Below are 72,089 nucleotides of genomic sequence, written 5' to 3'. Positions count from 1 at the left end.
TTTCCATAGTTTGACTATTGTGGACATTGCTGCTATAAACATTTAGATGCATGTGCCCCTTCGGATTGCTACGTTTGTATCTTTAGGGTAAACATCCAGTAATGCAATTGATGGGTCGTAGGGTACCTCTATTTTCAACTTTTTGAGGAACCTCCATGCTGTTTTCCACAGTGGTTGCACCAGCTTGCATTCCCACCAACAGTGTAGGAGGATTCCCCTTTCTCCGCATCCTCACCAGCATCTGTCTTTTCCTGACTTGTTAATTGTAGCCATTCTGACTGGTGTGAGGTGATACCTCATTGTGGTTTTGATTTGTATTTCCCTGATGCCGAGTGATATGGAGCACTTTTTCATGTGTCTGTTGGCCTTCTGGATGTCTTCTTAGCAGAAATGTCTGTTCATGTCCTCTGCCCATTTCTTGATTGGATTATTTGTTCTTTGGGTGTTGAGTTTGATAAGCTCTTTATAGATGTTGGATTCTAGCTCTTTATCTGATATGTCATTTACAAATATCTTCTCCCATTCTGTCAACTGTCTTCTGGTTTTCTTAACTGTTTCCTTTGCTGTGCGAAAGCTTTTGATCTTGATGAAGTCCTAATAATTCATTTTTGCCCTTGCTTCCCTTGATTATGGCGATGTTCCTAGGAAGAAGTTGCTGTGGCTGAGGTCGAAGAGGTTGCTGCCTGTGTTCTCCTCAAGGATTTTGATGGATTCCTTTCTCACATTGAGGTCCTTCATCCATGTTGAGTCTGTTTTCATGTGTGGTGTAAGGAAATGGTCCAGTTTCATTTTTTTGCATGTGGCTGTCCAACTTTCTCCACACCATTTGTTGAAGAGGCTGTCTTTTTTTTCCATTGGACATTCTTTCCTGCTTGGTTGAAGATTAGTTGACTATAGAGTTGAGGGTCTATTTCTGGGCTCTCTGATCTGTTCCGTTGATCTATGTGTCTGTTTTTGTGCCAGTACCATACTGTCTGATGATGGCAGCTTTGTAATAGATTTTGAAGTCTGGAATTGTGATGCCGCCAACTTTGGCTTTCTTTATCAATACTCCTCTGGCTCTTTGAGGTCTTTTCTGGTTCCATATGAATTTTAGGGTTATTTGTTCCATTTCTTTGAAAAAAATGGATGGGATTGTGATAGGGATTGCATTAAACGTATAGATTGCTTTAGGTAGCATAGACATTTTCACAGTATTTGTTCTTCCAACCCATGAGCATGGAACGTTTTTCCATTTCTTTGTGTCTTCCTCAATTCCTTTCATGAGTACTTTGTAGTTGTCTGAGTATAGATTCTTTGCCTCTTTAGTTAGGTTTATTCCTGGGCATCTTATGGTTTTGGGTGCAATTGTAAATTGGATTGACTCCTTAATTTCTCTTTCTTCTGTCTTGTTGTTGGTGTAAAGAAATGCCACTGATTTCTGTGCATTGATTTTATATCCTGACACTTTACTGAATTCCTGTACAAGTTCTAGCAGATTTGGAGTGGAGTCTTTTGGGTTTTCCACATATAGTATCATATCATCTGCAAAGAGTGCTAGTTTGACTTCTTCTTTGCCAATTTGGATGCCTTTAATTTCTTTTTGTTGTCTGATTGCTGAGGCTAGAACTTCTAGTACTACGTTGAATAGCAGTGGTGATAATGGACATCCCTGCTGTGTTCCTGACCTTAGCGGAAAAGCTCTCAGTTTTTCCCCATTGAGAATGATATTTGCGGTGGGTTTTTCATAGATGGTTTTGATGATATTGAAGAACGTGCCTTCTATCCCTACACTTTGAAGAGTTTCGATCAAGAAGGGATGCTGTACTTTGTCAAATGCTTTTTCAGCATCTATTGAGAGTATCACATGGTTCTTGTTCTTTCTTTTATTAATGTATTGTATCACATTGATTGATTTGCAGATGTTGAACCAACCTTGCAGCCCTGGAACAAATCTCACTTGGTCGTGGTGAATAATCCTTTTAATGTACTGTTGGATCCTATTGGCTAGTATTTTGGAGGGAATTTTCGCATCTGTGTTCATCAAGGATATTGGTCTGTAATCCTCAGAACCTTGTCTGGTTTGGGGATCATGGTAATGCTGGCCTCACAAAATGAGTTTGGAAATTTTCCTTCCATTTCTACTTTTTGAAACAGTTTCAGGAGAACAGGAATTAATTCTTCTTTAAAATGTTTGGTAGAATTCCTGGGAAGCCATCTGGCCCTGGGCTCTTGTTTGTTTGGAGATTTTTGACGACTCTTTCAATCTCCTTACTGTTTTGGGGTCTGTTCAGGTTTTCTATTTCTTCCTGGTTCAGTTGTGGTAGTTTATATGTCCCTAGGAATGCATCCATTGCTTCCAGATTGTCAAATTTACTGGCATAGAGTTGCTCATAATATGTGCTTTTAATTGTTTGTATTTCTTTGGTGTTGGTTGTGATCTCTCCTCTTTCTGTCATGATTTTATTAATTTGGGTCCTTTCTCTTTTCTTTTTGGTACATCTGGCCAGGGGTTTTTCAATCTTATTATTTTGTTCAAAGAACCAGCTCCTATTTTCGTTGATTTGTTCTATTGTTTTTTTTGTTTGTTTGTTTCTATTTCATTGATTCCTGCTCTGATCTTTATTATATCTCTTCTCCTGCTGGGTTTAGGCTTTCTTTGTTCTTTCCGCATCTCCTTTAGGAGATGTTAGGTTGTATATTTGAGAGCTATCTTGTTTCTTGAGAAAGGCTTGTATCACTATATATTTTCCTTTCTTGACTGCCTTTGCTGTGTCCCACAAATTTTGAACCTTTGTGCTTTCATTATCATTTCTTTCCATGAATTTTTTCAATTCTTCTTTAATTTCCTGGATGACCCATTCATTCTTTAGTAGGATGCTCTTTAGTGTCCATGTATTTGGGTTCTTTCCAAATTTCCTCTTGGGATTGAGTTCTAGCTTCAGAGCATTGTGGTCTGAAAATATGCAGGGAATGATCCCAATCTTCTGATACTGGTTCAGACCTGATTTATCACCCAGGATGTGATCTCTTCTGGAGAATGTTCCATGTGCACTAGAGAAGAATGTGTACTTTGTTGCTTTGGGAGGATGTGATGTCCATCTGTGATGTCCATCTGGTCCAGTGTATCATATAAGGCCTTTATTTCTTTGTTGATCTTTTGTTTGGATGATCTGTCCATTTCAGTGAGGGGAGTGTTAACGTCCCCTACTATTATTGTATTATTGTTGATGTGTTTCTTTGATTTTTGTTATTAATTGCTTTATGTTTTTGGCCGTTCCCCTGTTAGGGGCATAGATATTTAAAATTGTTAGATTTTCTTGTTGGACAGATGATTTGAGTATGATATAATGTCCTTTCTCATCTCTTACTATAGTCTTTGTCTTAAAATCTAATTGATATGATATAAGGATTGCCAACCCAGTTTTCTTTTGATGTCCATTAGCATGGTGAATGGTTTTCCATCCCCTCACTTTAAATCTGGAAGTGTCTTTGGGTCTTAAATGGGTTTCTTGTAGACAGCATATTGATGAGTTTTGGTTTTTTGTCCATTCTGATACCCTGTGTCTTTTGATTGGGGCATTTAGCCCATTTACATTCAGGGTAACTATGGAGAGATACGAAATCAGTGCCATTGTATTGCCTGTAAGGTGACTGTTACTGTGTATTTTCTTTGTGCCTTTCTGATCTACTACTTTTAGGCTCTCCTTTGCTTAGAGGACCCCTTTCAATATTTCCTGTAGAGCTGGTTTGGTGTTTACAAATTCTTTTAGTTTTGTTTGTCCTGGAAGCTTTTTATCTCTCCTATTTTCAATGATAGATAGATAGAATGATAGATTTCCAAAAAGAGAAAAGGGTAAAAGTTAAAAAAAAACTTAGCAGAAGAAAAAAATTAAAATAAAATAAATTAACTTTGTAAGACTAAAGAATCATGGGGAGAAAGCCATGGGAATTCCATGAATTTACTTTCTCCTCCTCTGGAATTATGCTGTTCTTCTTGGTAAGTGAACTTGGTCTTGGCTGGATTTCTAGTTGATCTTCTGGGGGAGGGGCCTGTTGTAGTGATTCTCAATTGTCTTTGCTTGAGGTAGAATTGCACCACCCTTACTAGAGGCTAGACTAAGTAATCCGCTTGGGTTCACTTTCGGGAGCTTTTGTTCCTTGAATGCTTTCCATAGAGTTCCAGAGGTTGGGAATGAAAATGGCGGCCTCCCAATCTCCGGCCGGCCCAGAGGAACCGAGAGCTCGGGGCCCCACTCCTCAGTGCGCCCTCGGAGAAAAGTGCTCAATCACTCCTCTCTCCCTGACCTCCGGCCATGCTCCGAGCTCACCCAGCCTGTGAACAAGTGTCTCTGTCTCTGGCACACAGCCCCGCCTGGAGTCTCCAAATCCCACAGATCTCTGAGCTCTTCCAGTTGGGTCTTCCCGGATTCTGTAGGGTCCCCGCTCACAGAGCAGTGGTCTGTGCCACAGATCATGGTTAAAGGTAACCCCGAGTTGAGCACTTGCTCCTTGTCTCCGTCTCTGTAGCTGGCCTCCCCACTCTAATACCTGTGAGCTCTGTGACACTCAGACACCCCCAATCCTTCTGTGACCCCATGGGCCCTGAGGCCAAGCTGTCCCCGTGTGGGCTTCATCCTGGCTTAGCCTCTGGAGCAATGTTCCTCAGTGGAGCAGACTTTTAAAAGTTCTGATGTTGTGCTCCATTGCTCTGTGGCTTGCCGGGAGCTGGCCCTTCCCGCTGTAGTCTATCTTCCCATCGCTTTGGATTCACTTCACGGGTCCTACCTTTCAGAAGTGGCCGATTTTCTGTTTCTAGAATTGCTGCTCTTCTTCTCTTCGATCTCCTGTTGGATTTGTAGGTGTTTGGAATGATGTGATAAGCTATCTAGCTGATCTCCTGCTACCTGATGTCATCTAAGCCTGCTACTTTTCCACCACCTTGACTCCTCTCCCAATGGAGGACATTTTGAATCAAAGGTAACCTTTAATGCCTGTGAATGTGTGTGTATGCATGTGTGCATGCAGGTGCATGTGTGTGTGTGTTATTGGAGATGTTTCACATTTGTATCACATGGAATGGGGGCATCTGACAGCCTCTGTGGAATAGTGAAATGACCTCTCAACTGGGGGAAACAGATGGCTCAAATGAAACCATGGAAATGTAAATTTCTCAGACTTCTGCAGAAAATTTTGAAGATCTTGGACTTTCTCAGGGAGTCTGAGTCAGTCTTACCTAGGATTTCTGTGGACCCAGAGGTCTCCACCAATCAGAAATCCATCACTACTCCTGTCAAGCACAACATTGGATGGCTCTCATACCATAGTACAGGGTACCCTCACATCACCACCTTCATTGGATTGGTGGTGTCATGCTCTTGGTCATTATAGAAATATCAAAAATAACCATGTAAAAATCAGGCCTAATGAAAAAAAATGATCCATCATATGACTCTTTATCCATAATCCTATATGAGAAATTCTGTTAAGGTGTCCAGTGTCAAGAAGACTCTTCCTTGGGAACCTGGTTTTCTGTTGCTTTGCTAAAAAGAGCTGAAGGTGTTGTAATTTTATTTTCATCCTACCTGCAAGAAGTTCAGAACCCAATATTCTTTTCAGTCACAACTACTCTGTTAGCCTGCATCATCAGTCATTTTGCTGTTTCCTTTTTGTGGTCATTGTTTCTGATTTCTACAGTATTATGCTGTTTTAATGTGCTCTTTATTGGAAGCTGCTATAATCCTCTGTGGAAATATTTAAAGTAAAAATAAAATATACGTTTGATTTTGTTCAATAAAAATTTTCATTAGAATCACATCAAATGCTAGAAATACTATAGAGTGTCTTGGTGGAGCTGCTCACTGCACCGTCATGCCCACGTATTTCATTTCTGCAGTTAGTATCTTCTTTGAGGATTAGATGCTCAGTGGGACCCACACCTTCATTTTGACTCCTATGGAAGTGGAGGTGTAACCACTGGCTTTATATTATGTTACCAACTGCCTTTGTTCCCTGTAATGGCTGGCGCAACAAATCGACCAGGAACATGAGGGCAAGAGGATGAAGAAAAGAACTCAAGAAGCAAAGAGATGGGGGCAGGAAGAGCACTGAGGAGGATGTCCAACAGTGCTAAGTTTATTCAAAGCATTAAGGCCATATATATATAGTGATATTACATCTGTGTCTAGTTAAACAACCACGAGTTCCTCGTGACGCCAAATGGCTGATGCCAGTACAAATACAGCAAACCTAAAAGTAATTTATGGGCTGTACTAGGGCAGCAAGGACCAGCAACAAACTTTGACCCCAACCAAATTGTTCTCATTTGTTTAGCAAGCGTGTTGTTCGTAGGCGAGTGAACAACACATAGCACAGACCCTTTCTCAGTGCTACTCAACTTTTCCCGTCCTAAAGCTTTTGTTAGGTTATTCAGACTTAAAAGGAGGCACAAGTCAGGGCCTGATTTGGTCCTCATCTCAAGCCTTATTGCAGCCTCCCACAGTTCCCAACATTCATGAGTGAATTTAAAATACACATTTTGCACAAGCCTAATAGATTTGCGTACTTAGCCCAAGAAATGACACTGCATTTTTAAAAAAAGATTTATGTATTTATTTTAGAAAGAGAATGAGCAGGGCGTGCAGAGGGAGAGAGAGAATCTCAAGCTGATTCCTCATTGGGCAGGGAGCCTGACACAGGGCTCAATCCCATGACCCTGAGATGAAATCAAGAGTCAGACACTCAACTAACTGCGCCACCAAGGTGCCCTGACACTCCACTTTTTATTAGTTTTTCCATGAAATAGATTGTTTGGATGAAGTTCACATGCAGTACAATTTGATAAGGTTACTGGAAGCACATAAAAGAGGGGGAAAAGAGGGAAAGCGGGTAAATGAGGGGGGGGGTCATAAAAATTGGAGACCAGATATTTTGTCTTTTACCACCATGCGTGGCTGCTAATACATGCTGCTTGAATGGTGCTCTCCTCTTCCTTCTTGATCCCAAGGGTTCTCAACTTTGGCTTTTTTTTTTTTTTTAAAGATTTTATTTATTTATTTGAGAGAGAGACAGTGAGAAAGAGCATGAGCGAGGAGAAGGTCAGAGAGTGAAGCAGACTCCCCATGGAGCTGGGAGCCTGATGTGGGACTCGATCCTGGGACTCCAGGATCATGCCCTGAGCCGAAGGCAGTCGTCCAACCAACTGCGCCACCCAGGCGTCCCTCAACTTTGGCTTTAATGACATTTTTGACTAGATAATTCTTTGTGGAACTGTCCTGTGCATTATAGGACAATTAGCAACATCTCCTCTACACGCAGGTGCCAGTCAGTAGCGCTTTCCTCACTCAAGTTGTGATAACCAGAAATGTTTCCACACATTGCCAAATATGCCCTGGAGCACAAACTCATTCCTAGTTGAGAATCACTGATCTATCTACCTCTATGCCCACTTTCCCATCATGACAGATTTCATCACTACTATCTGATTCATCTTGGCTGCTGAAACTTCCATCTTGTCATGGTCATTTTCTCAGATTGTCGCTGAGTTGCATTGTTTTTTAATGTTTCACATATATCTACTGCTTTCTATCTGCCCTGCACTAGAAGCAAAAGGTGAGGTGGTAAACATGCTTTACCCGATCAGTTGCAACTCTCTTCTTATTTCTCACTGTTTTGACTGCCAACCATTTTGAGGTGATTTTCTATTATGCTCCTAGAACTGTCTTCAGGCCTCATGGCTGTGATCTTTCATCTTTATCCTCCCATTTTCTGGGCATAGTTGTAATGAATCACACTTTTGTTTTTGTTATTCCAGGTATATTCTTCATCTAAATTTATTGCCAAATCTGAACTGTATACCTTAAAAGGAAATCTATCTCAGAATGTAATATAGTTTCTCCACAATGTTTTTTTTTCAAAAGAACATCATTCCATTAGGTTGTAAGAAGGTAAAATTTGACATGAAAATTATTTTAGGAATTTCCTTCCCCCTTCTATTTAGGAAATGCTATCTAAAATCTTGGGTGCAGAAAGGACCAGAGAGCACTGAACTAATTATTGTGCTGGTTAGCAGTCATAGCCTGTTTATTTGCTAGACTCAGTATAAGCTTATCCAAAATCAAATTACAATAAGTGTAAAATCCAATGTTATGTTGTATAAGGTCAATTAGTACTTCCCATTAATGAGCCCAACTTTCAAGGACAAAGACCATTGAAATTCTAGCTTGAAACCCAGTTAAGTATGAGTTCAAGACAAAGTAAAATATTACTGACACTGATTTAATAAACAGATGTGGGCAATATTTTGGAAGGTACCTACATGACTCATATTTTGTGATGCCTCTTCCCCCCCTTTTTTTGGAGGGAGGCAACATAGTTTAATAAATAAGAGCACAGATTCTGAAGTCAAAATGCCTGGTTTAGCAGTTGCCGGTAATGTTATCTTGCATTGTTTGTACAAAATCTTTAAGCCTCTTTTTGTCTCATTCAATAATAATGGAACTGATAAAACTGATCATTATGAGGATTAAATAATATAACACATATAAACAGAGAACTCTGTGACTGTCCTATGTAAGAGTTTGATAACTGGCAGCTGTAATTTAGATTTTGCTGAAGATTGGACTTTGGTAGATAAATTGTTGACAGGAAACCCATTCTTAACTGGCTTAAGAGAAAAGGGGTCTGGAGAGTAATGCTAGCTTGTGGCACAGAATTTAATGCTAGACTGTGGCACAGTCTAGCCTTCCATATGTTGGCTTCATATATTGGCTTCATTCTTGGGCTTCCAGTGAAAACTCCAGAAAGTTCTTGCATCTCCCTTTGGAATGACCAAATATTTGCAATTGCTCCTCACATCCACCTACAGTCTGTGTAAGAAAGAAAAAGAATTTTGTCTTGTAGCCCCTTTCAAAATCAGGAGAGTCACCTTCACTGGTTCCATTTAGTTTATGTGCCCATCCCATTGCAGTCAGGGGAATATGATGGGCAGATTTGGTTAGGTCCTGTCACATTCCATATTGGATGTGTTGGCAGTGGGTGTAGAGCTCTATCAGACTCTGGACTAAATGTGGGAAGTGGTGGGCACCAAATAGAAATAGGTGGCTGTTTCTGGAAGAAGGTGGAACAGACTCAAGGAACAGCCATAAAGGTGATAACATCAGGGAAAAAGGTGTTTTCCTTCCTTCCTTCCTCCCTCCCTCCCTCCCTCCCCCCCTGCCTTCCCCACTCCTCTCCTCCCCCATCCCTCTCTTCCTTCTTTTCTTTTTTTCTCTTCCTTTTTTCTTTTCTTTTTCTTTCCTACTATCCACTTGTTATGTGAATGAATGAAAATCACATTTATGTATTTGTAAAGGCATCAGATTATATGTTTGGAGACTCTCTTCTCTTTCTTGTTGTTGGCACATATCTCCAGTGATTAAAATTGAAGTACAGCTTTATAGTCTCTGCCTAATATACTTTGCTTTGTGTCCATTCACTACTACTCAGAAACTTGGCTGTAATAATATCTGCCAGGAGAATGCCAGATCAAAGAAGATCCAGATCTGGGGGCTTTTCCATCACACAGTGTTGGCTGATTCATGACACCTCTGCTCAGAGATCTGCATGTATGATGTTTTCCTCTCTGCAGTGAACTCTGTAAGGGCTTCTTGCTATGGGCTAATCCCAGCCTGTGCTCGGCCATTTAGCAGAATTGAAGATTATTTTGTGAAAATTATCATTTAACAACTGTGTGTGCTGATATGGCATAGCAGAACTTCATCAGGCTTGGCAAGAATTTCCATGAAATACATCCCAACTCCCTGGGAAGGTCAGCCAGGATTACTATTTTTCATCTTGTTCAGTTTTTAAAGGAAAGCTTATTAAGACCTGGAAAGAATGAAGAAATGGACTCAGGGACATATATGGCTCATCACCATTTTGATATTTGAAGCAGTTATGATAGCAAACTGGCTTTTAATAGTTTCAAAATTAAGGGTACCTGGGTGGCTCAGTCAGTTAAGCATCAGACTCTTGATTTCAGGTCAGCTAATGATCTCAGGCTGGTGAGATTGAGCCCTGCATCAGGCTCCAGGCTCAGAAGGGAGTCTGCTTGAGATTCTCTCTCTCTCTCTCCCCCTCTGCCCCCTCCTCCACATGTGTGCTCTCTCTCTCTTTTCTCTCTCCTCTAAAATAAATAAATCTTTAAAAAGTTTCAAAATGAACATTTATTCATCAAGTTTACATCTCTTGTGCACATAAATAACTATTTTCCCATTATACTGCTTGAAGGTCAAATCTCAGGTATTTAAACTCTTAGAGGGTTACTATACAAAGCTTATTTGTATATGTGTGACTTAGAATCAAATACTGTTAAAAGCTAAATTGCTCATTTTAACTTACTGTCTTTTGAAAAAAGACAGTAACCTAACTCTGGCTCTTTACGACTATGAAAATTTATATTTGGACCTTATTTACCTCATTTGTCAAGTAAGGTAGGTCAGTTTACTGAATGAAGGTCTTGTTCATTGGATTTGGGCAGGGTAGGATATGTTGTTTGCAGGTTGAAGAGATTTAGAGAACATCCAGATCACAGAGAGAGAGGGGAGTGTATTGGAGCTCTCAGGTGATACAGAGTACTCATTTCCATGTACCACCATTTCATGGTCTAGATAATACTTATTATATTTTTGTGGGCAACACAGAGTGTTTTATCAGTATGATACCTCAGGGAGAGAGCTCCATTTACAACAATTTTTAACAGTAGGTACTATCAGTAAGTTCCTTTAGTCCCATCCAACTATAAATTCTTTCATGTCTCCACACCTCTTCCCTTCTAATGCATTTACTACATTAGATATCCTAGTCTTCACCCTCTTGTAAGGAGAAATTTGAAAGAGGGACAGTCAGTATGATCCTTTATTAAGTTAGGGACCAAGATATTTTGGCACCCAGATTGTTATCATCCCTGCTAGATGGCCAGTGAATGATGTGCTAGCCATTATTAAAAGGAAGATCTTTTTTTAAAAATTGAAAAAGAATTTTTAATTTTATTTATTTATTAACTGAAGTATAGTTGACACACAACGTGACATTAGTTTCAAGTTTACAACATAGTGATTCAACAAGTCTACATGTTTTGCTATGCTTCACCACAGTGTAGTAACCATCTGTTACCATACATACTAATGCACTACCATTGACTATATTCCCTATGCTATACCTTTCATTCCCATTACTTATTCATTCCATAACTAGAAAACTGTATCTTCCATGCCCCTTCCCCCATTTTTCCCATCCCCTCACCTACTTCCCCTCTGGCAACCATCAGTTTTTTTCTCTGTATTTATGGGTCTGTTTTTCCTTTTTGTTTGTTTGTTGTTTTTTAGATTCCGCATACAAGTGAAATTATATAGTGTTTATCTTTCTTTGTTTGACTTATTTCCCATAACATAATACCCTCTAGGTTCATCCATGTTGTTGCAAATAGCAACATTCACTCTTTTTTTAACGGTTGAGTAATACTCCATTCTATATGTATATGTATATGTATATGTATGTGTGTGTTTGTGTGTATGTGTGTGTATATATGTGTGTGTGTGTGTGTGTGTGTGTATCACATCTTATTTATCCATTCATTTATCAGTAGACACTTGGGTTGCTGCCATATCTTGGCTGTTGTAAATAATGCTGCCATAAACATAAATATATGGGTGCATTTATCTTTTCAAATTAATGTTTTTGTTTTCTTTGTTGAATTAGTGGATCATATGATACTTTTATTTTTAATTTTTTGAGGATTCTCCCTACTATTTTCATCAGTGACTGAACCAATTTACATGCCCATCAGTAGTGCATAAGGGCTCCTTTTTTTCCCACATTCTTGTTAACATTTGTTATTTCTTGTCTTTTTGATTCTAGCCATTCTGATAGCATAAGGTGATCTGTCATTGTGGTTTTGATTTGCATTTCCCTAATGATTACTGATGTTGAGTATCTTTTCATGTGTCTATTGGCTGTCAGAGAGGAAATTCTTACTGGTCAAGTGGGAAGGAACGCATGTAGTTATTACACTATAGGTCATTATATTCTGTTCCTTGATTAAAGACATGGATTCTGAAGTATGACGTGGGCATCAGACACAGGTAAAATCAAGGACTCAAGCATCTCAGGGCTTTTTGCCTTTTAACTTCATTCTCACCGAGGACATGGTTGCTAATAGAATCCAGGCTTACATTTTACAACTTCCAGCATTGGGGAAGGGCCAGCTGTTCTTCAGTATTTGTTTGAAAGATGCTTAGGGGAAAAAAAATCTTTTATTGGTTCACTTCAAGCCTCGACCAATTAACTGTGGCCTGTGGAAAATGGCTCATTCTGAGGTGGTCCTGTCCTTGGGTGAGGTGGGGAAATTCCTGTGTGAAGGAGAACTGCGTAGATAGTTCCCAGGTGTTCACTATACAAATATATCAGACAATAGTGGATATAGTTACAGATGTCATATTTTAACTGATTCAGTCAAATTTTTAAATTTGAGAAATCTGACCCTTTAACCATTAGCTCTGATGTTCTACCTCTTCCATTTTCTTATCCTGTTACATTTATTTTTCAGTCTCATCAAAGCCTCCAGTGTGGTTCTAGAGATCTTTTCTCTCCCATCATGAAGCCTTAAATATATAAAAATCAAAGTTGAATCTTGCCCCATACCATTGTCTACTGTTTATAACTTGCTTCCCTCCTTAATATTTAGGTTCTGTCTTGCTGTGGTTATTCTGGATCCAGTGGATACATGTGATCCTGGGGACCTAAACCCCCATATGTATCTCATTTGTGAGGGTTGCACCCTGAGCACTGAGACAGTGTATGGTTGCCTCCATGCTTCTGTTCATTTCTCGGTCTCATCTGTTCCTGATTTACTTTCTTCTCTATCCTTGGGAAATCGTCTTTCATACAATAGCCAAAATTCCCTGGGACTCATTTTCTTCAGTCACTTCACTTTTGTGATTTGTCTGAATCTGTTTCCGCTTCTCTGGTTCCCTAGATTGGCATATTCTGTTGGGGGGGGGGAGTCCCAGTATATAGAGTTATAAAACTGACAGTCGGTGGTATCAGATCTCTGTGAGCCTTTCCATGGCTTGCTGATCAGGCTGCTTCTTGCTTGGCTCTCTTTCATACTGCCAACAGCAGCTGATTGAAATGTTTACCACTGGAATGCATATTGGGATGATTTGGCACCTATATTCTTATGGTAAATACTCCTTTCACCATAAATTTTAAAAATAATCCAAAAAATATGGAGTTCCCCTAACCTCTGATGATGTCCATGAAGAGTAAATTATGGCATCTCATCTTGACATTTTGGTAAGTAGAGTCTACAATATTAGGTTGGTCTTACTGAAAAAACAATATTAATCATTGAAGTTACCAATGTCCATTTCACAAAATGAGATTGGGAAAAAAATCACAATAATATGATTTGATTAAATTAAAATGAAAACAAGGCTTGGGACATGTTATTCATGCCATCTAATAAATACAGATGAGATGGAGGGTATCTAAATACAATTATCTGCCAGAAAGCTTAACTGTAACTTACCAAATGGTTTGGCAAATTTTAAGTACTTGTAATCATTTAGATTAAGGTGACTATTGAATAAAAAAATGAACAGGTTATACATTTGACTTGGAGGGAATTCAAATAGGATAAGTTTGCACTATAATTTGGAATAAGAATTTTTTTTTTTTTAGAGGTGATACTTTGTGAAAATAGTAACAGAACTTTGGAGTTAGTGACTGATATTATATTAGTGAAATTCAAAACAATGTAAAAGGAAGATAATATGAGACATATGTAACCACATTTATTATCAAATAAATTCTATCCTTGGGAATGTGAGTATAATAGGCTGCTTTGTGGAGATTCTGTCCAGCCCACCAACGGCTCTCTGAATGCCCGCTCCATAGCTTCCATTGACTATTTCATACATCACCTCCGTCTTTTACCACTGTTTATTGAGTCAGATGATCACATCAGCCTGCTCCATGTGGACTTCCAAGCCAGTGAGTCCTCTAGGGAGAAAAATGAGGCAACTGCCTAAAGGGAGCAGAAATACTACAGTACTTTCTTTAGGGCATGTGCATCCCAGTTTTTGCATGCTGTACCTGGATTACAGTAAAATTTCCTTTTTGTTTAAATCTAGTAAATATTCCATGCTGCTGGGACTGTGGTGAGATATGTTCATACATAGTTGGTAGTATTATAAATTGTTCTAAGTTTTCTGGAAAATATTTGGTAATATGTATTAAGAGTATTGAAAATATTTATATCTGTATGCTCAGTTGTACCACTTCTAGAACTGCATTGAGAAATTTATCAGATTCAGTACTTGAACATTTATCACAGTGCAATTTATTATACTGAAAAATCAAAAAAAGCTAACTGTCCCAGTTTCAGGATTAGCTAACTCTATCAGAATGTATTTGTATTTTGTAATGTTATTCAATTATTAAAATGTTTTAGAAAAATATTTAATGGTATAGCAAGCTAACAAGCTATTATATTAAGTGAAAAATCTGTATACAAAGTACTATACATATTCTGACTCAAATATCATGATTTGTATATGTATGTATGTATGTATAATGAATACCAAAAAAGTAGAATTAAATGTACCCAAATGTTTAAAATGGCAATTTTTAAGCAGGAGAACTAAATAAAACTTATTTTTATGCTTTCCTATATCTTCGTGTCCTACAATGATCACATGTGTAATTAGAAAAGTCCTATTATTAAAAAATTATGTATAAAATAATGTTTTATTTTAGTGTTAAAAGAAATGAAGTTTTTTTCCTTTGTTGCCTGAAAAACTTTGAAAAACTCAAAAGGGTGTATTATATGCTGGACTAAAATAGAATAAAATGTATTATTTATCTTTTCAATGGCAGAATATAGAATCTATAAGCAATAGCATTAAACTATCTGTTGTATTAAAGTTTAAATGGAAATGTGTTCATAGTTATATTTGTCATTTTAAAAATAAATCAGTATCCATTATAAGTAATGAAGATTAAATACATTACAATAAAATTATTTTAATGTAAATATGTTTGCCAGATTTTAATCAAGTAACAACAGTTTAGAGATATGGTTATACAGATATAACATATTTTTTTAAATGTAAGGCATACTTTATGATATATAATCTTTTTACCACAAAATTTATATACTTCTCAGATATGAAACAAAACTGATATGACTAGGAACACACTACTACTTGGGTTATATCTCACTTTTTAGTATCTATGTACAAATAAACCTATTAGCTGGCATATTTTGGCAGTGTGAATCAATGACATTAGTTGAATTTCACAAAAGTTTCTGAAACTTGACGATTACTGCTTAGCAGGTCTATGTACAAAATGTGCAGTAGCAGGTACAAGTGGGTCAGAGCTGCTAATAGGTAAATAGGAACAAAAGCTTTACTGCCCTTTGGAAATTGGGCAGAGCCGTCTTGAGCTCTGATCCCCTGTTGCTCCTCTCAGGTTTTAACATATTCCAAATACCTTTATGTGGAAATGAAAAATAGCAGAAAAAGAGACTGGGGAGATGGCATTTCTGCCAGTAAAATTTTTCCAATCAACACATTCATCCAGTTTCTGACATCATTCTTTGAGTGGCCCTCATCTATCTAATGCAAAATCCGGCTTTGCTTTGTTTTGCTGCACAGGGAAAGAAAAGCTTTTGTTCAGAGCTTTGGAATGGTTCGTTGAGACCATAAAATCTTTTTCTTCTTAAATTCTGAGAAGTAGCTAATTTTCATTTGGTAGTGAAGTGCTGTAGAGGAATGTTTTTCTTGCTCCTTCTTTCACAAGATTACTTCACTGACAGGTTTCAAGTGTGTCACTCAACTTCAACACATGAGGCAGACTTCTTGGTGGATGCATTTCCATGATCTGAGGGGCGGTAGGAGAGTGTGCTCATTTTTGTTGATAGGCTTGAGTGGGATTTGGCCTTTGGGGGGATGTATTTCAGAAGCTGGAGAAAATATTTTTTAAATTTCTTCCCCAGAAAGCCGTAAAAGAGAGGGTTCAGGCAGTTGTTAAAATAAGCTATGCAAATTGTGATAGGCATGGCGGTGTCAACAATATCTGCAATTTTACAGTCATGTATGATGCCCAGCTGGATCAATACATCCAGAAAAGTGAATATTTGGTGGGGAACCCAGGAAAAGAAAAAGAAAAGCACAATTGCCATAATTATCTTGAAAATATCATCATTTCTTGGCTTGTTTTTCTGAATCTCATAAGCCCTCTTTAGCGTCTTCCAAATAAGAGTGTAACTTGTAAGAATGATCAGAAAAGGAAACAAGAAACCCAGTATATTCTTGGTTAGGCCCAGTCCAATGGGGAGGGTTGAATTTTGGGATTCATAATGGAAAGCACAAACTGTGATATTGGTATTCTCGATGAAAAATACGTTTCGGTGGATTATAGTTGGCAAACTGGCCAAGCCAGCCAGCAGCCAGATAATGATGCAGGTGACTTTGGCCATAAGCATTGTGCGCCGAAGGCGGGACTTCATTGGGTGAACAATAGCTAGGTAACGATCAATGCTTAGACATGTAAGTAGAAACACACTGGCATAGAGGTTGAAACTGACACTGGCTGAAGCAATCTTACATAGGTAATTGCCAAAGGGCCAGCGGTATTCCATAGCAGTGTAGACAGCCCACAATGGCAAGGTCAGTAAAAAGCATAAATCAGCCAGTGCTAAATTCAGAAGAAAAACACTGGCCACAGTCTTCAGTTTCATGTAAAAGTAAATGACAATCACTACCAGGCTGTTTCCAAATATTCCAACCACAAAGATGATACTGTATAAAGTAGGGATCATGACAAATATGTAATTGTGCCTTCCAGCTTTGGGACAGTCATCTTGTATTCTTTTAATACCATCTTCAGTGGAAGAGTTGAGAATCATTTTGATCTCTTGGGTTATTAATTAGTCTTAGACACTAGGCCAGATGCACCTAAAGAAAATAAAAATGAAGAGGTAAAAAAAAAATTGAACTTTCAGTTATAAACATATAGTTTTATTTTTCAATCATAAATACTGTAACTCAGCTTTAGTCTTAGGAAAAAATAGATCATATTTTTTGGAGTAAAACTGAACCAAGAAAGTCTAATTTACACATTGAATCAGTGTTTAGAATTGCTTTTCTAGAAAGTGATAAATACCCTCCAGATAAATACCCTCCAGACAAAAATGCAAAGGACCTAGGTAAGTTTATTCACACTCTGAATAAACTTACCTAGGTCCTTTGCATTTTTTCTAGAAGTAAATCCTAGCTTCCAAATTAATTAAAACTCCTAATCTAAATCTCAGAAAATAACACTGAATTAAATTAGTTATTGAGGAAGACTTGAGTTTTTCCAGAGGTAGATAAGGCTAATTAATTTGTCTTTAACCTTAGAAATGTGACACATCTCTATCTTATTCATCAAACCATTTCTTTCATTTCATAAACTTCACTTAAATATAAACCTTATTAGCATCTTCCCTGAAGTTGTCAGAATAGCTGCCTCTAGGTTATGGAGGAAATTGGTCATTGTGGGAACTGATTTAGGAAGGGATAAGGGGGAAGGCTCAAAACTTTGTGGAAAAGTATTCTTGTCATGGTTTTCCAGGCCACTTCAGGCAATACCCACTTTATTCTTTAACTTCAAACTCAGTCTAGCCCAAGAGACTGAATCTCCTAACTTATGTGCTTGCCAGCCATTTCTGGAGTGAACTCTGAGGTTAACCATCTGTATAACAAGAATGTCAAGTGAGCAGAATAGGCCAGGATTATCAATAAAACGTGTCTTTCAGGGGGGCTTAAGATAGTAGCAGTTCTTTAGGATTTTCAGAAGACTCAGATGCTCAGGAACGAGCTCCATAAAGACTTCTGCAAATATTTGCTTCAATAATTTACATAATAAGTAATCAAGCTATTCATTTATGTGATTTAGAAAATCAACATATTCTACCCTAGCAGAGTCCATCAGAAAACCCATGGGAGGAAGGCTGAGGATGTCATAAAGGTAGTAACATCACACCATGTGGCAAGGGCACTCTCTGAGGTAAAAGCTCAGCATACGGCACAGGTGATGCTCGCTGGGTGGGGAAAGGGTGCTGAGTCAAGATCCTCTTGCTACACCAGGAGCAGGTCCCTAGAAGAGCATGGCTGTACTTTCCTGCTGTAGCAAAGTATCCTGGACAAAATAAGATACTACTAATCTTCCCAGGATAGCTGTGCTTGGCATTCAGAAGATCTGGACAAATATAAACACCTAGTGTTCATCTTGGTGTAAAGTCGTGCTGTGAGAGGGATGAGACTCAAGTAGCCAGAATTTAAGAGAGAACACTAGGAAGAAAGAGTTTCTTAAGTGGCCTCTTTGCCTCTCCCAAGAGGTAGTTATTCTTATCCAAGGTTTTGGCTTCATGTCCCCATTATCTCCTCCTTTTATACTCAGTCTTACATAATTGAAAAAAAATTTTTTTAAAAGATTTTATTTTTATTTATTTATTTGACAGAGAGAAATCACAAGTAGATGGAGAGGCAGGCAGAGAGAGAGAGAGGGAAGCAGGCTCCCCGCTGAGCAGAGAGCCCGATGCGGGACTCGATCCCAGGACCCTGAGATCATGACCTGAGCCGAAGGCAGCAGCTTAACCCACTGAGCCACCCAGGCGCCCCCATAATTGAAAATTTTTTTCTTCTCTTTTCATTCATGGGAGCATTCGTATCCACAGACAAGCAAATATCACATCCTCTGTGGAGCCCTTCTGACTTGTCTGGGCAATTGGATGTTTCATTTTCTAAGCCACTTTGGCACTTGGGATGCAGGAATTGGCACTATATTATAATTGTCTGTTGACCTGTCTTCTCCACTGTAAGTCAGTTTTTTGATGGTAGGGCCTGTTTCAAATAATCTTGTTTATTTTATTTTTTTTTTTCCCAATTTATTTATTTTCAGAAAAACAGTATTCATTATTTTTTCACCACACCCAGTGCTCCATGCAAGCCGTGCCCTCTATAATACCCACCACCTGGTACCCCCAACCGCCCACCCCCCCCCGCCACTTCAAACCCCTCAGACTGTTTTTCAGAGTCCATAGTCTCTCATGGTTCACCTCCCCTTCCAATTTACCCAAATTCCCTACTACTCTCTAACGCCCCTTGTCCTCCATGCTATTGGTTTGTTTATTGATGGAGGCCCTGTTTCAAATAATCTTGTTTATTGATGGAGGCCCCAGCCTATTCCAGGGGACAGATGATAAGTGTTCGACAAATAATGCAGCCAGAGGACACAAGAATGAGTAAAGAGCATATAGCTTAAAAGCTATGAGTATAGCATATTGAGTCTGGTTTCTACGGGGCTAAAGAAGTAATTTACATTTTGTTCCTGAAATGATCTTATAGAAGATACTTAATGTTAACCTGGGTCTCACTTTGGATAAAAAATCAAAACCAAAAGCAAAACCAAACCGAACAGACCAAAAAAAAAAAAAAAAAATCCTCAGTGCTTTTAGAAATATGTGGTTTCTAAAACAGAAGATGATGAAAAGAAGGGATAAATATAATGGAAACTAGGGCTAGTCTCTCAGGGAGATATGACCTATTTCTTCCTCACCCAGAAGGATTTCCCTACATTTTGCTGATTTTTCAGTTTATTTTATTAAAGTTACTGAAATTATGCCAGGTTAGAAGTATGCATTCCTTTAGGTAAACAACTATTCTCTATTAAAAATTAAATGCTTCATAAAAGATTTATGGGCTAGCAGTCATTTACGCCTTAATGTGTATTAATTTACTTATTTGTTCTTTTAACATCTGGTTAAGATCAGTTGGATTTTGCTTAGGAAAAAAGTGAAAATGTCAAGGTTAAAGGATCTCAAAGATTAAAAAGCAGCCTGGGTGAACTCCGTAACTGAAAACTAGGACAGAGGTAAATATTTGTTTCAGCTTGGCCATAAGGGCACTAACAGATAGGAAGGAATAAACTTTAATATTTTAGAATCCCTTGGGTGCCATGAGCTTGGGTGCTTGAAAGTAGGGAGGAAATTTTCCTCTTTCTCTTCTTTCTTTCTTGACCCTAACTCTAAGAATACATGTCTCAGGCTGGTTCCATTAATACTGTGTCTGGAATGAGTAGAATTTTATTGATTAGTCAGGAACTATAAACATCATTTATTAAAGAATTTTTATGGGAAAAAGTTTGCACTTTGGACTCCAATTGGACTCCAATTCCTTCACAATCTGAGGCTGGTTTCTTTTTCAGTTCCCACTGATCCATATTGATTAATATTTAATATATAGAAGCCTGCTCTGAACAACTAGGGAAACATACCTGGATATTTTAGTAGGAAATTAATTAATTAATTAATTATTAGAGATTTTATTTATTTGTCAGAGAGAGAGAGAATGCACAAGCAGGGGGAGGAACATGCAGAGGGAGAGGCAGGCTGCCCACTGAGCAAGGAGCCCAATGTAGGACTCTATCCCAAAACCCTGGGATCATGACCTGAGCCAAAGGCAGATGTTTAACTGACTGAATCTTCCAGGCGTTCCAGACATTTATCATTTAAATGTGTATATCACTTGAGAAACTCCAGACATCACATTGAGTATACTAATTAGAAGAACATTTTACATAAATATTTATATAAGTAATGACCAAGACTTCCTGTCCGGTAAGGAAACAAATTTTCTCGTATTTGAGGGGATCAGAAAGAGGAGAGGAATTTTAGATGATAGAAACAGTGGGAGCAAGCACAGGAAAGCACAAATGCAAATAGTGTGTTCAGTGGGCAGTCATCCACTTATCATATATTCACTGAACACCTACTATGTGTTGGAGTTAGGGATGCAAAGTGAAAAAGTTCATATTCTCTTTTCAGGCATTTGAGTCTACCAGTGGGGGCAGCCAAGAGCTTTAAAGACAAAATTATCTCCAGTGCTCAATACTGTACCATAACAGGGTCATATGGAATAGTCTGTATTTTCCATTGACCCAGCTTGGTGTGGTGGGAGACTGGGGGAGTGATCAGGGGCACTTCCCACAGAAGATGGCATTTGGACTTCGGAGGATGTATGGGAAACAGAGGGGTAAGAACTTAAAAGGCGACAGTGTGTCAGCTGAGGTAGATAAGAGACTGTCATCACTTGAACTTTTCCCTCCTTATGAATGTCTGCAGAATCATCCATGGGAAACTGCGGTTGTAAATTTACAGATAGCACACACCCCCACTACCCTACAGTGGTGTAGGGGCTGAATGTGCGCTGGATGTGAGGGTGACATGGGCCGTAGTGATGTGCAAGGAATGTCGTTCTCAGTCAGCATTGTTGCCGCCGATAGACTTGCCTAGAGAAACTGAATTCTCAGGAAAGAGGGAAAATTGAACTCTTTTGATTAGTAGGCACTTGTGATTGATGATAAATGAGTGGGAAAGAGTAGGGTCTTTTCTCTTTGAAGCTGAAAGGATGCTTTTTTTTTTAAAGATTTATTTATTTATTTATTTGACGGACAGAGATCACAAGTAGGCAGAGAGGCAGGCAAGAGAGAGGAAGGGAAGCAGGCTCTCCGCTGAGCAGAGAGCCCGATGCGGGGCTTGATCCCAGGACCCTGGGATCATGACCTGAGCCGAAGGCAGAGGCTTTAACCCACTGAGCCACCCAGGCACCCCTAAGGATGCTGTTTTGATGAGGAGCCAAAGGAAAGGGATGTGATCTATTAGGAACAGTAAACTTAAAAGTCCCAAAAAGTAGCTATTTTTCATTGTACTACTTCTCCCAGTAGAGTTTTAGGCAAGTAGGATGTACTGATTAAAAAAAAAAACAAAACATAGAAGGATCCATCTCTCCCTATTTCTTGGTTTCATCACATCTTTTACACAGGCTCTGTGCCTTATATGAATTCCATAGCACCATTTCTTCTTAGGGGGGAAAGAGATGGGATTTGGAGTCAAAGCACTTATAATGGGGCGTGCCTGCATGACTCAGTGGGTTAAGCCTATGACTTTGGCTCAGGTCATGATCTTAGGGTCCTGGGATCGAGTCCCACATTGGGCTTTCTGCTCAGCAAGAAAGCTTCCCCCTCCTCTCTGCCTGCCTCTCTGCCTAATTGTGATCTCTCTCTCTGTCAAATAAATAAATAAAAGCTTAAAAAAAACCACTACTTATAATGGAATCTTCCTCTGCCGCTTAGAAATCTGTATGGCTTTGGGTAAGTCACCCTATTTCTCTGAACATAAGCCTCAGTTCCCCTATTTATTATTATATTTTATATATATATATATAATATTATTCCCATTGAAGGAGTGGGAACAATGATTCTTAGTGTACATGATTGTTACAGGAATTAAATGAGATAACCCAAAAGCACTAGGCATATCTTTCAAACAGAATGCATTTAATAAATGTTTTTTTTTTTTAATTTTTACTATTACTTTTTTTTTTTTATTTGACAGACAGAGATCACAAGTAGGCAGAGAGAGAGGAGGAAGCAGGCTCCCTGCTGAGCAGAGAGCCCGACGTGGGGCTCGATCCCAGGACCCTGAGATCATGACCTGAGCCGAAGGCAGAGGCCTTAACCCACTGAGCCACCCAGGTGCCCCTTTACTATTACTTTTTGAATGCAAGATAAACGTTGACCTAGCCATGGTTTATCTTTGGTAAGTTTTTTCTGTTGCCATGAAAGGCTAAAAATACCAGAATGTTCTTTCAAAGTATAAGTAAAAAAATCATCTTAAACAGCTGAATACACTGGCCATGAGTCAGGTGGGAACTTTCGGTCTGCTGTAAACAGAAGGTTGGCTCATAGTGGCCACCCTACATTTATCCACTGCTTGCTTTCATTGTAGATACCTTATGTTCTTTGACAGCTTCCTTTATTCTTAAAAACAAGCCTAAGAAGGAAGGTTTTCTTTTCTTTCTTTCCTCTTCCCTTCCTACCTACTACCTACCTTCTCTCCCTCCCTTCCTTCATCTTTCAGTTTTTTCCTCGGTTTCTTTTTAAGAATATTTCCCCAAGACTTTTGATTAGAATATTAATACCTTCTTAAGCTTTTAGGCAAGCCAAAGCCAATCTAATTAAATTGTTCATTACAAGCTCCTTTTAAAATGAGTTTTCAATTTAAGGAAAAAGAAAATACCGCATAGTTTCCTATGATAATAAAGAGAGAACTAAAAGACAAAGTAATTATATTTTAGAATAATCTTCTATCAAACTATCTTTCTCAAATATCTAGAAGAGTAGAGTAGTGTTTGTAAGTCATTTGCTTGGAGTGCTGGGCAGCTCAATAAACCATCCTGTTCAAAAGTCATTCTCTTTATTGCTCTTATTTTATAATTCAGACTTTAGAAAACAACTGTGTCTGCTCCTCTATGTTTTTTTTCTCTCAGTAATGAATGAGGCATTCTACAGGAAAAACTGTTAGTCAGTATCCATTTGTGAATTCATTGAATCATAGAAGTTGGCAGTAAAATTTTTAGGGTTTCTACTTGTTTCTTTTTCAAATCCACTTGTTCTTACTTCTTAACCTTCTGTTCTCATTTTATGGGGTCTATTTGTACCCTTATCTCTATAAACATTTTGAACATCTGTATGTTAAGAGCCCCTATCCAATTGCTTTCCTATTTGTAGTTCATAGCTCTTCTTATGTAGATTCTATTTGATTCATCTACAGACCCTCTGCTCGGCATTTACCTACCTCTTAAATTTTGTAATCTTTGTGAGTTAATCTGTAGTGGTATTAACTTCTTTAGGAGGCTTGGTGTCTGGATGATGATAGCCTGTGAAATTTCTGCTTGGGTATACAATAGTCACTTGATCCGGATAAGTTTTTAATACTAGTTCTTCAGATAATGCAGATTAGGCTTCTTGCCCATTCTCCAATTTTTAGCTGGTCTGCAGAAGTTATCTCATCTTTGGTCACAATAGGCAGTAATTTTGCAGTTTCTGGCTTTAACCAGGAAAGCCGGTTTCACTTGCCTTTAGTGCCTGCGTTTAATGGTCTTGACTTCCATCCTGGTAAACTCATTAAAACTTTCTCTTGATTGTGTAACTGGTATTGGTTCTTCTCTGGCCCATGTGGTCTCAATTCTTTTTTTCTTTTTTCTTTTTAAAGATTTTATTTTAAATATTTAAAGATTTTATTTATTTGAAAGCAAGAGCGAGAGTTAGTGAGAGAAAGAGAGAACATGAGCTGGGAGGAGGAGCAGAGAAAGGAAGAAACAGGCTCTCCACTGAGCAGGAAGCCCTACTATGTGGGGCTTGATCTAAGGACCCTGTGATCATAACCTGAGCTAAATAACGGCAGATGCTTAACCGAATGAGCCACCCAGGTGCCATGTGGTCTCAATTCTTACTCAGAGCTGTGATCTGATATTTTATGTGTTTCAAGAAAGAAGGGTAATGTCCATGATTGCTTAGTTCATTGTTTTTATCTTGACTGAAAGTTGCCCTCCATTTTTTTGAGATAATGGCTAAGTTGCTTGGACCCAATAAACTTTGGATTATAGTCTTGCCCTTATTCATGCTCACCCCTGCCCCCATCATGCCTTTTAATGAAGCATCTAAGCCCTTCTGGTGGTATTCTTCTCCATCATGGTAATCCTGACAGCTATGAAGAAGGAAGCATGGCAGAGAGCTTGGCACCATGGGGGCAAGTGACCAGAAATGCTTTTAAATCAGATGCACGAGAGAATGACTGGCAATCCTAGACTAAACTCTCTATGTTAAATACTTTTCTGGGAGATGATTTTGTTTACCTCTTCAATTCCAAGGTGAATATTTCTCTTAGAACACACAATATATTTTGTTGCAATTATTTATGCATACTAAGTAAGTGCTCAAGATTCAGCGTCCTTAAACTTAATGAATGGCTGTATGATATGTCTAAGCGGTAAACAATGGCTTCTGGCCCTCTTCCCAAGTCAACATCATTCATTGTGGCCTGCTCTCACAGAAATGAAAATAGAACTGCCTTCTTATTTCTGCACATAACCAATGGTAACAATCTGTGGTGATGGTGGTTAAATGTTCTGCCATCCTCAACTAGCCCTCCCCTCTGCTTTCCAAAATAGCCCAAGAATAGAAAGAACTCAGCTTTATGAAAGGAAATTCAGAAGTTCCTTCCAAGTTAGGGTATACACTTCAAGGAAAGTAAAATGGGAATCCTAAATTTTTGCTTATTAGAATTATTCAGTACTTCAGTATCACTAATGTAACACTAAATTATAATTCAATTTCTCTCCACTTCAGACGCTATTTATCATAAATTACAGTTCAAATATTTCACTCGTGATGAATATCTCAAGACCCCAAACAACTCCCTTTATTCCTATGATATTTCTTCCTACTCTTTTTCTGTACTAAACTCTTGGCTGTCTTTTGTTGTATTTTTAATTTTTTTAATCTCAAAAAGAAAAGAGAAACAGGTAGGGATGAGATATATGTCATTAAGTCTAATCATATGCTAGAAATTGTCCTTTGACCTGTTGGTGTTAGTAGAAAATACTCTTATGTTAAAAATAGAGGGTCATGGAAGGCTTTAGTGAGCCTATAAAGAGTTGAAAGAGCACAGACTAAGAGAAAAGGAAAATAAATCCAGCTTGTATATAAATAAACTCCAGTTCTCTTATACTCCCAAATTCCTCAACTTAGGGACTCATAGAATTTCCCGAAGGGACTCATAACCACATTTCAAAGGATCAGCATCTCAGCCATTCATCAAAAGGGAGGAAACATCATTTTTAATAATAGGACTCTTGGAGACTGTTCACAAGCTTTTCTTTTTCAATAAATGAAAAAGGCAGCTCCTATGTGGGCATCTCCATCAACAGCTGTTTTACCCAACTTGTGAGCAAAATCCCAAATTTTATATGTTAAATCACTTCATATTTGCTTCTCTGAGACTTTAAATCATCAGCAGAAACTGCCTATTTCATTTCACATTCCACTTTAAGGGGTATGAGGAAAGTTACTGGGAAAAAAAGGAAGCATTAATAAATTTGTACTCTTAATAAATTATATTATTATAGAATTTATATGTATTATGAGTTTTATGTTAAAATTTACTGGCCAGGGGCACCTGGGTGGCTCAGTTGGTAAAGCCTCTGCCTTTGGTTCAGGTCATGATCTCAGGGTCCTGGGATCGAGCCCCACATCGGGCTCTCTGCTCAGCAGGGGGCCAGCTTCCCCCTTTGTCTCTGCTCCCCTTCTCTCTCTCCAGTAAATAAAATCTTAAAAAAAGAAAAAAAAAAAGAATTTACTGGCCACATGGCAATTCACTTCAGATTAAAAATTTTAACATTATAGAAATCACATAGTCATACATAATCATACAAGCTAGAAGGATTAAATATTACCCATATTGTATATGTTTCCTCAAATTGCCAAATATTCTGATTGTAGTAGAAATACTTTTTGAATGAAACTCTACAAATTGGTCCTACACAATGTATAAGGAGACTAGGATTCAAATTTTGGCTTTCTCATTCACTAAGTGACCTTGAACCAGTCACTTAGCTCCTTTAGACCTCTGCATTCTCCGGGAACTGGTAAATGGTTAAAGAAATTTCCTGAAACACTGAAATTTTATAACCTTTCTTTGGAACAGGTATATCTTTTGAAGACAAAGGCAATGATGGCTTAACAAGTAGAAATGACCTATTGATAAATCATTAAATCTGCCAACATCTATCTATTGATATGGATGTTATTAATACCACAATGATTTAATAAGATTTGATAGTTAAATACAAGAAGTCTTTTTCTTAAAAAAATGAATTTTACCTTTTGCTGAAGATAAATAAACTCTGTGTAAGAATATTACATTACAGTGACATTGGTTTTTCTCCCCATTTTTTAGATTATCTACTCAAAGAAATGTTTTCCCAGCACAGCATTTGGATGGCTGGTTATGACTCTAGGTTATTGAGGTCAAAGGTATAGATTTCAGCCTTAATCTAGGCTAGCTTGATTGGTTTCTAGACCGTGAACCTCTCAGGCATCACCTGTGTAATTCATTGACAATTCCAGGTGAAAGGATTGTTTCATGACTGCAAATCAAAATTACAAGCATGCCCTACAGTTAGGGAGTCAGGATTATAACATCCTATGTAAAAAGTGGCACAGTGTGTTATTGTTAAAATAACTCATACAAAACAAACCTACTTCCAGATTTCTTTGTGGGGAAAAAACAACTTTTTAAAGCTTAGCAAATAGTTAATGGGATTCAGTTGCCCAGATAAAAAAAACAGAGGCCAAGGCAGAGTATTATAAAGGAACCTCACAGTAATATATTATTTAGAATAATATTTTGAAGTATTACATTGGTCAGTGTTTTGAAGGATAAATGGACTTTTGTCCTATGAAAATGAATTCTGTAAAGGTAATGTTTGATTTTATCAGAGTTACATTTTTCTTAAAAGATTTTATTTATTTATTTGACAGACAGAGCTCACAAGTAGGCAGACAGAGAGAGAGGAGGAAGCAGGCTCCCCACGGAGCAGAGAGCCTTATGTGGGGCTCCATCCCAGGACCCTGGGATCATGACCCAAGCCGAAGGCAGAGGCTTAACCCACTGAGCCACCCACTGAGCCCCTCGATGCCCCGAGTTACATTTTTTTAAAAATTTTTTTTATTTTTATTTTTTAGATTTATTTATTTATTTGACAGAGAGAAATGACAAGTAGATGGAGAGACAGGCAGAGAGAGAGAGAGGGAAGCAGGCTCCCTGCTGAGCAGAGAGCCCGATGCGGGACTCGATCCCAGGACCCTGAGATCATGACCTGAGCCGAAGGCAGCGGCTTAACCCACTGAGCCACCCAGGCGCCCCTACATTTTTTTTTAAAGCACGGTTTTCTATGCTACTTTTTTTTTTTTTTAAAAACATCCAAATGCTGTAAAAACTGAGAGACAGCAGAGTAGTCTCTTAGAGAAAGCACTGGACAAGAGTTCTGTCCGAGTCTGCTCTGTTACTAACCACTGACACAATCATACGCAGGTAATTTAACCTCTTTGTTATCCTTTAGCTATTACAACATATTTAGAATGGAAATACCCTTGTTCTCACTTCTGTTTCATAGATTGTTAAGGGTAAACAGTGAAGTCTTAGGAAGACATAAAAGCACTTTGAAAATATAAATTTTACAATATGATTTCTGTAATGGAAGGATAAGTGAAACTTAATGAAGGAAAGCACAGAACTTCAAAAACTAATGGAGTTTTTTTCATTCAGAAATTCAGCAGAAATGCTTTTCATTATTTTAATCTAATGCATTTATTTCAAGAATTATAATGAGGCATTTGATTAATGCTGAAAGAAAGGTCAAATGGTAGATACTGTATGGCTTCTACATTTAATAATTATGGCAGCAAATGTCTTGTGAATAAAGTGGAGCCCTGAGACTAAATCTAACCAACCGATTTATTTTCTTTGGATCCTGAAGCACTTACAGATTTTGGGATTTGTTATTTTCTGTGGTTTACTAATCCCACTACTATTTTCCAATTCTTTTGGTCAGTGCTATTCAAAAGAAATATTATGGGAACCACATACATAATTAAAAGTTTCCTAGTAGCCGCACTAAACAAGTAAAAAGAAACAGGTGAAATTAATTTTGATAATACATTATCTAATCCAATATTTCCAAAATATTATCCTTTAAACATGTAATCAATATAAAAATGAAAATATTTTACCTTTGTTTTGGTACCAATTCTTAAAAATTAGGAATATAGTTTTATGTTTCCAGCACATCTCAGTTGAAAGTAGCTGAACACTCCAAGAGTTCAGTCATCACGTGGGGCTGACTCCCAAATTGGACAATACAGTGTTCGATGCTTCTCTCACCTCAGAGCCCTTCTAGCAATGGTTCGGAAAATATGGTCCCAGGTACAGCAGCATCAGTCTCACCTGGGAATTCCTTAGGAATGCAAATCTCAAGCCGCACTCCAGACCTACTGAATCAGAAACTCTGTGGGTGGGGTCCAGCAGGCTATGTTTTAATGAGCCCTCCAGGTAGTTCTGATGCACAGTAATGTTTTAAAATCATTGCCCTACTCTCGTCTTAATTTGCAACTCTGGCTTGTATGCTGCTAATCATGATTAATAGGCAAAACCAAATCCAACAAATGACAAAAGTGCCCTCAGCTGAAATGCTTTCATTTGGCTCTTCTGAGGCATCAAAACCCAAACTAAGTATGACAGACCCGTAAAATACAGCTTGAGAATTATTCATTAGACTGTATTTTTCCAGACATTCAGGACTAGTGTAGTTAAGGAGTGCCCAAAATGGTATTATCTAATAAAATACTCCTTGCACTCATTCATAAATGTCTGGAATTTCTTTAAGTGGAATCGGGTTGGGAATATCCACTCCCATACCTCCAAGATCTATTTGAGGGAGGAGATACACCAACTCAGGTGAAAGCCAGATTAACACAGCGGAAGAGCAAGGTGATGGGAACTGAAAGATCCAAATCAGTACATGAATTTACCACTTATGAGCTATGGAGTCTATAGCTTTTCTCTTAACCTGTGACTCATTTTCTTCATATAAAAAATGATAATTGATAACGAAGAAGTAAAAAAATACCTGTCCTGTCAGGCTCACAACATGGCTGGGAACCTCAGGAGATTATGTATGTGGTGATGTCATAAGATCTTGTGGATTTGAGACTTATGTTAGTGTTACTAAATTACGCTATGGTATAAACGACTAATTTCCTCCCTTTAAGCAAATCTGGAGAAGGGGAACTGCGAAACTGCACTGGGCACTGCAAGTGGAAGAAGCTAGTGTAGCAGAAAGAGGTAAGGAGGCTCAGAGAGGGAGGCTGACGGCACTGCTGACAAGCTTCTTGGACTGGATGGTTCTGCCAGCTCCAGTCATTCTCTCGAATACCTATATAATTTTTAAATATAAATGACAATTACTTCTGATTGTAGTAAGAAGTTTAGACGATTCTATCTGCTGTTACTTACCATTCCATTCATTTCTATGTGGGACTACTTGTATTTTCTAACCAAACCGCCAATAAGTGGCACAAATGCTGAACCAATGAAAGGTAACAATACTTTGCCAACTGAAAAATACAGTGAGATACTGGTGACTGCTGCTTCTTGCGAAAACTGCATTAGCAATAAATGGGTTACCAGATGTCACATGTCAGATTTGAAATTAAAATATATTCCTAGTATTTGTGTGCAGTCTGAGTGGCAGGGCAAAAAATGAACTCTTTCCCAGAGAGCTGCATAAGATATTATATCATTTTTGCTTTCATTTGTATATTTCTCCTCTAAACGTAAACTAAAATGTATCCCTTGGTTTGTAAAGTGGAAATATAGCATTTCTGCATAGAAGGGCTATGTAGTGAAGTGGCACATTACTCATGCAGCGGCAACTCTTTAAGGACAAGGAGAATATTTTTGAACATTCTTGCCACACCAAGATCACCATCTCCTCTTGTTTTGAACTTAGCCATAGCAACTCTCTCCTTTCCTGGCCTTTGCTTTCAGCAAGCAATTTCTGCTTTTATGACCGACAACAAAACTGTTCAAATCAAAAACTGCCAACATCAACTTCACTCTTCCTGAACCTGCTATAACAACAGCGCTTCCCTCTCTTCACAACAATAAAACACTTCTCATTCTTCCAGCTAGCTAAGTTGACTCTGTTCTTGTCCTCAGAGTTATAAGCCTCCAATCTGAAATCAGTTGTGGTTAGGGAGGGAACCTCACAGTCGGAAATAGGACAGCGAAACTGCACTTGAGCCAGCAGAAATTTCAAATGCTAAGCCAGTGTGATAGAAATATCTAACATCCTTGGGTTTTTATAAACAAATATTTTTGGCTAAAGAAGGTCCATGTTCCTTTGCAATTTCAAAATTTCCAGTTACTTGGTTCTAGCTGAAGACCATGGATGTTTGAAACTATTTTTTTCTCCCTAGTTTATTTTGGGTCTATCGTCTGTAGATAGATGAAGCTTATAAAACAAATTAGAGGGTGAATATGAATTATCATTCTTAAGCCTTAAGAAATATTTACAGTACTCCTCCCTTATTTGTTGGGATACGTTCCAAGACCTCCAGTCATGAATAGTAGAACTCTATATATAGAGTTTTTTCCCTCTGCATGAGTGCCTGTGATAACATTTAATTTATAAATTAGGCATAGAGATTAAGAACAATACCTAATAATAAAACAGAACAATTATAACAATATACTGTAATAAAAGTTATGTGAATGTGGTCTCTCTCTCAAAATACCTTGCATTGTACTGACTCTTCTTATAATGATGTGAGATGAACAAATATCGACGTGACCAGATAAAGTGAGGTGAATGACATAGGTTGTGACCTAGCATTAGGCTACTATTGGCCTTCTGACAGTATGTCAGGAGGAGGATCATCTGCTTCCAGATGGTAGGTAAGTGACACTGTGGAAAGCCAAACCACACATAAAGGTGGGGGAGGGGGGACTACTGTATTTTCTTTATATAGAGAAATCCCCCAAAGTACTTACAAGTTTATGGAATATTAACTACTCATCAGATGCTGGGGAAGCAAGACCTACTGCCCTTTGAACTTCACATAAAGGAAGATAGAGGATCATTGAAGCAATTAGCTGTATCAATGGGGAAAATGTCAATTAAAATTTTTCAGTTAATAACTTCAGCACAAAGTGACACTCAGTGTTCAAATAAACTTATTTAATGTACAGTTATTTTATACTCCTCTGTGGTTTTACTGGTATGTGATTCACTAAGAGGACTTATAAATGTGGCTTAGTATTAACATTAGAAATATTTATGAGTAATGATTAATTGAATGTTTACTATGTACCAAGCATCATGATAATTGCTTTCCTATATATAAGAGCCCTGTTTTGGACTGAATTGTGTCCTTTTAACATCCATAGGTTGAAACATTAATATCCAATGTGACTGTGTTGGAGGTAGGACCTTTTAAGAGGTGATTATTGGTAAATAAGGTCATGAGGTTGGGGCGCTAATCTAATGTGATGGGTATTTTCTTAAGAGGAAGACCACATCAGGAATGTGCTTACATGAAGGAAAAGCAATGTGAGAAGTCTGTGAGAAGTCTATGAGAAAGTGGCCATCTGCAAGTGAAGGACAGAGGTTTCACCAGAAACCAACACTGCTGGCACCTTGATCTTGAACTTCTAGCCTGGAGATCCATGAGAAAGTAAATTTCTGTAGTTGAAGCCACCCAGGCTATAGTGTTTTGTTAAGGTAGTCCTAACAAAACTACAATAAGGCCTGTGAGGATAAGCGGCATTATTCCCATTCTTCAGATGAGGAGATTGAGGCTAAGAGAGCAGGTCCTTACATTTTTTTTAAAGATTTTATTTATTATTTGACAGAGAGGGATCACAAGTAGGCAGAGAGGCAGGCAGAGAGGAGGAAGCAGTCTCCCTGCCGAGCAGAGAGCCCAATACAGGGCTTGATCCCAGGACCCTGGGATCATGACATGAGCCAAAGGCAGAGGCTTTAACCCACTGAGCCACCCAGGCACCCCATATTTTAGAGATTCTAAAATTTCAAGGTGTTTTTCGGGCTAAGGTCATCATTTCATACTCTAGTTCAATGCTTCTCAATGAGGGGTAATTTTGCCCTCCAGGGACATTTGGTAATGTCTGGAGATATTTCTGGTTCTTAGAACAGGGGGATGGGGGAGAGGCAGTGTTACTTGCATCTAGTGGGTAGGGACCAGGGATACTACTAATCATCTTACAAGGCACAGGGCAGGACCCTACAATAAAGGGTTATCTAGCCTAAGATGTCAATTGTGCAGCTCTTAAGAAACCTTATTCTAGTCCCCCCTCCTTTTTTTCAATTCTTGGTATCTATAGTTCCTGTTTTTTTTAATGGAATAAGTTAACTGTATACTATAGTTTATTAGTAGCTTTTATTTCAAGTATTATATTCATATCATCCCAGGGAAACTAGAGATCAAAAGGTAAAATCCTGCTGACTGACCTTCAAATATCTGATGCCATGTTGAGTACTTAGTAGGAGCTCTGAAATTAGGAGTTAACTAAATATTTGTTGTGCCAGATCATTCCAGAAATTACCCTCTCTAAGCATTTTCCAGAACTCCAGGATCCTGCATAAGTATACCAGAAGAGAGATTTGGGCTTAGAATCATTATAAGAGCTTTAAGGGATTTGATGGCTATTGTAGCGGCCCCAAAGTTACCTCTGGAAGGAGGAAGCCACCATTTCTGGAAGTCAAACCCTGCCCTCTGGTGGCATCACTGCCATAGACACCGCTGGGAATTTGACAGGGCCAGAGTCAGTCTGCAGTGTTAGGGTCTGAACTGACTTTGCAGTATTTAAATGTAAATTCAACTTTATATTCACATGAGGGCTTCCCCCCCCCATCCCCCGTGAAATAACACATTAAATGTAGTCTGTCATCAAGGTTCTCATTAGAATAAAACCAAGTACACAAAAGTGAGAAAGAGGTTGAACATACCATTAGTTACAAACCATACTCTCTGCAAGTTTGGCAACCCAGGAGTTTCAGTTACTTAGTTTGAGTCTCTCATACTTGCTTCTTTTACCCAACTTCTTTTCTGATCCATAAAGGCACTGAGTAATTGTTTTTGTTGCCAAGGAAGAACATTTCTAGAAAAAAGGATTTCTAAAGGAGCAACACTAATAGAGAGCCATGACCATAATATTAATTATTGGTTCATGCGGTACTATTGCTACAAATTCCTTATGAACTAGTTCTAGTACCATTGTGTTTGAAATAGCAGCTAAATCTGAGGAAACTATATTACCCCTTTTACTGTTAAGAAAAAAATGGCACTATTTTCTATTCTCTCACTAGGAAAACACCACTGTACTTCTTATCACAGATTGCAGCCTTTTCTGTATACTGATGCCAAACTGGTAACATTTTAGTGAGGCATTTGAAGTTGTGATATGCAACTCCATGGGAGACAAACAAGGTCATTTAGAAGGTCTTTTCATTGAGAACATCAGAGCTTTCAAAAGATGCAGGCAGCCTTTCCTGGATAATTGGGGTAAAACAGAAATAAGAAAAAAACAAAAAACCCATGAAGTACAAAAATAAGCAATCAGATGGAAACACTCAGAATTAAGAGTGAAAAGATGTAGTGAATGTTGATGTCAAATCTTAATACTATATAAAACCAAAAGTAGTGAGTAAGAGATCAACATAATTTAAGAAATTGAAGAGTAGAAATCAGTTGATTGAAGTTAGCAGGGGTTAAAAAAAAAAAAAAAGACTTAGTACAAACCCTAGTCTAGAACTGGGGGTAGGGGGTTTTGGGATTTCTCTTTGTCTCTCTAGAAATTGAAACCTTAGGCAAAGCATTAAACATTCATTGGACTTTGACCTGACACATGGGACTGAGACTACAAAGCCTCTATCTTGCCAGTGGAAGAATGTTGTAAGATTATATGTTTAACATAATTTCCTTAAAAGACAGTATATTATACCCATTTAGTGTGAATAGACTAGGTACAATAAAAACAAGTTTAACCCATGACTGAAGTGGAAAGCTAATGTAGATATTAAGAGGTATATGTTCAGCACTTAGAATTTTAAAAGGAAACGTTAACTTTAGTAGAGTCTGTTGGCTGTCAGGCATCATAAAAAATAACCCATAAGCTTTGCAGTCACAGAAGTCAGTTAAGATAAAGGCTCCACCTTTGACTTAATCATGTAATTGGTTAAATTATTCACCTTCTTTGATACTTAGTCTCCACATCTTTAAAATGGGATAAAAACTTACTATATGCCGTTAATGTGAGATTTAAAAAAGACATGGAGGGAAAGATTTCCATATATTAAACAATAAATGTTATCTATTGTTATTATCTTTATTTATATTCTCAATATATATTCATATGTTCCCACACAATACTAAGTAAATTGCCCCATAAAATTCTACTTTATGGCTGTCATGTTATTACACATAGCCAAGAACTGACTGGAGGGGCACCTGGGTGGCTCAGTGGGTTAAAGCCTCTGCTTTCGGCTTGGGTCATGATCTCAGAGTCCTGGGATCAAGCCCTGCATCGGACTCTCTGCTGGGCAATGAGCCTGCTTCCTCTTCTCCCTCTCTCTGCCTGACTCTCTGCCTGCTTGTGATCTATGTCTGTCAAATAAATAAATAAAATCTTAAAAAAAAAAAAAGAAGAACTGACTGGAATGACATTAGGAGCCCTATCCATAAAATACAATATAGTGATATAATTTGTTATTAAGACCATAAAGCAATGTAAAGGATTCAGAAAGGATCCATTTTTTAAAAAGAAGTGAAAGTATGAACATATAAAGGGCAGATGGTTTTAAGATTACTTTAAGTTGGAAGGGGAAAATATCAAACTATAGACCTTTGGTTGGTGAATCATACCTCAACTAATTAAATGGCAAAAATTTCCTTCAAAATGCAGAAATCAGAGAAAAGATTTTCTTTGCCAACAACTCCCTTAGTATTCATATAAGTCTCTTCCTTGAATTATCAGACTTAACATGTGGTAATTGTTATTCTTTAATATGATTTCATGAGATTCACTTTCTAATAATTATATAACACTATTGTTTCTGGTAATAACATTTTTGGTATTATTTTATTACTATATAAAGTAATGGGAAAACAAAATAGGCTAAGTATTTTTGTACTCAGAATACAGTAGGCAGATTTGTGAAGTTCATTAGAATTTTGTGAGACTAACAATGTACTAATAGTTTTGGATATCTTGATATGAAGAAGTTCTAATTCAAAGAAAGTGTTTAGAAATCAGTATTTCAGTAGGCATAGTTGCATACATGTCAATGGTCAGTTTAAAGCCATTCTCTAGATAAATTGCATGGTTTATGGTATGCCAACAAATTAAGATGTTCTCTTTACATAAAAAGTTGAACGACTTTTGAATGGTCTTTCAGTTTAGGTTTAGAGAGCAGTTTTATCTCGGTGTGGATCAGGAAGTCACAGAAATTTCTGCTGTAGAAGGAAATTTATAGGTCATATTTACTGCTTTTCTTCAGAGGAATATATATATATATATATATAGTATATTTTCACAGGGACAAAGGGCATATATATATTAGAGATGCTTCTAGTATCTTAATTTATATTAGAAATATATATACATATATATACTCTTAAAATATATATATACTCTTAGTCCCTGTGAAAATACACAATTATTATATTTTGTATGGTATTTTTGTTATCAGGTTATCCAAGCAAAGTCTATTTTCACCTGTAATGTAGTTGAACTATTATTATCTACAGTCTCTTGCTTTTATTGAAACAACTTAAGTCAGAGATTCATAACATTTTATTGCTAGAATAGTCTCTAGAAATTACATGCACCAAAGTCCACATATTCAAATACTTACAGGGGCTGGGAATAACAGTTGAGTGAAGCAGTCCTGGTAGTGAATGGAGGACCCTTCCTCTTTCTCAGAGGAGGTGGGGGTTGGGGAGTCTTACTTCTCCGCTATAGCCAGTTGTGCCAATTGTGATGTAGGGAGGCACAGGCTGATTTTTTTTTTTTTTTTGTAAAGATAAGCTGGATATTTAAAATTTTATTTGAAATGTATTCAATTAATACAAATAATAATAATAGTAATAATAATAATCATCATCATCATAATAGAAACACTGTATAGAAAAGAGCTCTTCTGCAGATCAAGTTAGTCTGAGGGCTGCCAATTTATAATTTAGGATCCAGGTCAATGGCCCAATTTTACAACTAAGAAAGCAGATCCTAAGCCCCAGAAAGATGCTGCAGACCCCTATATTTCAGTGTTTTTTATATTACACTAAATACTTGAAGTACACCTCTTTTAGAAATTCCCCTTCCATTTCCACATTCAACAACAATCAGACTGAGGAGTTGGAGGTAGTGCATGTGATGGGCTGAGGTTATTGTTCATCCCTGCTCTCATCCAGCCATCTTCCCCATCTGGGTGTGCAGGAAGGGAGACTAGCTCAGATGATGAGAACTCTCCCAGAAGGGCAGCCTAGATGTCACTCCTTCCTTCACTGTTCCTAATAGCAACTTATTTTTCCCTTTTCATTGTTCCGTATTGCTAAAGATACTACTAGTCTTTTAGAGCTGTTGCTGCATTTAACCAAAGTTTCCAAATGGGTGAATACAGTATAGCATCTGTGACATTTGGGTAATATTTCATGTTATTTTAACATTTATTCAGAAAAGATCATCTAGTACCAAAAGGAAGATCAATAATGAAAGGTACTGATGTTATTTCATAAAGCCACACAGCCCTAATGGCCCTGGTTATATAACTGGCAATGAGGTTAAGCTTTAAAATATTTTTAATAAGTGCCAAAAATATTTATTTTTGGAATAAATAATTTATTATTATATTATTTATTCATTGTCGAGTAAAGTGTTTCTAAAGTAAACTGTGATGCTCCAAGCAAGAAATTATTTACTCATTTGTCTTTTTGATACCAATATATTTTCTAAGTTAATTCACTGCAGATTTAAGAACAAACACAGAAGTGCATAGGGAGAATTTATCTGGGGAGAATGTATCTGATATTGATTAGGTGGATACATTGAGGGAATTATACAGGATTAATACTGAATATGGAGTATTTCTGATGAATGGTAACACTTGGCTAGCAGATACATTTCTTTGGCCTCTAGCCCTAACAAAATTTCCTGGACAAGTTGATTCTTCAGTTTCATTAGACAAAATATTTCTCGTAAGCATATTTTGCATTCTGCAAAGGACAACATGTACATTTTTGATTAATTGCCTGGTTAGTTGGAAGAACACAGTTAATGGTTTTACACATAGTACCTTAGATGGGAAGAGTGGGGAGCTGTAAAAGTATTAACTTCTATTTTAATTTTATTTTGTGTAAAAGATCAAATTTCATGCTTTATGCTTTTCCAAGCTCTAGAGTTTCTAAAGTAAGACAGTAAAGAAAGATAGAAAATGTTGGTCTGATAATGTAAACTTCCTTATAACTCAGGAGATGCCATGTTGAGGACGACTAGCAGCTACTCTACTGAGAAGTCTTTATGCTAGAATGAAGGAGTGGCAGTCCATGGAGGGTAGTAGAATCTGCTCATTGGGCAGAGATGGGATGGGGAGGGGTCAAAGTGAGATGGGATAGGGATGAGGGCTCCATGGCTTCAGGAATGCTGTTGTCTTTAGCTGGTAACCACCTGCTAAAGGCAACATTTGCCTGGGAGTTGTAGTAATAAGCAAGTATTAAGTATTAGGCTGCTGGGATCAAACTCAGGATCCAGAAAAGAATATGGTGGGTACAGTAGAAGGAACATATTAATATCTAAAGTCTTGATATATGTTTTCATCTGAGATACTGTAGTTTTCATCTCCACAAATTCAGTTTCAGTCTTTTTTATATCTTACATAACTTGAATGTTCAAACTTTCCTCTAGCTTCTTGAACATATGGAACACACTTACAATAATCACTTAATATCCTTGTAGATTAATTCTCTCATCTGTATCATAACTGAATCTGTTTCCATTGATTTTTTTTTCTCTTTATAGATTGTACTTTCCTGCCTCTTTGCATGGCTGATAATTTTTGAATGGATGGTAAATGCTATGAATTTTGCCTTGTTATTTATTGGATGTTTATGTATTCTTACAAATTATTCTGCAGCTTTGTTCTGGAAAGCAGTTAAGTTACTTGCAAACAGTTTGATCCCTTCACATCTGGCTTTTATGCTTTCTTAGGTGGGACCAGAGGAGCATTTAGTCTAGGGCTGATTTTTTTTTTTTTTCTTACTCTGAAGGCCAAAAAAATCCTTCTGAGTATACCACCTGATGCCCCATGAATTACAGGATTTTTTACCCTGTCTGGTGGGAAGAGAAACTATTTTTTGGCTTTGGATACACTCTAATCCTTGTGGATGATTACTCATACACATGCACTGAAACACAAGGGGGGGTACTTTGCAGATTACTGGGCCCTTCCTTTGTAAAACTCCGTGGTACACTGCCCTGTGAACTATAGCTCCTTGCCTCTCTGCATTCCTAGCTCCATCTCTTCAACTCAGGAAGACCTGGGAGCTCCTTCTGGATTCTTCTTCTTTATGCCTTGGCTGGAAACTATGCCCAGGCAGTGAGCTGGGACAACCACAGGGTTCACTTCATTTGTTTTCCATCCCTTAGAGATCACTGCCCTTCATTGCCTGGTGTATATTGTCTTGAAAGCCATTGTTCTTCACATATTGTTTCATGTATTAAAAAAATCATTTTTTCACCTATGTGTGTGTGTGTGTGTGTATGTGTGTGTGTGTTATATAGTTATTGTTTTAGGTGAGAAGGTAAGTAAATCCCTGTTACTCTGTCTTGGCTGGATACAGAAGTCTCTGGGTTTGAGTTTTGACCCTACGTCTTGCGTGTTATTTGATTTTGGAAGAATTACTCAGCCTTTTCCTCTTCTTTTCTATTTATGAAATGGAGATAATAATACAGTGATTAATTGATGGCATCATATAGGGGAGAACATATCATAGTCTATGAGATTAGGCAAAGGAGTATCCATACACTGAAAGTGAACTTTATTTATTTTTTTTTAAGATTTTATTTATTTATTTGATAGAGAGAGCTCACAAGCAGGCAGAGGCAGGCAGAGAGAGGAAGGGAAGCAGGCTCCCTGACGAGCAGAGAGCCCGATGCGCGGCTAGATCCCAGGACTCTGGGATCATGACCTGAGCTGAAGGCAGAGGCTTTAACCCACTGAGCCACTGAGGCGCCCCTGAAAGTGAACTTTAAACAAAACAAAACACAATACCTGAGTGGGATGAACTTTCTCCCTAGCAGAAATCACCTGAACATTTTTCTTTTGCCCAAACAGGGATACTTGCCTTATTTGTTGCCCTCACTCCAAATAATGACCCTGCCTTTTACCTGTAGGTCTGCTTAGTAAAGGGTCTATAAGCCAAAAGGCAACTTGTCTCCTCCAAGAACCCATGGGGCAAAAACCAGTTTTATCTGAAACATTATGCCAAACCTATACCACCACACAATTATAGTACCATTAACAGAATCTGTGTAATTTGTGGTTAGAATTGATTTTCTTCCTTATTTCACCTTAATTTAAAGTAATCACTTTTACCAAACTTTTATGAAGTAAACTGCCTTATAAATTGAGAACATCTGCCCACAGTTATAAATATTGGAACTCATTCAGCTTATAATCAGTACATTGACATTTGAAAAGAAAGTGATGTTTTTTAAAGAAAAGATATCTTTTTTCTGACATATTAAAATTCCAACTCAGTAATGTGAGAAAATAATAAAATTGTATGGCTTTTTTTTATTGCATGTTTATTTAGGCCAAACCAGTATGAGGCAGCTAGATTAATTACTTTTTTACTGTTAAGTACTGTACATAGTTAATTATTTCATCTAAGTTGTGTCTGAGCCAAACCTGTGAATTACTGTTCATGCAGGGCAATGATGATAATTTATGTACTCCCTCCATGCTACAGCTTGTTAATATATTATTTTTGATTTGAAACTAGATGTTAAAAGTTTGCAAGAGGCTTTTAAAGACTACTCAGTGACATAAGTTCTAAAATTATGGATTTCAAAATTAAGGTTGACAATATGCTGTAATAGGAAATTATTTAGATGATGGAATTATAATACATTTTGTCTGAAAAATATATTTTTCCATATTCTACTTTGATATGTTGACTCTTACAGTTTCAGCTTTTGCTTTTTATTCCGCCTGATTTTATGGTGTGGAGGTTACTTTGGGACCTTAGATAGTTTTTCAACACGCACAAAACCTGATCTCGCCCACTGTCCCAGTATGGCTGATCAGATACTTAACTGTGGCTACAAGTGCCTGACGGCCGCAAGTGCTTAGAGAGGTGCTCATAATCACCATGAACTCACCAGGCGAAACCGATGACACTGAATCTATTTTTAAAGTTTAAGATCATCTTTACAAAACTTGAGTAACAGGTTCCCAGTGATACATACATATAGTCAAGTGAAAGAGAACTTAAAATGTTTTATAAGTTCAAAAATTAAATTTTAAGAGATGCCATTAAAAAATAAAGAAATCAGTAAAAATAAAAGTGTAATTTAAAAAGATAGAGATGTTACAGAGTTTCCTTGCTACTCCCAGCTGGCTCGGGGTTAAGCCACATTAACACTGGGAAGCTTACTGGTAAAGCAATCTCAGGCACCATTTTCTCCTACTGAGCCAGAATCTGCATTTCAACAAGATTCTTCAGGCGATCTGTGCATTCATTCAAGTTTAGAAACCTAGTCTAGATGGACATTTAGTAATCACTAAAGCTTGTGGATGGACCCAACAGTTTGCCCTTCCTGTAGACTGGAGAGGGCCCCAGTCACTAAGCCCACTCTGGTGGCGTGGGGCTGTCCTTAGAGGGACTGGGGAACAGGACAGGTAAACTTCAGCTGTGTGAGGGTCTGTTGCATTTTCTTGGGGAGCGCTTTCATGAGGAATTTAGAAGAGTCCCAACGAGGCAGAACTGTGTACCAAGGAGAAGAAATCTGTTTCACATAACACAAATATCTGTCAGGTCCATTCATATAGTAGATGAACTGGATGTTAATCTTTTGGATGAAAATCAATACAGATCCAGATTTCTTGCCGGAACTTTGGTGGGAAGGTCCTTGCTTATTTTAGGAGAATCAAGGAGCACGGTGAAGATAGCAGGTGCTTCACATCTCCTTGAAGCACATGCTTATCTTTTCTTGTGTGAAATATGTGAATTTTGCAATGTGAGTGATTTTAACTAGTAACTATTCTTTCTTCTTCTTCTTCCCCTCCCCCTCCCCCTCCTCCTCCTCCCCGTCCCGTCCCATCCCCCTCCTCTCCCCCACCTCCTTCCTCTTCTTCCTTTTAAAAAATTCTCCTCCTTAAAATGCCTGCACTTGCCTCACAATTTCTTTTCCTTGCTGAGGCTTTAACTGTTCAACCACTAGAGGTCTGTATTACCTATTTTAAAAATCATACCCAACTAGCTGAAACTTTGAGCTCTCAATTTCAAAATCTATTTCTGTTTTTTAAGATTTAAGATCTTTTTAAGACATAACACCTGGGAATAAAAAATCACCACGCTTTAGGAAATGAAGCAGAAGAACCTGTTTCCCCTGCTATTTCCACTATACAGCTGAGCACAGCTTCATACTCAAGCTCAAAACTCAATGGCCAGTCACAAATCACAGGAACAAAATTTATTTTCTGCAAAATAGTTATTTCCTTGATTTATTTTAAGATGTCTGTGTTTTTTAACTTTAGATTTTAAAGCATTTATTTTTCTCTTTTGACAAGTTATTCTCAGTTTTAAGACACCGATTTTACAACTTTTGTGAGGGTTTTAATATAAGATTTTTCTTTAATTGGTCATCCAAGATTAGATTAAAAATGAATGTTCTTTTACACTTACTTTATAAGGCTCTGCTGTAATTTTATAAACCAACGAATGAGCCCAGGTTTGCATGGTTAAAGCGGTAATTGAGGTGATGATTGTTAGTGGCACCTACACTTTGGGTCCCTCAAGTTTTCACTGTGTTCCATGTTTGCAGAGAGATTTTTTTATTAGGAGTAGCGCATTTGGGCCTGCTCTCTGCCAGTAGCACTGCAGGCTCTGAACCTTCCAGAAATCTAAAAATGAGGTGTCCTGTTTACAAGATACCCTAATGATAACGGTAAAACCTTTCTACAGCCTTATAGAGCAAGGCTCCCTGAAACACAGCACGCTCATATATTCACATATTTAAAAAGAATGGTGGAAAATATTACAGACATAAAAGCCATAATTTACTGTGTATTGCACCAGGGGTTTGGGATTCTGATGCTAGATTTTCATAGATTGTAATTATGCCTGCATTTGGAGTAAGTGGCTACCTGTGTTGCCAGGCAAGGTGTAACGCTAAGAGGCTCCCTTCTTTTAAAAGGCATTATTGCTTAATGTTTCTGGCCTGTACTGCTTCCAGAAGCATAAGCGGGTCTAGTGTGACTTCTCTCTCAGTCTGTCACTTTATTAAAACATAACAATTTGCAAGTGTTATTTAGCAGATCAGCTAGGTTCATTTCAAAGGCTAATATTTAACAGAGAGGGAAATAACCCATCCCTATCCTTTTATAAAAAGTGTTTTCTCAGGCAAATTGCCTAGTGTCTTCCATAGATCTCAAAGCTAGGATTCAATGATAATTTTAGTAATGTCTTACACTGCTTGCCTACATAATCCAAATGATCAGTTCCAGAGAAGAAGGAAACTAGTTCACAGTGCACTAATTTGTACAACATACCGCATTATTTAAAGTAGCTACTTTTTTTCTTCATTTCCTATTGCATTTTTGTGTCTGGCTGGTGTCATATGAATTAACAGTTTTCTCACTGAAATGTGACAAAAATATTTGCTTTACCCTATCTTTAGCATTCCTTTCAGAGCTCTGGACTCTCCTACTATACACAATGATGCTAGCTTAAAGTTGCACCCTATATCCGTATCAGCAAATATTAACAAGGTGTTCATATATATATATATATATATATGGTAAAAAATGCTGATGGTGCAGCAGTTAATTAAAAGCATCAGCAGGAAGTTATCAGGCTCTGGAGAACTTGATGGGTTACATCTGGAAAAGAAATGATCAGAACCAGGGTGTTGGAGTCAGTCCCAAATTCCAGTTCTGGTTCTGACGTTGGTTAGCAAAGTGGACCCTTTAGGCTCAGTGGCCATGAAAAAAAATGAAACCAATAAGAGAACTTTGCCTATAGGGTTTGTTTGTTTGCTTGCTTTTTGGTGGATTAAGTAAGAAAGTGCAGAGGAAGCGACTGACTCAATGCCTGATCCAGTAAGTGTCCAGTTAATGGGCATTATTTTTTCTGCTGCTATGTGTCTACATTTATAAATATAATAAAATAACATAAAATAACAATATAATACAATTGTAACATCATAGTACCTCCTAAGTGTTGTGGGAAGTTAAGATTATGTATATCAAACAGTACCTGGCATGGTTGCTTCCCAAACTGATCTCCCAAGTTTTTACCCTTAAAACTAAACTCCAAGAGGCACCTGGGTGGCTCAGTGGGTTAAAGCCTCTGCCTTCAGCTCAGGTCATGATCCCAGTGTCCTTGGATCAAGCCTCAAGCCCGAGTCCTTGGGCTCTCTGCTCAGCGGGGAGCCTGCTTCCTCCTCTCTGCCTGCCTCTCTGCCTACTTGTGGTCTCTGTCTGTCAAATAAATAAATAAAATATTTAAAACAAAACAAAACAAAACAAATCAAAACAAAACAAAACCCTAAACTCCAAGTTGGGAGAATTTCAAGGATAATTCATTCCTGGACTTGAGATTTTTATTTATTTTTTTAATTTTTAGCTTTTTGAGTGAGAAGATTTGCCATTTAGATGATTTACATCTCACTTATTTTTTTCTGATCTGGATGATGACTGAAATTTGTGAGTCTACCAGATTAAGAAGATAAAATAATGCATTGAAATTGTAGGTAAATAGAGACAAATCATTTTCAGGGAAGTTAAAAAAACTGAAATTAAGAATCTGTTAAACCTTCAAGAATGGAAAGAAAAATGTGATCGTGCTTAAAATACTATTTTCATATCTTTCATTACTCTAGCCCTAGCAACTGAGGAAAGTTTGTATTCCCTAAAATGAGGTATAGTAAGTATCTCCTTTCAGGTGAGAAATCTGGGGAGAGGGATTGGGAAGGAAGCTGTGACTCACTAGCTTTTTAGTAGGGACCGAATACTGATTAAATTACAGGCATTATTTTAACTCAACTTGTCTTCTCAATACTATTCGGATTTAGAATTAGAACTGCTGTATTTTGCAATGAGCACTGAAGAGAACAAAGACCAGCTACTGACATACAACTAAAAAGGTTTTTCTCAGAGAAGGACTAGACTTGGCAGTTTGGCCTTTATGCAGCAATTTCCAAGGACACGCTGGAGTTACAAAAGAGGTACATGCTTTCTGAAATCAGAGGCACTCACCTGGACAGAAGTCCAGATCAGTTCAAACCGACTTTCATGTTTTTATGTGAGAAAAGGAAAACCTCTCATTTAAAGTTACGTGTTGTGTACTCAAAATGTTCTAGTTCCTTGGCAGGCTGATTTTATGGGATGTCATTGCTATGTGGGGTACTAGGAAATAAATTCCTATATAATTATCAATAAATAACCGTTTGTACTATTAACTAGCCTTAGGACCTGGAAGTATACCAGAAAAAGTTCTTTTGGGGTCATATTTCAGTTTAGAGAGCCAGCCACACATTGGCAGTTGAGGACTGAACCCCTACATCTTTCTGTCAACTCAGTACAACCCCATTCCCAGGAATCTCCTTATATTACCACCACTTTGGAAATCAAATCACCATTTCCACTTCTTAGTACATACCCTAAAACTCTCCACATGTGCAAAAGAAATGTACAAAAATATTTATGGTAGCATTGTTAACCAGGCACTGAGTATTGCTTTTCTATAATAAAGGAAGTTGCTTTTTTTTTTTTTTTTTCTTATTCTGTTCATGATCACTTCTCATTTATTACTCTTGGGGAAGTCTTTAATGGAGGCCTGTAGGGCAGCTGGCCCATTTGGGGGAAGCATGACATCACAGATGCTTGTCTTTTCCTTGGCCCATCTGCTAGAAATAGTAACTAAGTCTTTTGCCTGTGCTAGTAGGAGAGGAGCTGTAGAAAATCAAATTAGCAGGAGAGAAACTATTAGTCTTCATTTTCTTGTTTCCAACCTGCAAATACAGATTGTTAAATACACTTGTTCCCTAATTCTCATTAGGAAATCTTGTAGAATAGCAGGACAGAAAAAAAGCATGGGGATTATGAGAAAACACCACCACTAAAATATAATGCAAAGTCAGGGCTATTCCTTCTCATTCAGACTATCCTACATTTGTAGCATTGGTTGAATTTGAAAATTTTTATTAAGTAATTTTCTTCCTTATTATACGTGGATGAATGCCACAGTTACAATCCCAAATGTATCTTTTTATTTAGAATTTTCTTTTTATTGGGCTTGGAGATAAAATAATTGAAATAGGATAACTAATATATAAAATCATTTTACATTTGCTAGTATCCCTGGGATTTGTTAAGTTCACTGGTATATTTGCCTAAGATGGCAAAACTTTCACTAAAAATAACTTAAAGGCCAGGTTATATACCCCCAAGTCTTTATTACTTGAGTTTTACTTTCAGGCCCAGAGACCAGGGATTACAGGTCAGTGATTGGCAAAGAGTTTTTGAAGTATACCAAAGGCCCCAAACAAATCAGTTGGTGTCCAGGAGAAACGGACATCAAATGCACATTTTTAATATTTAGAGTTCAAGTTATAGCCACAGAACCAACTATTGGGGATAGAATCACAGACCTGACTTCTTTTAAAAATCTAACATTTTGGAAACATTTCAGTACATTTCAAAGCATTTTAGGTCTTTAAATTATTTAGGTTTAAAGTTCCATTTCTTTCTTCTCCTAGCATCCATTCTTAAAGTCTCCAGTTTCTACCTGTTAGTCCTGCTATCCTTCAATAACTTGATTTCTCTTTCGTTATACATTCTTCTTTTGTGGTTTCTAAGGATGTTGGCCTATTTGCTGTGTCTTGAATTTGCTGGCGTAGTGCTGGCGTAGTACTGCCTACGGCTTTGCTTTTGCTTTATGCTTTGCTTTTGCCTAGAGGAATCTTTCCCCAGGTGTCCACAGTGTTCCTTCCTTCTTACAAAGGAGGCTTTCCTTCCTCCCCCTCTCATTTCTATCTCCATTCTCCATGTCATGCAACATACTGCATTTTTTACTTGATTGTTTTTCTGTCTACATGCACTAGAATATAAGTTCTCTGAGGCCAGGGGTTTTTGTCTGCTGCTCACACTTTGTCCTCGGGACTGAGAATGGTGCCTGACATGTAGGTATCTGACAGAAATACTCAGTGAATCACAGCAGAATTCGTTGCAAACCACAGCCCTAAATAGGAATAGCTTGTTTTTAACATCATTCTCATTCAGAAGGATTCTTACTGTCATGCATTTTATTTGATATTTTTATTTTAGAGTCTGAGGAAGAAATTTTAGGATTAACCAATACCCATTCAGTAACCAACTTCTAGATCACAATAGTTTTAAACTGAAATGTCATCAGGATTTGAGCAGTTAAATAAATGTGTGAAGTACCCTATTTAAGGTATTAGGTAACAATGGGGTCTGTGATAAACAGGAGAGTTTATATATACTGCCCTACTTACAGGCATTGGATTTGAAAAATAAATTTAAAAGATAGCACTGTCTGAAGAAAATGAGTCTACCCATGGTTTCAAAGGTCCACTTCAGCTATCAGTATGTGGCTGAGAGGACCATGAAGACTTTTTCCAAGTCACATTGTTTCTTCTACTTCTTTTTAACTATATACACAGGTCTGGGTATGTGCCCGAATCTACATCAGGACAGGAATACTCGACTGATCAAATCTAATTACATTTGCTTCCCAACTAAATTGTATATCACCTTCCCCTCTTGTGAGAGATATAGCCCCTCTTGGGTCCTCAGCATCTGATTATTGCAAACCTAATTGATTTGCGACATTTCATTAATAAAGTTAACTAAAACTAATTATACATATTGAATAAAAGTTTCCTGTGAATTGAATTATTCTATTTAGCTTAAGGGTTCTTAATTGTTAAAATGAATTGCTGAGGAGGATTGCAGAATTACTTTCTCTTGGGATACACACACACACACACACACACACTCAACCAATATGAGTTGATGGATAGCGACACCACAGAAACTAAAAACAGAAACAAAATTGATTAAATGTGAAAATTAAAGATGTTAAACATCTTCCAAAGAAGATGAAAATCATAAAAATAGGTTACCTAGATCTCTTCATTTTAAGATGTTGAATTAGGTCTGTTAAATTTGTCATATTATCTTAAGTAAGCTAAAATAAAAGTTTTAATTAATTGACATTTATTGTTTTATTCATAATATGATTTTCTTTCACTTAATTGGTTTATACTCTATTTCTCACTCTTTAATTCAGGTGGTAAGTTCTGTATAACTCATCCATCTAATTACGTCTAAATTCTAGCAGAAATCCAAGAGGAGCTTACTACTACTTCAGTTGTCCCACCAAGCTCATGTGTTGTGGGCAACAGTTCTCACAAATACAGCCATTTTCTATTTGTTCCACCGTGTATAGATATGTTCTATGTAAAATGGATATGAGCATTCATTAATGGTTTGGAGTTGAACAAAATATGGCCAACCTATTAGTATGATATATATCACATGAGAAGCTGTTGTCCTTAGTGAGTCAAATTTGCATTGCTTTCACACTGCCAAAGCAGTTTGAACTTTCTGCTTTACACTGTTAAGACATTTGTTTTATCCTCCTGCTCTGTACACTGACCATACTAGAGGGACCAGAAGCAAGTGAAATGCCCATTTTCTTCTTCCTCTTTAATGTGGGAGTATCACTGAGAAGCCAAGGCAGGGTCTAGCCTTTACCCACTGCCTCTTTTAATCTATAGCAGCTCTATTTGCTTTGTATGGTGACCCATGCTGTGTACAGATGTATTTTGGCCTTGCCTGGGTGAGAAGAGGAGGAGAAAGGCTGTTCCTGACTAGATTTTGGACTTGCAGTATGACATTGTTCCTGTTGTCCCAGAGCTCCCTAGAATTTAAGTTCTGGAAATGTGCCCAAGACCTAGTTCCAGATAACCACCTTTCATCATATCTGTGCTGTGTTATTACATTTCTAAAATACCTTACACCTTTCTGGAATTTAAAAAATGATTCCTAAAGGTCTAAATCTTCTTAAAAGTCTTAAAAGGAATGACTAGTTGAAGGGGAAGGATGACAGTATTTTTGGTACTAGTCAAAAGTTCTCTCTGCCAGCAAAACAAAGCCTCCACATTTTGGTGCTAATTCTCTGAACTCTTTTAATTATTAAAAATCTAAACAGTAACCTAAATTTGAGTCTCTTATATGGTCAGTTATGTGCTAAGCATATCTAGCTCTATTTTTCAAGCCTAAGAACAGTGTTTCCGTAGATATACTATGGATATCTAGATATCTAGTATACCTTCCATAGATATACTATGGATAGGTTCTTTGGAGTAAACCTGTTACTCTATAAAGAAATCTGTATTTTTCTTTATTGTAAGAACCACCCCTCAAATGACTAACCTGTACTTTGCCTTTTTTTTTTTCCATTGGTAAGACCCAAGGATTCATACTTGATAATCCCAAACTAGGTGCTAACTTCTATTATATATGCATTTATTGAAAAATAATACTAATAGTGTGTAAAGGGAATACAGCCGAGATATTTATATGCTTTCCTTTTAGTTATATAGCTATTTCAAATTCTTGATGCTTCGATGACTCAAAGACAAATTCATTTTTAATTTTTTGCCTTGTGTAACACACAACCATTAGTCTAGGAACCAAATGTAATTGAATTACTAGGTATAAGTGACCGGAAAGTAATTGAGACTGACATTTTAATAATGGGATCAATACTAGTGGAGAAATGGTGACATGGTGACTAAGAACTTTAAGAATATACTATAACAGGTGGTGATTACATTAATTAACAATTGAAAACAAAGTACTGTTCTCTGTGATACGAATAATTTGGAAACAAAAATAGAGACTCCTAATATCTTGTGCATTTCTAGAAAAAGAGAAAAAAATAAGTCATCTAATACTTATTTTGCATGGCTCTCCAATTTCTGAAAAAATGTTAAGTCTTTTGTAGTTACCTCAGTATAATTGAGGCATATCTATCATTGCAGTAAAAAAACCTCACAGAATATAAAGAACAAAAAAAAAAATGTGGGTCTTTAGAAATGATCCTACTTATTTTCTAGTTTTGTTTACTTGGGGATGTCAATGATGGAGGTAAAAAAACCCAACAGCTATATATTAGTTCAATAAAATTGCATGTACCTCTTCTCATAATTTTTAAGAAAACAAGAGCCTCTAACCTTAGGAGAGTAAATAAGATACTTAACACCATGTATTTTAATATGCAAGTAAATAGGAAAAAGAGAAAATTACTATGAGATGTATATTAGATAACCTACAGCTGAGAAAATTAGAATTTAAAAAATACTTTAAAATTTCCCAGTAAGTTTAAAAGACCATAAAAATTTCTTACCAAGTAACAATGGAAATCCACTGCAATTATTAGTAAGTTGTTTATAGCAATAAAAAATTTTCTATGATACAAATGTTGTATCTAGAATTTGTATCTAGAATTTTCTGTGATACAAATGTTGTAAATCTGTCCTGTCCAACAGTAGAGCCACTAATTATATGTGTCTTTTCTTGAAATGTGGCTAACACAACTGAGAAACTGAATTTTTAATTTAATTTAATCATAACTGATTTATATTTGCATTTGAATAGCCATACATGGCACATGACTACCATAGTGGTCAGTGCAAGTCTACAGATTTTAAGCCAGTAAATGTGGTCTATATTTATTCTTTTAAATGTCCTGTTTTCCTTATTTTTCCTAAGTAGATTTCAACTTAAATTCTTTTGGTCCTATAAAACAAGCTCTGAAATGCTGTTTACACATTACTGTTTTAAATCAATAAGAGGTCAGAGTTCTTTAGTTGTAAGTTGGTAAAATGGGCACTGCAATGTTCAGAAACTCTAAACACACCTTTTGTATTTTAGTAGAGTGCCTATGGATTGGGTGGGGGTCTTGGAGATTATTTTACAAGAAACTAAAGGCAAAGTTGCTAGTCAGTGGCAGAATCAGTATAGCATTAGTACTTTAACTAACAAAAAATAACTTCTTTGAAGTAAGCATGTTTTGCCTATTCATCTGTAACTTAATGGTTTGAAAAAGTTGAAGATTTTATAGTGGTTTTTTTTTTCACTGTTTTGTTATTTATAAGGAAAACATCATATTATTTTGAAAGTTTTGCTACAAATATGTGACTGTTAGAAACTGAGGGCTTCCAAAACAAGAGAAGGGAGGCTGTTCATAGAATCATTTCCATCAGGAACTCCCCTGGATTTCTGTCTTGCTTTTTCTGTTATAAGGCTGATGGAGTATTATGGACAAACAGTTCTTCTGTTCAGAACTCTTAGGATATAAAATAAAGTTTCCTATTTAGGACATATATTTGAACATACTTTTTCTAGAGCTGGATTTTTGCTGAAAACATCTATACCTCAAAAACAAAACAAAACAAAACAAAACAAAACAAAACAAAACAAACAAAACAAAACAAACAAAAACCCCCCAACCTAAAGATTTCCAGTGACAGAACTCTGTAGAATGTTTCTATTTTTGTCTCCAAGATTAAAGCAATCCTAAATAGTTTCCTAATACCACCATGGAGCGCCTTCCAGCAACTGTTTCCCATTTGCCAATGAAGCAAAGAAAAATAAAATCACCTCTAACATTTGTCTGCCCACCCAGCACCTGCCCTGTCTTCTGCTTTGATAAAATGTAATCACAATATATTGAGAAGAGGGCAAGCTACTCTCTTTATTCTCTCTGGGGGGACTATGGAGTGTCTCCCCTGTTAATTTAGGAGGTTGAGGGCTTGTTCCTTGAGCTGTTTTTGTGAGGAGAAAAATATCTTTTGATCTGGAAAATACAGGAGTCTTTTTATGAAAAATAATCAGGTAGAGCAATATGACAGGAAGTGGATGGACGGAGCAGTCTCTGATTACCCACGCTGCCCTCTTAGGTTCTGAGTGTAATGCCCAGCTGCATGTCTCCATGGGATTCATGCCTACTAGGGGGCTAGACTATATGGGTATTGAAGGGTACTTTGCCTCCAATTCCACATTGCCCTTTTTGCCTATATCTTACTGGAGTAGGGGAAACTTTTATATGAATGGGACTCAGAGACATCTGGATTTTCTGAAGGTGAGCAGGTCAAGTTTTAAGGTTTATGGTCCTTGGACATATGGTCTTTGGACATGTGCTTCTGGAAGTGAGTGCTTCATAGAGCCCAACCCCCCCATTGGGTGGCTGAGGAGAGAACACCATCATTTCCTTCCTGGTTTTCTGAAAGCCCTGCAGAGTATGAAGAACAATCCACCAATGGCCACAAGGAGATCCTTGCCAAGGGGTTACAAATCTCTCACATGGTTTACATTAACAGATGAATATCATGGTAATTCTAACATTGTTTACATTTAAAATTATATAAATATGTATATTCTAAAGCTGCATATAAGGGATGAGATAAGACTGGAATTTCATTCTTTTCTGCTTCCTCTGTTTCTGTCATTAGACAATGGTGTGTGTGGCTTCTTGTGCTACCTCCACCATTGACACATGAGAGAAAAACCACTGACAGATGCAGTGCTATAGGTATAAGATATTTTACCTGGATCAGAACTTCTGGGATGGCTTCTACGTCTTAGTCAGATGAAAGCTCAGCCATTTTAGACCAATTTATCATATATTCAACCTGAAAAGAGAAAAGATTAATGAGATTCACTGAATATGGTCAGATTTTCATTTTTTAGTTGATAGAGTAAATATTAACACTACATCTTAAATGTGTTTTTGAAGGGAATGAAACTGTCTGGTCCATATCAAGGATATGTTTGTCCTTATGTAGAGTTAGGCTGCACAAAGTGGCAGTCTGTTAATGTGGGATTTCATCTTCTTCCTGGTTATAGTCAACATGTTCCCCATACCCTTGTAGATACACACTAGAGGAGAAAAACAATGTTTTGGGGTAAAATAAAATCTTATTCTAAGACACTTCTGTAGACATAACTAGTAATATAAGAAATCTCATAATAGATTAGATACCTTATGAATCTACACTTAAACTTTGATAAATGATTCTTTTTAATATAAACCTATATAAGTGTGATTGCACCAGAACTGAAAATAAATCTTTTTTAAGAGATCTGGGTTTTTTTTGTATGTCTGTTTTTATTTTTCATTGTAGTGACACATCTTGTGGTATAAATGTCAAGTTATAAAAAGAGCATAAAAATAAAAGTTAGTGTCTCCTAGCTCATGTCTCATGTCTCAGATCCCTTTCCTAGAGGTACTTACCTCTAACAGTTTCAAATGTATCTTTTTTTTTTTTAAGATTTTATTTATTTATTTGACAGAGATTACAAGTAGGCAGAGAAGCTGGCAGAGAGAGAGGAGGAAGCAGGCTCCCTGCCAAGCAGCGGGGCTCGATCCCAGGACCCTGGGATCATGACCCGAGCCGAAAGCAGAGGCTTTAACCCACTGAGCCATCCAGGTGCCCCAATATTTTTAGGACTTTTAAAAAAGCATACATATGCATATAAATGTGTATATCCACATTTTTTTTTCATTTTACACATCATACTATTCTGCTCTTTGCCTTTTTGTTAAATTTAATATGGCTAGAACTATCTATACTGTATATATACATCTGCCTCATTTATTTTGATGACTATACAATATTTCATTCATTGCACTGACACATGATGATTTATTCAACCAGCCCCCTGTTAATGGGCCTTACGGTCTTCTTTTTTTCATTTTCCCTTTCTGGCTGCTTAAGAACATGCCTGAATGATCCTGTTTATACATATGCATTTTTTAAACTATGTATCATTAGAAAAGTTTAAAATGATTGTTGAAGCAAATGGTATAATCCATGTTTTTGAGAGATACTTAAAAATGTCCTCTATAAAGATTATATGATGCTAAAAATCTGGCTTTTATCAAATCTCAAATTTTTTTCTCAGGGTGATAAATGTAAAGTATATATTTGTCTTGATTTGCATTTCTTTAGTTATGAATGAGGTTGAGCTTTTTGTTTTCTTATCATTTGTAGTTATTCTTCTACTAGTTTGCCCAGTAATGGCCTTTGCTCATTTTTCAATTGACTTTTTCACTGTTTCTCATTTTAAAGAGCTTATACTGGGGTGCCTGGGTGGCTCAGTGGGTTAAAGCCTTCAGGTCTTGATCCCAGAGTCCTGGGATAGAGCACTGCATCTCTGCTAAGCAGGGAGTCTGCTTCCTTTCCTCTGTCTCTGCCTGCCTCTCTGCCTACTTGTGATCTCTGTCAAATAAATAAATAAAATCTCTAAAAAAAAAAAAATGAAGAGCTTATGCTATGTTGGGAAAACTAGCATTTAACATGTAATGTGTGGCAAATAGCTTTCTCAAGTTCCTGTTTATCTTTTGACTTTGTTTATTGTCCTTTTTACATATGATGGTTTTAATTTTTTTATGTAGCTAAATTAACCAATATTTTCCATTATGGATTTGGGGGATTTTTAAAAAGATTTTATTTATTTATTTGACAGACAGAGATCACAAGTAGGCAGAGAGGCAAGCAGAGAGAGGAGGAGGAAGCAGGCTCCCAGCTGAGCGGAGAGCCCGATGTAGGGCTTGATCCCAGGACCCTAAGAACATGACCCGAACCGAAGGCAGTGGCTTTAACCCACTGAGTCACCCAGGTGCCCTGCGGGACATTTTTAAGTAAGAAATTTTTTTAAAGCTGAAGAGTTATTCAAGAAGACAATAGGCATATTACAGATTACTTTTAAAACCACAATATATACCAACTTTACTATAACATTCTTATTTGGAATGATTTTGGCATTACAAGAATCTCTTTTTATCCATGAATTTCAGTGTTTTTTTGTTTTTGTTATAGCGATAAGACATTTCCCATAAGATTATTTCTCTTAAAAAAATACCACCTTGGTATGAACCTTGTGAACTTCTGTAAGGCCCTAGTGTATCTTAGGGGAAAAAAAATCAGAAAGGGTCGGATTTCCCAGTATCATTTTCTGCAGAGTTAGTAGCAGTTGTCTAAAGATCTGAATTCTATACCAAAAAAAAAAAAAAAAAAAAAAAAAAAAAAGGAAAAAAAAAGTCACTTTTGATCTTAGCCTTGATCTTAATAACTCTCCAAAGCTTTTAAGATCTGTTATATATTTTCCCTAGTCTTATCTGGTCTACAAAGATGCAGACATTTAAAAAGTATATCAGTGAATTTAACCATACATCAGTGCTAATATAATTATTTTCATTAGAACACTAAAGACCCAAGTAAGTCCATAATGTCAACTTGACAAGAATCTGTCGAACACACACACACACACACAAGCTGAATCACACTCATGATTTATGTTTTGCTTTGTTCACTTATGATTATCTTTCCTTGCCATTAAATATTATTAAATATGTAAAAATGACTATATAATGTCCCATCATATAGCTTAACCTAATAGGAACTTAAAAAAGAATAGATTTGTGTTTCTTTTAAAAATTATTCTATTAACCTAGTTGATTAAATGCCAGAACACATTCAAGAAATCATTACGTAGGAATCACATCAGATACTTTTCCATTCCTGATAAAGTGGCAGCATTTAACTGTGTGAAGGTTAAGGGCTGGGATCCATCAGGGTACAATGTGTTTTATGTGAAGTGACCATCATTTGCACAGAAAATTACTAAAGCTGGGCTCATGGAACATTCTTGTTCTAGTGGTGTATTACACAGATTTAGAAGCATGTAAAATGCATTTGAATTGGATTAATGAGAAGAGTTTGGGTCAAAAGGTAAAGAAAAATGTATGTGATAATGAAAGTATAAATATATGAATTTTGTAGAAGAAATCCCATGTTTTTCAATTTATTTAGAAGCCTGGTATGGATTCTGTGCAATGGCAGTCACAAATATGTGGAATTGTTGAGACCAGCAGGGTCATAAGAGAATCATTGGTACTTTATCATTTATTAGCTCTAAGAAATTCTGCTGCTGTGTGCAGTATGTCTCCTAGGCGCTACCACCCCGCTAGGCCCCTACAACTTGGCGTTATGGCAGCCCTGTGTTGACTGTATCCTAAGCCATAAGTTATAAATTAGATACTGTAGTGTTAGTGCTGCCTAAACTTCCAGATATAAGCAGCTGGTGAAGTTCCATCTCCCAATGATGTCCCTTTGTCGCTGGGAAAATTGTAGATACTCAGTCCTGTTGACACACCTCTCCTCTCAAACATGATCACAGGGAACCCAGACTCATTTATGTCTTTTGACCAATGTCAGTAAGCCCCTGTCAGATCTGGCTTTTGGCCAGATCCAGCTGACATCTCTCAGAGAATCTACATGCACTAGGAGAAATTGTTCAGAGACTCAATCATTTGGGGAGTCACTGGCTTAAAAGAAGTCACCATTTGCTTGCAGACTGACTAGCTAGTAACTACATTCAACTAGTTTTATGAGACATGCTTGTAGACAATTGTTTATATTAAAGCTAAAAGACTGATATAAAATTTCAGTTGGAAGGTTGAATAGTTTGTGTAGGTAGGGAATCACTTGTTCAAGAGAAAAGTTTTTTTTTATAGCATCAGAACACCAAAAGGTAAAAAGAATAAATTTTAGGTAAGTTATGAAAAAACAGAGAGATAGCAAACCTTAACTTTTAAAGAATGAGCTGTCATAGTTTTAGTATTTCTTTTCCAACTAAAGAAGGAATTTCTAGAATTCTTCATTATTACACTTAAAGGTAAGATGACAAATATTACAAATAAAATCTTGTTTTTTTCTATGAAATAGAACTTGATTTAAAATTATAATGTTAAATAAATTCTCAAATAATTAGTTGGTCTTAAAAAGGAGACAGCCAAATGTAGAGTAGACAATGTGGGGTGGCAGGTAAAAGTACAGGAATCAAACCAGTTACCACATTTGGGTGAGTTACTTATCTTGTTATTACTCAGTATCCCAAACTACAAAATGAGGATAAAGCAGTGCCTATTTCATAGGGATGTTGTGAGAATTAAATAAAAACAGTATTAAAGGCTGAACGTATTTGGTATATTATCTGTGCTCAATAAATGTGAGCATTATGTAAAAATGTTACTTTATCAAAAAACCAATAAAATAACCTCTAGGTAATCATTCTGCTTTTTAAAAGATTTTACTTATTTATGAGGGAGAGAGCATGAGAGCGTGCACAAGCATGAGAGGGGTGGGGCAGAGGGAAGAGAAAACACGCCCTTGAGCAGAAAGCCTGATGGCGCTGGATCCTAGAACCCTGGGAAATGATCTGAGCCCAAGGCAGACCCTTCACTGACTGAACCATCCTAGGTGATCATTCTAAACAAGGTCTAGGTGCTGTATACTTGGACTCCTCTAACTTCATTGTGTGTTTGAACTACCTGGGAATTTTGTTAAAATGCAGATTCTTATTCAGTAGGTCTAGGTGGAGTCTGAAAGTCTGCATTTCTAACAAGCTCCCACATGATGCTCATGATGCTGATCTTTGCCTTGACACTTGACGTAATTGCGGATTATTGCTCCTAATATATAGTACAGTGGTTCTCAGTAGGGGCAATGGGATTAAGGAAAATTTGGACAATATATACAGATTTAAAAATACCTCCCAGGTGATTATAATATGCTTTCCCTACCCTTTCCCTAAAACCTGAAGAACCACTGATTTGCCATTTCAACTTTTATTCTGTTTCTCCTTTTCTTACTCTTTCCTCTACTTTCCCCTTGCCTTTACAGCTTTAGACTAAAAAAATAGTAATAATAGTTAGTTCCCCAATTAGTAAGAGTAAAGCATCAATTTCAAGTCATTTTATTGTGTGTAGTAGGGTACTATACTCAAATGAGCTTTGAAGAGTGGTTTCTAGCATATCTCTTCTAAAATATAGGGACCTGGGTGCCTGGGTGGCTCAGTGGGTTAAAGCCTCTGCCTTCGGCTCAGGTCATGATCCCAGGGTCCTGGGATAGAGTCTCTCATCGGGCTCTCTGCTCTCTGCCTGCCTCTCTGCCTTCTTGTGATCTGTCTCTCTGTCAAATAAATAAATAAAATCTTTGGGAGAAAATATAGGGACCTGAAAAATGTATTTAACATTTCCCATGGCTTTAGCTAAAAACAAATAGCAAGCAAGAAGAAAGTGAATTGAGGAGCATTTAGTAATAGAATACAAAGAAGCATTGGATGTGGTGCATATATTTTCAAAGGAGGTATACTCCCCTAAGGAAGGGAAAGTTGTGGAAGTGGCTGGAATCAAACAATGTGACCGCATTAGATGTTCCACCCGGTCTGAAAAGGAGGACAGAAGGAGGCTTGTTTTAAAAATGGCTTCCCACCCCAGTGTCACTGAGATGCCTGGAGAGTCTCATATCCAAATATGTACTTAGCTTGACCAACATCTCTCTAGGGCAAAGACCATTTTTATACTTCAGTGTTCTTAAGGAGCTAATATTACTCAGATCTATAGTATTTCCTCTGTAAGTATCTTCTACTATTATTGATACATTTCATACATATAATTCTTCATTTTCCAAGGCGGATAGAAGAACTTTGATTAATATTAATTGGTAAATATCTAAAGACATCATAGAGAGCAAATTAGCAATCATAAACTCTTTTTAATAGTACACAAAAATATAATGTGTTCCCCAGTATTCTCACTCTGAAGTTAACCATTCAAAGTTAATCTAAATTTAAATAAGTTTTAACATCATTTAGTGAAGAGTAAAACAGCTTATTTGTGTATAAAGTGAACAAGAAATCATATAAAACTTGACCCAAACTGAATGATTATTAATTCTATGATTTTAAATTCTAAGGACATTTAGACTTAAGACTTGGAATATGAAGGCATAGTGCGGTTAAGAAAAACAAAGCATACCCATTTCTTCACCCATTTTCTAAACTATTAAATGTTAGAAAAGGTAATTAAATGTGAGTCTAGTAACACAATTTAAAATATTCTTAGATATAAGAAGGAAACTCTAGTAATCACTGGCAAATTCTAGACATTTATTTCTACTTCAGACATTTGGATGATGCACCTATTTAGGAACCAGATAAATAAAGCAAAAACTTCTAAATTGAGCTGTAAGAATAATGTAAAATACAGCAGTCATACAATATTTATAGCATATAGTGAATCTTTTTTGCATATAGTGAATCTTATGTTAGTAAAATACTTGAAAGATGGTTTTAACACTCAAGGGAATTGTTTTCCCTTGTGACCATTTGCTACAGAGGATCAAAAATCAGCAGAACTTTCAATGTTAATATGACGACTAATAACAAGATTCATTGTCATATCTATGATCTATATATATACATACTTTATGTTCTATTTCCAGTTATCAAATTTGTCATTAAAATGACCACTGACTAATAAAACATTTGGCAAATATATATATAGCTCATGTATAGCTCCTTAGTTGTTGTTGTTTGTTTGTTTTGGGCTGTGATTTATTTTGGATGTGTTTTAGAGCTTTAATAGGGTAATGGTAGTCATTTGTCAAATCAGTTGAAAATGATCTTAAGCCCCTATGGACACTCCTCGATTTAAGATAGCTTATATATTAAGCCATTAACTTTAAGTAGCTAAAGTTTATATAATGAATAAAGTAGAAAAATGTAAAATGACAGCTAAATTTAGGCTGGAAATGGAACAAAACTTCTTTTGCTTATGTGAACTTTGATATACTATTTTAATAAGTAATTACATGACAGGGAACACAAACCACGTTATTCAGTGACTTTAGGCAGTTTTCAAAGGGAAGGCTTAGAACTATTTTGCAGAAAAATAATAGCACTTTTCAGTGGCGATGAGTTTAAAATGGGAGAAGAGCTTTCCTAACCTGGCCTTGACTGCTTTGTCATAGTTTGCTGGTCTGGCTCTATATTTGTTATTTGCCACAGTGTGTCTTTAAGACAGCTTAATTAATCTTCAGAACACTTGGATTTACTTCAGACATCTAAATAAAATTCTAATTTGCTCGCTTACTTGGGAGACTCTCTGGCATAGGCCAGTCATGACTGAGCAGACAAAGCACTAGGTAAACTAACGAGTGTGGGGCTAAAGGCCGGAAGCCTGCATCAGGCAGTCAAACCATGCAAGTATTATGGGACTAGGTCTCTATAACAAATCTGAAAACAAAATACAGCATATCTGTTATTTGCTTGAAAAGGATGTGGTGGCAGAGATAAAACTGTAGAAAATACGCATCATACATTTAAGCTGTTAGTTTTAGACTTCTCTCAGCTAAGTATTTTACCAGGGCTTTGGTTAAGTAGCAGATTAAATTTTCTTTCACTATTTTCCCTCCCGCATAGGGCAAATAATTAGTGATAGTAACAACAATAGTAATAAGCAGCAGCAACAAACCAAAAAATACACACAAACACACACACACACACACACACACTTCTTACCTGGAACTAGGGGGGAAAAAACACAATGTAAGAAACCCAAACAATCCTCAGATTGTTTGGTTTTTGAACACTGAACCACGAGTAGAGAGTGACAGGAAAGATTTAGGCTTGAAACTCTTGGGATAGGGAGCACTGCCGAAGCAACAGTGACTGAGAGACATTTTATACATCTTAAGATAAGTCTCCTTTGGTATCAGCGGAACCAGTGGAAGAAAACAAGCTTTCTTCTGACTTGTATGATGGAGAATTTGATTCAGTTTAAGGTCACAGAAGGAGACTTCATCATGGGCACAAAGAACAATGAAATCAGGAAAAAAAGGGGGGGGGAGAGACAGAAGAGATGACAGAATTGACAGTAATAACTGTGAAACTTTATCACATGCTGAGACCTGGCAACTGTGGGTACACTCCCTGAGCCATAAACCAGGTTATGGGAACCGGCAGCCATAATCTAGGGGGGAGTAGGGATGGACTTTTGGAGCCAGCACTGGAAACTTAATGATTTTCCAGAATAGATACCAGGACAGTTATTTAGAGGGTTTTGAGGGTCCCAAATATGGATTAAATGGGTAGTTATTTTAGACTATTATTTTTTAAGCAAATAACTAGGAAACAAAAGGAATCAAGGAATTTTATTACTGGAGGGAACCTTAAGGGCGGGGACCTGAGGTTCAGAGTTGTGAAATAACTCTCCTGATAGTACACAGCCACTTATGTGGGTCTCCCCATTCCCAGCTCCTGGCACTTTCCTGCCCCTGCACTGTCTGCTTGTGAAGGTGGCAGAATCCACCACAGCCTAAATAGAGATTATCTGTGTGGAGCCTTTAGAGCTAGGGAAGCACTACAGAGACAGGGAAGCAGGCAGTTTCTTAGAGAGGACTTAGAAAAAGCTTACAACTTATGCTAAAGGAAATAAATGCCTCGGGATCCTGGACACTCACATGCTGTCTACCAAGAGAGTCATGTTGGGGACTAAATACCTTTAGGAAAAACAAGTCGCTCAACAAAGTTTTAAAAGAACAGTAGCATCCCAGATTTCTTGCATCCCTCACTGTTACTTTCTTTTCTCTCAATGACACTAGAAATAAATGTAGCTAAGTCCCAAATATGATCCCAAGAGAAAATGAACACCCGAACGTTTACTGAGAGGAGAGGACTTTGAAGGCCAGTAGTGGAATTCTGATACACCACCAGAAAATAAAGAAAAGGTGAAGAAGCCCCAGTAGGGTTCAATAGCGGGGTCTCTACTAGCTGCCCAAAGACAACGGGACAGGAGACGCTTTGAGAAAGACTTGCTGAGGTCTTGGGGAGAAGTAGCAGCCTGAAGGTATAGGAAGACTGGGCTGGACAGTTAAGAGGATTGAAGAATGGAGTGCGAGGTAGGTGATGTGGAGGAAGGGAGCCGAAAAGATTTTCTCTTAAAATCCTGCCTCAGTTACAAACGTGTACTGGCCAGGGCTGTGAGATTGGGGTGTGGAGCTTCCCCCGCTTCTCCCCCTTGCCAATCTAATGAATCAAAGGACACCTGGGGAACACCTGAAGGTGGGAGAGTTTGCTCCAGATGGGGGCTATGCCCAGTTCCAAGGACCCACCAGTACAGTTTGCAGGGAGGAGTGAGGGGGAAATGCGCTGTGCTGGGGTGTTGCCTGGGAAGCAGAAAGGGAGGTTGGGGACACTCCAAACTTCACCTTAGAAATAGCACAACTTTTAAATGGACGCCCCGCGGAGTCATACCGGCTTTTCTCTCAAGCTACCGTGAAAAGACAAGAGTTGGCTAAAAGCCAGGAAGCCAGGAAGAAAGTTTACTTGGTTGCATCCCAGTTCTGCAGATTTCTTGCTTGGACTCAAAAGAGTCTGGTCAAATCAGAATGAAAATTTGGGGGCGCGCAGCGGAACAGTCTCAAATTGTTCCCTGTAACCCTGGCGCCCCTCACCTGATTTGGGGGAGGGCTGCCCGTTCCTGGTGGGCGCCAGCCGGAACTAAGCTAGCTCTCTCCTTCGTCCCCGGGAACCTAACAACACAGCACCCGCAGTTAGGACACCTTGACATAAAATTGAGCAGGCCCGCCTCGCAGCCCCCAAACCCGGCATGGGACTTGGTGTCGACTCACCCGCGCCTAGGGCACTGAGCCCACGTCGGACCGCAAGCCGGCAGCGCTGTTGCGGGGCTTCCGCCCGCCGCTTCCGCGTCCCGGGGGTGCGCCCTCACTCCTGGGGTTCGCTTGGACTGCTCCCCATCAATCACCGCCCTAGCACCGCAGAGCTGCTAGCCCTTGCCTGTCACCACTGCCTGGGGCCCTGGCTGACAGGCGCTGGAATCATCCTCGATGAGGCAGTTCTGAATTTATAGCGAGGGGCGTTGCTGCTCAGGAGGTTCCAGGGACGAGGCACTGTTTTGCATTCTCTCCTCCTCCGCCCCGCCTCTGGAGACCCTCTTGGCCCAACCTCCTCCCCCTCCAGATGCTGACGGAAGCGGGAGGGTGCCAGGATCTTACCCCAGGGTCACCTCTTAGATATGTGCGCACGTGGCTGGAACTCTGCATTAGGGAGGGTCGCGAAATGGGGGAGAGCTGGGGGTACAGGAGAAATAGTTCAGGTCCGAGATAAATGTTTCCCAACTTTTTTTTTTTTTAAGCTTGGAAAACTTTTTAAGGAGGAATTAGAGAACTTCTCTTTCCTATAACTCAAACTTTGATAATACTCTGGTGGGTCATAGATACCATATATTAATTTCAGGTTTACAGAGTGAAAGGGTGGACATTTATGTCCTTCTATTGGACATGCTGTCAGAGTGCATGTTTAAAAGTATAAAAACAAAAAAAGTAAAAGAATAAAATATGACCAAATATTTAAGGAAGAATTACTATAATTTCTTCACAAGCTATAACAAAAAACAAAAGAGGATCGCTTCCCAATTCATGCAGTGAGGCCAGTATTGCCCTGATACTAAAACCAGATAAGACATCACAAGAAAAGACAACTCAGATAAATATTTCTTATGAATGTAGGTAAAATATTAACAAATTGAATCCAGTAACATATAAAAATGATCATACACCATGATCAAGGGAGATTCATCCCAGGAATGCAAGATTAGTTTACTGAAAATCAATTGATGTAAAACATCCTATCAGTAGAATAAAGGACAAAAACCACAGGATCACCTTAACAAATCAGAAAAAGCTTTGACAAAACTCAACACCCTTTCATGATAAAAATACTCAACAAACTAGGACCAGAAAGGAACTTACTCAATATGTAAAGTCCATCTGTGAAAAACTAACATCATACTTAATGGCGAAAGACTGAATGTTTTTGTATCTAAAATCAAGAATAAGACAATAATGTTGACTCTCTTCACCTCTATTCAACATTGTACTGTAAGTTCTAGCTAGTGCAGTTGGGCAAGAAAAAGATAAAAAATGTCATCTAGATTAGAAAGGAAGTAAAAATATTTTTAAAAAAGATTTTATTTGTTTGTTTGACAGAGAGAGAGAGAAAGACCACAAGTAGGCAGAGAGGCAGGCAGAGAGAGAGTGGGGGAAGCAGGCTCCCTGCCGCACAGAGAGCCTGATGTGGGGCTGGATCCCAGGACCCTGAGATCATGACCTGAGCTGAAGGTAGAGGCTTCACCCGCTGAGCCACCCAGGCACCCCAAGTAAAAGTATTTTTATGTGCAAATGACATGATCTGATCTTGAATTTAGAAAATCCTAAGGAATCAATTAAAATACTATTGGAGCTAATAAGTTCAGCAAGGAACAGTCCAAAAATGAAATGAGAAAAAAATTACATTTACTGTAGATCAAAAAAATAAAATACTTAGGAATAAATTTAACTAAAAAGGTGTAAAACTTGTATTCTGAAAACCATAAAACATTGAAAGAAATTAAATTAGACCTAAACAAATGGCATTCTATGTTCATGGATTGGAAGACTTAATATTGTTAAAATGGCAGTAATCTCCACAGAACATACAGATTGAACACAATCTTAATCAAAATCCCAACAAGTTGTTTGTAAGGAAATTAATAAGATGATCCTGAATTCATATGGAAGTGCAAGAGACCCAAAATATCCAGAACAATCCTGAAGATGAAGAACAAAGTTGGAGGACTCATATTCCTGATTTCAAAATTTACTATGAAGCTGTCATAGCTTAAACAGGATTTTACTGGCATAAAGATTGATATACAGATCAATGGAATGGAATTGAGTCCAGAAATTCTAGTATATTATGGTCAGTTGATTACAATTCAGTGGGGAATAAGTAGTCTTTTCGATTAATGTGACAACCAAAGGCCAGAGTCTGAGTGAAATTTGGAAATGTTCCTGTAATTATTATATGAGGTTCAGGAGAGTTTTATATTTTTAAATTGATTTAGTGCTATAAGTCATTAACCATAATCCTGTGTGTACTGAACTCCACCTTAGTTTTAGAAATGGTGATAGTTTTGAGGACTGGAAGTTCTTTAGAGAGTCAGCTGTTTTGAGTGAAACTTATTTGAAAGGGCGGGCTTTGCTCTCAGGGATATTTTATCACCAGAAACAAGCAGATGAGAAGGAAAAGTTCCCAAGAAATTAATGGCATCATTATTATTGTGATGAATCAGCTGAGTAATAGTATAGTTTATACATGTGGCTTTTCTGGATATAGTAACACATTGATCCTGTACATTAAGGTGAGCCTTAGAGTTATGACTAGAGACATGGACTGGAAACCCAGTTTCAAATATATATGCACATGCATAGGCATAGAAAAAATGGATTACTTTCACTGGAATGCATACAGTGGTTGTTTGAAGGTCCTAATTATGGATACTTTTAGATGATTTTTGCTTTTTATGCTTGTGTATGTTACCCAAATTTTATTATAACAGTTACATTAGGATAGCAAGGTGAACTAGAAGGTAGAGAGCTTAGCACAGGAACTGTTTGGAGAGCAAGAAACGTCTGTGTGGACACATTTTGCTGCCACTAAACTTGAAGGCCTAATGTTGCAATCACGTGAGTGTGCCTATACCCGTACTCTAGAGTATTCCTATGATTTAGAATATACAACTGGTTCTTATATTTATGGCAGTTTAGTATTTGGCATTTATCTGAGGAAAAAGTGTTATAAATGTTCATATATATTCACAATGTATATGGAAGTCTGATGTAGTGACTGCAGAAATTCTAAGATAATAGAGCCGTGCTTTTCAGATGAATACTATAACAGACATTAACCTAATCTGCTACTGCATGTAGTTTGGTTATATTGTTTCAGAGAGAACGTTAGATAAAATACCACATCATATACTTTAATCTTATGTGTAGTACTTCCAAATGAATTCATTATATAGCTACTGGCAATCATAAATTGGAACTTATGCAAATGGATACTTACATTACTCAGAATGGAAAAAAAAATCAACATTTTCTGTATTTCTCTTCTAAAAATTTTCCCAAAGAATATATCATTAAGCCTCATCAAGTTTAAAGTTACAGAAAGAACTTCATTTTGATTCCAATTTCTCTTTCTCCAGCTTTTAAAAATTTTACCTCTATTCCTAGATTCTCTCAGATGTGCCTTTCACCTCTCTTCAGGTTCTTTAATTTCTATCCTTTGCCCATACTGATCTATGTCTAGATTACCTTCCAGTGATTGCCATTTGAAAATTTGGTTATCTTCAAAGACACAGATCACGTGCCAGTTTTTAATTTTCCCACTCACATCTGCCAGAAGTTACCACTTTTTCCTTTGAACTTTATGTGACTGTTTTTGAATATATAAAGTTGCATCAGTTTATTGAAGAGATGTTTAGTGACCTGGAGTCCATTTTCCATTTTCTCATGAGCCATCAGTGAAGGTTGGCCAAACAAGTGGATATCTAGATCTTTTCTTAAAATAAGGTTTTCCAGTATTCTGTTCATAAGTTATGTGAACTTGAGCAAGTTATTTAGTCTTTTTATCATTGAGTTTAGTCATTAGTAAGATGTGAGTACTAATAGTAGCTAATTCATTGTGAATGAGGATTAAATGAAGTAATACATGTAAAGCAAATAGAACCATGTCTGTTCTATAGTTAGTACTTAAACAAATGTTGGCTTTAAAAAAAAAAGTTAACCCCATTAATTCTAAGCATGTATGTTGTCCAGTTATTCAAATATAGTCACTATTCTAAGAAATCTTTTTGATAAGGTAGGAGTCTGTCTTACTCAATGTACTTTACCAAAATTGATATTCCTGCTTTAAATAGTTTTACAGGAATATAGAGAAAGAGATGACTATGACAACAAAAGAGCTTTGGTGAATATTGTTGGCTGGGGCATGTAGATTGATAGCCTTGTTGAGTATAACTGAGTTTACAATGCTATGTATTATAATGAGGATCAGTGTCTCAGGAAAATTTATTTAAATTGTCCATGTAGTATATGCTCAGAAACTAATACGTAGTGTGAGTAAACAACTGTCTTACCCCTTCTATTTTCTAACTTTTACAAATGTAACCTCTTAAAAAACAGAGTTATAAACTTGATATATCATTAACTAGACAGTCTTTCAAATACTAGACAGTATTTCTTACTACCTTCATTTATAAAGATAGAGAATGAACATTTGCAAGGTTCTGTAACTCACCAGAGCATAAGCATGGTCCAATAAATGTTATCCAGTAAGCTGGCAAATGTGAAATATAATTTGTAGAGGCTTGGACAAATCTAAAAGAGTAAAACATGTTATTCTAAGTTATATTTGGCTTTAGCTATGATTAAACTTTTAAAATTATTTAAATGTTGATGAGGAATGAGGAAAAACTAATAGGAATAAAGCTACTCTTAACTTTAGAGATGAAGTCAGATATAATAAATGAGATGGATCAATTTAGTATTGAACTAATTTTACTTTCTAAAAAAAGCAAGGTTAGTACACTCACCAATAAAAACGTTGATAGATGATAAGAATAAAAAAATAGTATACAAATAAAATTCCTAACCAGACAGTTGTAATATGTGAGTGTTTTTAAATGTATGAACATCATTATTTTTTAAAATATTTATTTATTTGAGAAAGGGGAAGAGAGAGAGCGAGAGAGAATGAGTTGGGGAAGGGACAGAGGGGGAGAGAGAATCTCAGGCAGATTTCTTGATGAGGGCAGAGCCCAACACATGGCTGGATCTCAAAACCCTGAGAACATGATCTGGGCTGAAACTAAGAATCAGATGCTTAACTGAGCTACTTTGGTTCCCCGAGAACATTTTTATTAATAATCATTGAATAGATATATCATACTCTGGATAGAGGAAGTGACATACGTAAGAGTTGTTTAAATTTATTAAATATTTAACTTAAAAGAGGGAAGTTTTATATCATTGTTAAAAAGTTGGAGGTGCTAAAAAATGAAGTATTCAGGAAGAACAAGGTAGGTATTTAGGGTGGCAAGCAGGATATATTTTGACCCATATAAAGAATTCAGCAGACTTTCAGACTAAAAATTCTTGCAAAATGAGTTATGATTGTAAAATTTCATTTGAATTTAACTGGTTGCAGAACAATAAGGAGATTAGGCTATCCCAACTTCAGTTAAATTCCCATTGTCATTGAAATAGTACAATCCGAATATTTTCCACCACATTTCTTGTTTTGGTTCAGTTTTAGTAGGCCCCTTATTGACTATCAGATTGTTCATTCACACAATCATGCTGGCTGTCCTTTTCTCACTACAGAGGTCATGATACCAGGCTACCCACTTGGCTGATGCTTCTTTGGCATCCGGCCATCTTGAGAACACCCATGCTGGCCCAGGATACAGTCCTGTCCTGCTGATTGAGCTACAGGATTCCTGGTCCAAGCAGCAGGCTCCTCCCTAATCAGTGAAAAGCATGTCTTTGACAGGGGAGATGTTTATAGCTGATCTGAGCTCCACTGGGTTAGAGACCATTCCTAATGAATGAAGCTTCTTCTGGCCCATTTAGAATCTTTCACTTCACCGTGCAGTCCCAAAGTACTTCCCTACACATAAGCAGATTATCTTTAAAAAAAGAAAAACTTGATGCACTCATTTGCCTCCATTGCTAACAGCTGTCATCTAGTAAGGATTTCATCAACACTAGTTTCAGGCGTTCACAAAGACAGCCTATATCAACAGTCCTCATTTGGATGACTTGAAAACCACTTATTTTTTAAAATTATTTTTATTAACATATAATGTATTATTTGCACCAGGGGTACAGGTCTGTGACTCATAAGGCTTACACATATCACAGCACTCACGATAGCACATATCTTCCCCAATATCCATAAACCAACTACCCTATCCCTACTCTCCCCAAGCCCCAGCAACCCCAGTTTGTTTTGTGAGATTAAGAGTCTTTTATGGTTTGTCTCCCTCCCGATCCCATCTTGTTTCATTTTTCTCTTCCCTACTTATTAACAAAGTTTGAGCAATTGTTTGTTGGGAGATGGAGTAAGAATATTGAAGTAATAACATCAGCATTCATATATGCCACTTTGAGTTCAGTGGTGGAAGTGGTTGGGTTGAAGGTTTCTTTTGACTAGGAAGATTTTAAATGAAGTCCTGTCTTTTCTAGTATATCAGCCAAACATTAATTTCAAATTTATCCTTATATGATTATTTTAAGACTTTTTCAATGGCTGTTGTATAATTTTAAATAGACGTTTAGGTTCCTTTGGCTGACTCTGCTTATACCCACACTTTCTGTCTGGTTAATATTCCACGATCTTTCTACATGAACTCATGCTGCTAGTTGTTCATTAAATTGTTCTTGTCTAAGTACTTCTTGATCAATTCTATTATTATTTATTCTTATTCTTTCCTAGTATTGATGTTAACTGCTTGGTAATTTCCTGGATCTCCCCTTTGGCACATCTTAAAGATTAGAATAGTTATTATTATAATTATTTTCTTGAATCTTTCTGCAGCCCATCCATCATTCTCTATTTTCTGCATTGTTTATGACTTGAAGATCTACAGGATGTAAATATATTGTTCATATAAAACAAATATCTTACTGTGAGGATAATATCCTCAAATATTTCTTAGCAAAGAGATTTATATTTTACTAAAATATACTTTGAACATACTAACATAAGAAATAAAATTACTGGATAAAAATTAAGCATTAACAGCTGAAATATACTTTTATTGGCAAATCATTTGGTCTTTTCTGAATGAACAAAATGTAAAAGTAAACATTTTTAAATTAATTACTTAAAAGTGCAAATAACATGCTATTTTATTTGTATCATTTATCCATGAACAACATATGTTGTCTCTTTAAATATTTTCTTACTTTTGATTTTTTTCAAATAGTGCGTATTCTTATAGTATACACATAAGCCAGTTTTAGGCCTTTAATCACAGAAGAGATACTACTAATTAATCAAAGCACCTATAATAACTACCAGATTAGGCATGAGGGCATTAATAAGACACAGCCTCTGAATATAAGATGCTCACAGTTCAGGGAGGTAAAATGAGCAGGGCTGTATAACACTATGTTTAAACCTTAGAGATATGTTTAGAGAATGCAAAGAAAGCCAGAAATAACTCTGATAGCCAAGCTGGAGAAAGTTACCGTAGGGTAATCTAGACAGAGTCACTACATGTGCAGATGACACTATGACAGTGTATCTTTTCCAATATGGGTAGAACGGAAATGGTTCTTTGTTTAATCTTGATCTCTTCTGCTGGATTGGAATCCAGCAAGCAAAGATCATGGTGACCTTATTCACTCTGTACCCATAGTCTGCCATAGCAGTTGTTTCATAATACATGCTCAATAAGTAGTTTTTGAAGGGATGAATGAATGAGGTGAGGGTAAGATTTTGAAAGTCCAGGTTCAAGTATTTGACTTATCCTTTGGGTAATGAGAGTCATGGGGATCAGGGAGCAGGGAGTCCTATGATCTCATTTGTTACATAAGAAGGTAAAAAGTAATTCTGGTGGAAATGGAAAGGATATATCCAAATGGGACCAGATTGTGGGCCCATTGAGTGAGGAATTCCAGGAGATGAGTTAAAAATATCAGAAGAAAACGAAGAGGACTTAAACTAAAGTGCTGGCTCTATGGATGGTGGGACAAGCTTCTGAATTGCAGTGGAGAGGATTCATTGACTGACTAGTTGGATATGAAGGGTGAGATAGAGGCACAAAGGAAAAGATGAGATTTCTTGGTTGGGAGGGTGGGTGAATAGCAATGCTATTAACTGAATTCGGGAATACCAAAAGGGAACATATTTTAGAGAAAGGATGATTTTAATATTGGATGTGCTCAGCTTGATTTCTTGTAGGGCATCTAAGTAAAGCAGGGTCTGGACTGGGATATGTAGTTTTGGGACTCATGAGTGTAGAAATGATGCTTGAGGTAATGGTAGAAAGTGAGGTTTACAAAAGAGAGTGAAAAGAAAAAAGAAAAAAATGAAGATGAAATCTTGGGAAACACACATCTAAGTGATAGAGGGAGAAGAGCCAGCAGACAAGAGAGCTAACATTGTTTTGAACACAAACTGTGAGACAGATGCTATCTTAGTTACTTTGCATATGTTATCTAGTTTAATCTTCACAACAGCTCTGGGAGATCTTATCAAAGAAGTAGGAGCTTTTCCAGGCATCCTGAACACTTGGCTGGAGTGAATTTTAAGTAGACATTGGCAAGCTTTCTCTGTGAAGGGCCAGATAGTAAATATTTCAGGCTTTTGAGACAGCCTTACAACTCGGCCTATGAGGTGAGAAAACAGCCATAGATAAGCAAATAGTTGTGTCTGTGTTCCAATAAAACTTTATTTATGGACACTGACATTCAAATTTCATATATTTTTCATATGTCAAAATATCATTTTTTTAAACCATTTTAAAATGTGAAGACTATTCTAGGTTCATGGGCTCTATAAAAGCAGGGAGTAGGCTGCTAAACCTTGGTTAGTAGTTTGCTAAACCTTGGTTAAAAGTAAAAGAGGGTTAAGTGTCAGATGCAAGCATGTGAGCCCAAAAAATCACTGAATCTTGCAAACACAGTGTAGTTGATGACATAGCAAAAGTGGTTTCAGTAGAATGGAGGGGCAAAACCCCATTGTAACAGGTTGGGAATAACTAGGTCGACAGAATAAGCATAGACTTTCTTAACAAGTTTGTCAGGGAAGGAAAAAACAGAATTAAGGTGATCACCTTAAGGGAAAGCTGATGTCTGGAGTGTATTTTTATGGTGTTTTTTCATTTTAGGATTTGGTTTCCAGGGAAACTCATTTAAAAGAAAAAATAAAAAGAAAAGAAAAAAATGAGGAAGCTTAAAAACATAATTAATGCAGAGAAATGTCAGGTCATGAGAAAAATATGTTGGGAAAAGAAGTTTCATATTAGTAAAAATACAATAGAAGTTGGGACTACATCAAAATTAAAAGCTGCACAGCAAAAGAAAGAATCAACAAAATTAAAAGGCAACCTACTGAATGGGAGAATATACTTGCAAATGACCTATACAATGAAGGGCTAGTATCCAAAATATATAAAAAAGGGATAAAACTCAATACCAAAAAGCAAATATTCCAATTAAAAATGGGCAGAAGACATGAACAGATATTTCTTCAAAGAAGACATCCAGATGGCCAACAGACATATGAAAAGATACTTATTATCATTTATCATCAGGGAAATACAAATCAAAAATACAATGGCATATTACCTGGCAGAATGGCTAAAATAAAAACCACAAGAAATAAGTATTGATTAGGATGTGGAGAAAAAAGAACCTTCTTGCCCTGTTGGTAGAAATTCAAACTGGTACAGTCACTGTGGAAAATAGTTTAGAGTTTCTTCAAAAAGTTCAAAGTAGAACGATCCTATGATCCAGTAATCACACT

General features: G+C 37.2%; 1 protein-coding gene across 1 annotated transcript; it reads right to left on the bottom strand.

Moving 5' to 3' along the window:
* Positions 1-15,045: 15,045 nt before the first annotated feature.
* AGTR1 (angiotensin II receptor type 1) lies at positions 15,046-62,375 on the bottom strand. Its single transcript, XM_044255073.1, has 3 exons — positions 62,342-62,375; positions 52,412-52,495; positions 15,046-16,982 (listed from the first exon to the last, which is right to left on the bottom strand). Exon 3 carries the CDS (start codon positions 16,931-16,933, stop codon positions 15,854-15,856), a length of 1,080 nt encoding a protein of 359 aa, XP_044111008.1. The 5' UTR covers positions 16,934-16,982; positions 52,412-52,495; positions 62,342-62,375; the 3' UTR covers positions 15,046-15,853.
* Between the last annotated feature and the right edge of the window lie 9,714 nt (positions 62,376-72,089).

This window comes from Neovison vison, chromosome 6 (genome assembly GCF_020171115.1).
Source record: "Neovison vison isolate M4711 chromosome 6, ASM_NN_V1, whole genome shotgun sequence".
In the NCBI taxonomy this organism is placed as follows: domain Eukaryota; kingdom Metazoa; phylum Chordata; class Mammalia; order Carnivora; family Mustelidae; genus Neogale; species Neogale vison.
This window is presented reverse-complemented; position numbering and strand designations above follow the sequence as displayed.

What these genes read in the sequence shown, in the direction of transcription:
- AGTR1 (XM_044255073.1), bottom strand. Translation starts at nt 16,933, where the DNA reads ATGATTCTCAACTCTTCCACTGAAGATGGTATTAAAAGAATACAAGAT.